This window comes from Pinus tabuliformis, chromosome J (genome assembly GCF_031772625.1).
Source record: "Pinus tabuliformis cultivar Carrire ecotype Pingquan chromosome J, CPIR1, whole genome shotgun sequence".
Classification (NCBI taxonomy): Eukaryota; Viridiplantae; Streptophyta; class Pinopsida; order Pinales; family Pinaceae; genus Pinus; species Pinus tabuliformis.
The window spans coordinates 991,647,420-991,719,508 of record NC_142295.1 but is presented as its reverse complement, the minus strand read 5'-3'; the positions used below and the strand labels follow the sequence as shown (position 1 = coordinate 991,719,508).

The window sequence follows — 72,089 nt, the reverse complement described above, 5'->3', positions numbered from 1 at the left end:
AGCCACTATCCAAAGCTTCGAGAGGACATGACCCATGACAACAACATTTTTATTGGTTATAGGTGCAGCGCCAATAATAACTCAGCTCAGTGGTGGGAGCCTGACGATCTTACCCTAGATAAACCTTAAGGAGCACTTAATGAACTAAGCAGGATGACGTGGGTCAGGTAGATATGGTAGTATGACAGAGAAAGGACCAATGGAATTAACACCGGGCTAACATGGCAAAGACAATATAGCAGAGGAAGGTGCATTGATTGGTGGTGGTTTTTAGTGTGGGAGGCCACCACCTAACAGTTAAATGACATGCATGTTCTAAGCCAGATTGGGCGCCATGAGTCCCTGCCAACACGTTTGAATAAGTGCATAGGGGTATTCTGCTCAACAGTTAATGTGCAAGGGGTTGTTTCCACAAAATTTCGATCAAAATATCAATGAATATGGTTGATTGTGCCACCCCTCACCATCAAAACCAAAAACAACCTGAGGGGGTGTCACAACCGACAATATTGATTTGCAGTAGTTTTTCAACTAGACAGGAAATGTGGAAAATAGAGAGAGGTAATGCAGTGATAAAAGGTTGGGAACCTTAATTTTTATAAAGGGAAAATGGTGAAAATTCAAGGCTTCATGACCCCTTTCTCTCTCCTTTGACAGTAGACAGGTGGCGAAATATGATTGGCTCGTGGGGATGACATAGATACGTACGTGGATGATGACATTAGTAGTGACATGGCCCATTGAGAGTTGGACATGGTAGGAATTTTTGGCCTTTTTGGGTGGCCAAGTGGGACATTTATGGGTGACACATGGACCACTCTAGAAGCGACACATGGCATGTGTGATGTGAGCATGAAGACATCCCACTGGTGCGACCCCTGAAGGATTTGAAGTAGTGCATAGAGGAACTGGTGGGATGATTAGACGCCGGGCTGATGTAGCCATTATTAGAGGTAACTTGGCCCAAAACTGTAGAGATTAGGTGTAGGAACAACGAGCAGACCCTACCAGGACACGTCATCCCTGAAGGTCTAACCCATAGTAATTTTGAATGCACAAAAGAAAATGGTCGGGATGATGAATGTCCGGACACGCAAACACTGAAAAGAGGTAGTGACAACTAATGAGAAGTAGAAAGGATATCCCCACAGGACAATTCATCCCGTTAGTAATACCCAGAGGTTTTAAGTGAGCACAATAAGGAAAGCACCAAGGTAAAAGGCACCTGGGGCTAAACCATAAGCACTAAAATGAGGATTTGTGCAACAATAGTAATGAAGGGCACGAAGGAGTTTTATAAAGAAAATAAGCCCTCATAGGCTTAAAGAGAAGTTAAGCACCTAGAGACCAAGGTATAGGTCACAACACATGGTCTTATGGGCCGTTAATAGACAAGCAGTCAGTGCAGAGGGGTTAAAAGGTATTATTGGAGGAAAAAACATATTAAGTGGTGGATTTGGTAGCTAAGCCAAAGTAGAGCCCACTAACTACAGTAAAGTCCTTGCTAAACCCTATAAAATGCCAATTTAGAAAAAAATCACAGTTTAACTCAAAGCTTGAGATCAAAATAGCAGAGCAACGATTGTTAACTTGAAGAACACATTCATAAGACATATTTTGAACAGACGAAAGAGAAAAATTAAAGGCTCATGCAAAGATAAAAGTGAGGACAAATCAAAAGCAAAGAAGCCTAACTTAGCAACAAAAAATATTTATAAGAAAAATGGATTGAGGAATTCTGCAAGGTTGGGTGCAAGAATTTGTGGTGAAGTGAGGCGCTGGTGTCATGGTGTATTTCTCAGTAATCACAAATTGTTGAAGGTGGTGTCGAAAATATTGTTTTACTATGTAAGAAAAGGGGGAATTCATGGTTCTAGTTTTAAAATGGATGAAAGATGAATGATTTATGTCAAGCAAGTTGTAGTTTGCATATCAAGGGTTGTAGCTCCTTCCAGTAATTGCTGGTAAATATTTGGGGTTGTAGCTCCATTCAGTTGTAGCTGATAAATAAGGGATTCTTAGCTTCCTGCTAGATGTAGCCATAGAAATTTGTAACAACAAGCTGCAGTTTTCCTTGTGAATAACAATTTGAAGAATTTGTGTGTTCATTGTGTTACTAAAATTATTTCGTTTCATGCTCATATGAATTAATTTATGAAAATATTTATGGTGTACTAATTTCATTGCATAAGTGAAAGGAAGGTTTTAAGTTGTGAAAATTGCTATAATACTATTTCAGCCTCCTCTCAATATTGTCCTAGTTTCTAAAAATTGGTATTAGAGCATGGTTACTTCATATCAGTTTAACGACTAGAAGAAAGATCAAGGACCATGGCAAACAAGCAAGGAAGGTTTAACAATAGGGAACTTATGTTCAATGGAACAAATTATGTGTTTTGAAAGTAAGTATAAAGACTTAGATTCAATCACTTGGAGCTAATGTATGGGATGATGTAGAAGAAGAATATAAAAATCCTCCAACAGTAATTACCAAAGATCAAAAGTTGGAGATTACATGCAATGCTAAAGCCATGAATGACCTACTTCCTTGCCTACCTGAATGAAAACTTGTCAAAGGGATGGACTGAACATCTGCCAAAACTATGTGGGACAAGATGAATAGTTTCTATGAAGGTGACAACAAGGTAAAGAAGGCTAAACATCAAGGTTTTATAATGGAATTCGAGTATTTGAGGATGCATGATGATGAAGATATTACAAAATAGTTTTTAAGAGTTGATAAGGTTGTGAACACTATAAGAGGCCTCGATGAGAAGCTATATGAAGTTGTAGTATTTCAAAAGGTGTTAAGATATCCTCTTGAGAGAGTTAACCCAAGTTTTCAGCCATCTAAGAAATGACCAATCTGAAAACTCTCACTCTAGAATAATTACTTGACATCCTCATTGCCTATGAGATGAGAATTTCAAATGGCAAGCCTACAACAAAAGAATCATCCTTCAAAGAAGGTAAGAAGTCCAAGGAAGAACATGGTGATTCATGTTGTGAATATGATGCAAAAGAAGTCAAATTTGTGAGGAACCTCAAGAGACGCTTAGGAAAGTATAAAGGTAAGATACATTTTAAGGGTTTTAATTATGGAAAAGTTGGTCACTATGCATGAAAGTGTCCTGAAAAGAAGAAGAAGGATTATAATTGAAGATAAATATTCAGGACAATACAAAAAGATAGGAAGAAGGCTAAAAAGAAAGGTATCTATGTTCAAGAAGACAAATCCTCTGAAAGTGAAGCTAGCCAATCCTTAGATGAGGATAAATATGGTGAAAACCCAAAAGAATTCATGTTGATGGCCATAGACAATTGCAAGTCAAAGCTATCAATTCTAATGATGAAGAGGCTAATGTGGAATTAGAAGGAGAACTAGTAAGTTCACTTGAAGGAATTGAAAGGCTGAGAAAGAAAAAGAGAACTCTGAAGGAATTATTGATCAAGGAAAAAGGTGAAGCCATTGAGCCATTGCTTATGCAAGTATAAGAAGGTAAAAATATTTAAGATTCCTTAAATTAGTAGTTGTGTGAGAAGAACAAGCTTGTGAAAGGTTAGAAGGAGAAATTTTTCTGCTGAGAAAAGAGTTAGAAAAGGGAAAAACACAACTAAGTTTCAATCACAAATTTGGAAAAGGGACAACAAATTTAAATGAGTTGTTGGAAGCATATTGAGTCTCCAAAGATTGAACTGGTCTTGTATTTGAGGCCAAATCTAGTTCAACAACATAATTAAAAGGGAAACAACAAATCACTTTTGTACTAGTACGAAAAGAAGATACAATGTAGCAACAAAAGAAGATGTACATCCCCAAAAACAGTAAAAATTTATCAGTAGCATGTTGAGAACAACACTGGACAAGAAAATCGGAATTCTCAGAGATAAGCCCAACATAGAAGACAATCTTCTAGGTATGCTGATATTTTTCTAGGCTATTATTTGACCTACAATAATTATGGCCAAAAAGAAAAAAATTGCAGAGTAAATCTATCCTACAAGAATCTGAGAACAAGAAGAATAAATCATAAGATTAGATAGAGGAAGAGTAGACCCAAGTACAACAATTCCTTTGCTCCTTTGAAACGTTAGATTCAATGTTTTAAATGTCAAAATTTTGGGCACATAGCAGCTGGTTGCAGACTTAAGGATAAGAGGCATAAACAAGTTATTGAGAAAATTGAACAAAAGCCTAAGGTCTGGAAAGAAGAGGAGAAAACAGAGCAATGTGATACTGTTTTATATCCTCAAAATGAAGGGAGTCATCGGTATGTGGACAATGGCTGTTCTAGGCACATTTCAGGAGATAGAAGAAAGTTATTGAGATGGAAACTAGTGGAAAAGGGTAATGTAACCTTTGGAAACAATGCACCTGGTAAAATTGTTGGTAAAGGAGTTGCCAGTCTATAAAATTGAAAAGGTAAAGCCAATAATGTTCTATTTGTTGAAGGGTTGAAGCATAATATGATAAGTGTGTCATAGATGTGTGATCAAGGCTATGATGTGATTTTCAAGCTAAAAATTATCAAATCAGGTATGCTGGCACAAGTGAAATAGGGGCTGAAGTTGTGAGAACGAGCAATAATATTTATGTCTTGAAATAGGAAACAAAGAGGTGTTTCCTATCAAAGATTAATGAGAGTTGGTTATGGCATAGGAGACTTTGACATCTAATTTTTGATTAGATAGTCAAACTAATCAAGAAGAATGTTGTCAAGGATTTTCCTAGGTTGTAAAAACTAAATAATGCGATCTGTAAATCTTGTCAATTGGGTAGGAAAATTAGGGTACCATTCAAATCAAAAGAGAACTCTTCATAAAATTAATTGTAGTTAGTACACATGGACTTGCGTGGACCATTGAGAACTCAATCACCCATAGGTAAAATGTATTTCATGCTAATAATTAATGATTTCAATAGGATGATGCCTGTTTTTTTCTTATAGAGAAAAATAAAGCCTTTGAAAAGTTTAAATATTTCAAAGCTATAGCTGAAAATGAATCTGGTTGCAAAATAAAGAGCTGAAGTTCTGATAATAGCATGGCATCAAAAGGAAGTTCACATTAGTAGAGATTCCCCAACAAAATTATGTTGCAGAGAGAGAAAACAAATTTGTACATCAGTTGGCCAAAGCTATGATGGATGAAAGAAACGTTCAACATAGGTTTTGGGCTGACGCTATTCACACAACAATAGTAATACTCAACAAAACTCATTTATAACAAACAATGACAAAACTCCCTAGGAGCTTTCGTATGGCAGAACTGCAGCTGTCAAGTATTTTAGAGTTTTTGGCATTAAGTGTTACATCAAGAGGAATGATGACAAGCTTAGTAAATTTGATACAAGGGATGATGAAAGTGTTTTTATGGGATATTCTCAAAGCAACAAAGACTATACATGCTATAATAAGAATACCAAGAGGATTGTTGTGATATCAAAGTGGATGAATATCTTGAATCTGAAGACAAACAAACCTTAAATTCTAGCTCTAATGAACTAGTCAACAATAATGAGGAGGACCATGTACCACTTCTAGAAGATGACAATGAAGATCCCGCTAGTCCTCAAGTGAAAGATCCTTTTAGGTACAAAAATATCACCCAACTGGCTAGATTGTTGGTGATTTAAAAATAGAAGTTCAAACAAGAAGGAAGCTACTTAATCCTCCCGCATAAACACATGTAACCTTGCTATTAATAGAGAAAACAAAGGATGTTGCACAAGCCAGTCAAGATCATAATTGGTTAAAAGCTATGCATGATGAATTGGACCAAATTGAGAAAAGCTAGACATGGGAGCTTGTTCCAAGACCAATTAACAAGAATGTCATTAGCACAAAGTGGGTCTTTAGGATTAATTTAAATGACCATGGACAAGTGGTAGCAAATAAGGCAAGGTTGGTATGCAAAGGTTATGCTCAAATTGAAGGTCTAGGTTTTGATGAAAGTTTTGATCCTATTGAAAGATTAGAAGAAACCAAACTATTTTTGGCATTTTCTTGTTTTAAGAAATTCAAAATATATCAAATGATGTTGGATTTTCCTTTCTAAATGGAGAACTATAGGAAGAAGTTAACAAAAATCATCCAAATGGGTTTAAGCTAATAGATAAAACTGATTATGTTTGCAAGCTTAATAAGGCCTTGTATGGTCTCAAACAAGCCCCTCGACCTTGGTATTCCATGTTGGACAAATACCTTCTCTAGTGTGGATTCAAAAGAGGTGAAATTGACAATAATTTATATGCCAAAGATAAGGATAGAAAACTCATAGTGGTGGTTGTATATGTTGATGATATTATTTTTTCCAATGATTCAAAATTATTAACATGCAGTTTGTAGCAAATATGAAGGATGATTTTGAGATGTCTATGCTTGGAGAAATTGTAGTGATGTTTTAATCAATCCTAATTGATTGAGACTACAACATTTAATTGTCAACCCAGGGTAGGTCTTTCTATTTCAATGGAGTTTGCATTGTTTGTGCTGATACACTACAACCAAGAATGAAAAAAAGTGGAAAGAACAGTAAAAGATGTGGCTGAATCAAATTGCTGAAATCAAATCATTCATGTAGAAATAAAAACACTCCATAGAATTGAAATCACACTTTGCAACTACCAAAGTAAGGGTGTGCGACACAATGACTAATATCTACTCCAGTTGGTTACTACCATTTTGTTTGATTTAACTCAGTGTAACAACATAATATAAATTGGGATAGCAGTGAATGTAATTCACAATTTGTACAGCAACAACAAGAGACCTTATAACAAATAACAAAACTAGAATGTACACTACCTCTACCACTATAGTCCTTGCCAAAGAGGAGGGCCCTTCCTCCTTAGCAGGGGTGCAGGAATAACACGAAATTAATTAATGAATCAGCTGAAGAGTAGTAACAACATCACTATAGTGATTAATATGAAAAATAATTCAGAGTTACAGAAGCAGAGTAACATTACTCTCCTATATGTCATCCTTGTACATAGGAAATCGAGTTTCCTTTAAAGTTATTACATGCCTGAAATTAGAAATAGATCAATCATGAGAATCTCACGATTCTCATGCTAATAAAAAATAAAAGTAGTTACAACCTATTTCTAAATACAAATATACATTAGCTAGGATTGCAATTGCTTGGGTCTGTTGCTTCAAAATAAACAATTCCTAATGCTGGTAGCTGTTATGTGAAATTTTACCCACACTTGCCATCTCTAGTGCAACAACATCCTGCAAGTGAATAGTGGTTCAGGGTGTTACGACAATTACTAGCGACAACACCCTTGGTGTAAGATCAGACCTTTATATCAACGCCTAGTGTAACATCATCCTATAAAAGCATTCAATGTGTAAAAGCAACCTGTAATAAAATATAGGGTGTAACAGTGAACTGCTCTACCCTACCCTATAATTGATTAGTGCTACCTGTTTACTCCATAGCCTTGTTCCCGCGAGCAACACCTGAAAGGGAGAAGAGCTTCAAAAATACTCATCCAATGCTCACCCCAGTTAGTGATATAAAATTGATTGCTAGTTAATGTTGTGCTAGTATCATTTCCAGATATAACTTTTTTTTTTGCTTTGGTTTCTTATCCATAGAGAGTTTATCCATGACCATGTGATTGTCAATTCATCTAACTTGGTGAAATTTAGTGTTTTCCATGAAATTAAAAGCATGAATATAAATGGCTAAATAGTAGCATATAAAAACATAGCAAACACAAATAACAGAGCTCAATACACAAATTTTTGTTCAAGGAGTTCACCCCTCCCAGGCTACATCTCCTTGGTCCAGCTTCATAGTGTGGTCCTTTGTATTAGCTTCAATAGTGTTCAAATTACTATTACATTCATCCAATGCTCTTGGAACCTATTCCAATGAGTTTAAAACATTCAAAGCTATCCGAAATGATTATTTGTTTACTCAATTTGGTTACCAGCTGCTCTGGGAATGGTCTCCAACACCTGGTGGCTTTGGGCTTCAAAAATATTCAAGTGACAAAAAACACTTGTAGATGACCTCTTCTAACTTTTCAACCTACTCCAATGAGTTCCCCTTATGCCAATTATCCAAAAATGACTATTTTTTTACTCAATTTGGTTACCAACTGCTCTGGTAATGGCCTCCTACACCTGGTGGCCCTAGGTTTAAAAAATCTTCAAGTGACAAAAAACACCTGTAGATGACTTCTTCTACCTCTTCAACCTGATCCAATGAGTTCCTAGCATGCCAATTAGCCAAAAATGACTATTTTTTTTTACTCAATTTGGTTACCAGCTGCTCTGGTAATGGCCTCCAACCCCTGGTGGCCCTAGGCTTCAAAAACCTTCAAGTGACAAAAAACACCTGTAGATGACCTGTTCTGCCTCTACAACCTAATCCAATGAGTTCCTAGCATGCCAATTAGCCAAAAATTACTATTCATTTTCGAAATTTGCCTAAAAAGTGAGTAAGTTATGGCTCAAACAATTTTTCCTACAAAACCTCTACGAAATCTAGAGAACTGCCAGTTAAGTCTGCCAAGTTTGGTGGCCATTATGGATTTGGTGGCTCCACCATAAAGGCCACCAACTAAACTATGGATTAATTAAATTCTAAATTGATCAGTGGCGTACTAATCCCGCTTAAAATTTGGCACCTAGCTCCTGGTTCGGGCACTTGGTCACATGGGGTGGGAGTCGGCCCCTTGGGGCCCTTTTTTTACCAAACTTTCAGAAGTTCTAACTTTTGCATACGATGTTGGTTTTTTGAACCGTTCATGGAACTGGAATCCTGGAGATGAAATCTATCCATTCATTCAAGTATGAAGCAATTTTGATCACTTTCATTTTTTTAAGCTAAAATACCGATCCCTGATCATTCCTCCCCACTAAAAGCCTTTTGGACCCCAAAAGCTCTCTTTATCACTGATTATGTTGATGAGGGGACTGTTCCCTCATCCTTCCAGTCTTTATCCATTTAAATTTTCCTAGTTTCATCATTTGGAGCTTTCCATAAAAAGTCAAAATTTTCCTTGATTCCGACGACCATCTATTGCTGTCTTTGACATTGTCATGCTGAAATATTCTATATTTGTAGAACAACAAACTAATTTTGCAGAAAATATCTTGTTCCTACCTTGGTCAACAATCAAAGGCAACTTGGAATCTTTCTCACCTTTCACTTTGTCTCTATGGTGATTTTTAGCTGCTTTTGCCTTGTACTTGAGTCAACTTTTGCCCAAGTTTCTTTCCCATTGTAATGTGCCTTTTGGAAACCAGCAATGAACATTTGTGAAACCCATGCCTTCTTTGCCAAGCTGCTTTGTACTCTTCTATTTGACCTTTGCAACTTCTTGCACCGACACCTTGTTTTCAACACTGCTCAACACCAATGTTGGCTGCTGCAAATGTTGTTCACCTTCTTTCAAAGGCAACCTGTTATCATTCTCAAAAAACTCATTACAAATATATGCATCTTTATGAAAAGTATGATTCAAAACATCTCTTTGTTGGATCATCAACAATGTCAAGTTCTGACTTGCATTTGCTAGCCTCTTCATTTGCCATGCATTAACTAAAGAAATGTTTAGTTTCTTGCGATGAGCTCTCACAATATAATTCACCCCATCTTTAAGCATATGATATTTGTGCTCATAGCAATGAAACACCGCTTTCCTGTCATACAAATATGGACTTCCCAAGATAATTCCAAAATTTTCAAGTGGAACCACGTCTAACTTGACTTCATCAATAAAGTTTGCAGTAATAGAAAATCTAAAAATGCATTTCCTTGAAACCTGTAAATTGGCATCCTTAACTATCCAACCCAAAGAGTATGGTTTATGATGTGGTACGGTTTCAAGTTTAAGCTCTTTAATTAAGTCTTTTGAAATCAGGTTTTCTTGTGTTCCACTATCAAAGAGTGCATCAATCTTGGTATGATTTGAGATTACTCTGACAGTGAACAACTCTTCCCTTTTGTCTTCATTTGGAGTGTTGTTGTGACTATTTGAGGAACTAGTACTTTCAACATGTTGACCTTTCAAACCCATAGCTGTAATTTTTGTCTCATCTCTTGAATATGACCCTAAGTCTTTTTCAGTTATAGCAATAGTTTTCCCTTCTCTTTGGCTTTCAATCTATTTGGTTTTAATTCTGGATGAAGTTGCCAATAGTGGTCTTCATCATGGCCAGTCTTTGAACAATTTTTGCATGTGATTTTTTCCTTCTCTTTTTTGATACTTGCATTCTTCTTTCCCTTCCATTTTCCTCCCTTCTCTTTTCCCTTACTCTCACTTTCACCTTTCTCCTCTATGTTTTGTTTTCCCCTTGACTCAAGATTCATGGCTTGCACACATACTTCTTATAATTTGCTTAGGTTAAACATAAGGATACTATGCTGCAAATAGGAATGTAAACCTCCAATATATTTCAAGAGTGTGTCTTGTGAATTCAAGTTTACTCCCAACAATAAAGCCCTTTTCCTAAACTCCTGTGTATAATCTTGGACTGTTTGGCCTTTAAGCTGCCTAAAATTTTTCCAACTCATAATGCCTTTTTGCATATATGCTAAAGGATAAAACTACCTTTTAATTGCATAAACAAATTCAACCCAAGAAATGGATATCTTACCATGGATTCACATTTCCTCTTGAGTCTTTGCTTCCCACCAAACTAGTGCAGCTCCTTCTAGCCTCAGTGAAGCCAACTGGATCTTTATGTTGTCTTCTTGAAGGTTCTGAATTCTGTAGTATACCTCCAACTGTTGAATCCAGTTGTCCAACTTTTCTGCATTCACTTCTCCATTGTACATGGGAAGTTCGAATTTTATGTTCAATTTCAATAGTGGAGTTTTTCCTTTTGGGGGTTTGGAATGAGTATGGGCAGTGGTGGTAGTGGAAGATGATGCTATGTGAGATGGTGAAGATGACGAGGAAGATGATGAGGATGGTGGAGATGGAGGTGGCTTTCCACCATTCCCTTTGGCATCCTTCTTTTCATCTTTTTTTTCCTCTGAGATTCCTTTTCCATGTGGAGGTTTAGAACTCTCTCCAATCATTCTAGTGTTCCTCTCTTCATAGAGGAATTTAACCATCTCAGTCAAAGTAGAGAAAGATTTCTTGAATTCTTCCTCTTTTGAAGAGGGACCTTCATGTTGTCTTCCTCTAGACATAATGACTATGGATTCAGGCTTAGAAATTTGTATTGATTGTACCTCTTCAATCACTTTAGCCTCTTGTGAATTTTGTGCCTCTTCTATGTCAACATATGGAGATGGAACTTGAGGTGATTCAGGTGTTGCCTTGAGTGGTCCTTTGGGTGAGGATGACGCTTTCTCAACCTTCTTTGTTCTTATCCTAATCTCAAGACTAGCTATCTATAGCTTCCCTTCTCCTCTCCGCAACTTCAACCTTGTAATCATAACAACAATTGCAACTATTAAACCCTTCAAGTAAATCAAGAAAGAAACCTTGTGCTCCGATACCAACTTGATCTGAAATTGATTGCTAGTTAATGTTGTGCTAGTATCATTTCCAGATATAAAATTTTCTTTGCTTTGGTTTTCTTATCCATATAGAGTTTATCCATGAGCATGTGATTGTCAATTCATCTAGCTTGGTGAAATTTAGTGTTTTTCATGAACTTAAAAGCATGAATTTAAATCGCTGAACAACAACATATAAAAACACAGCAAGCACAAATAACAAAACTCAATACACAATTTTTTGTTGAAGGAGTTCACCCCTCTTGGGCCACATCTCCTTCGTCCAGTTTCATAGTGTGGGCCTTTGTATTAGCTTCAATAGTGTTGAAATTTCGTGCATCCAATGATCTTATAACCTATTCCAATGAGTTTAAAACATTCAAATCTATCAGAAATGACTATTTGTTTACTCAATTTGGTTACCAACTGCTCTGGGAATGGCCTCCAACACTTGGTGGCCCTAAGCTTCAAAAATCTTCAAGTGACAAAAAAAACCTATAGATTACCTCTTCTATCTCTACAACCTACTCCAATGAGTTCCCAGTAAGCAAATTAGCCAAAAATGACTATTTTTTTACTCAATTTGGTTACCAACTACTTTGGTAATGGCCTCCAACAATTGGTGGCCCTAGGCTTCAAAAATATTCAAGTGATGAAAAAAAACCTATAGATGAAATCTTTTGCCTCTTCAAACTACTCCAATGAGTTCCTGGCATGCTAGTTAGCCAAAATGACTATTTTTTTACTCAATTTGGTTACCAGCTGCTCTGGTAATGGCCTCCAACACCTGGTGGCCCTAGGCTTCGAAAATCTTCAAGTGAAAAAAAACACCTGTAAATGACCTCTTCTGCCTCTACAACTTGCTCCAATGAGTTTTATAGCATGTCACTTAGCCAAAAATGACTATTCATTTTCGAAATTCGGTTGGGAATTGAGTAAGTTATGACTCAAATGGTTTTTCCTACAAAACCTCCGTTAAATCTAGAGAACTGCCAGTTAAGTCTGCCAAGTTTGGTGGAAGTTCCCGATTTGGTCGCTCTACCATAAAGGCCACCAACTAAATTAAATATTAATTAAATTCTAAACTGATTAGTGGCACACTAATCTCGCTTAACATTTGGCCCCTAGCTCCTGGTTCGGGCGCTTGGTCACATGGAGTGGGGTTGGTCCTGGTAGAGCCTAGATCGACCTCAGGTTGAAGGGAGGCAATCCTAGGATAACCACAAACCACGCTTAACCTGGTAGCTAGCCATACCAGGTCAGGAGAGGGCTCTCTTCTTGTCAATCTCAGTTAATATGAATGCAATTACAACTTGAGATGACTGAATTGAAATTAGATTTTAGGCTAGGTATAGTAGCTTAAGGGTTTTTGGTTGATTTTGATGATTGGTTGCTGGATCAAATGGAGCAGGCAGCTTGGGTCCGGGAAATCAAGTCAGATTTACAGACATGTCCTGTGGGGAAAGATAGATAAGTGTTTAGGCACTAGTAATTGGATGAGATGATGGATTTAAGACTGTTGAGGAGCTGAGGAGGGCATGAAGAAACCATGAATCCTCTTCAAACTGTTGAAAACATAAAAAACCAAATGCATTCCCAAGACAAAGCACTGTTATTAGTGTATTTTGTCTATCTATATTGATTCATTTAGTTTAGAAGAAAAAGAGAGATTTGGAAACATATAACACATAAGAAAAACTTATTACAGAAGAAGAAACAATGCATAAACTCATTATCACAAGAATCCGACAAAAATAGCTGTGAAACCTGGTTTTATTCCTTGCTAACTGCTGTAGAGGTATATAATAGAGCTAAGAGCTTCCACAAGAGTCCAAACTTTTCTAATGAGTGAAAAAACACATCATATATACATCAAAACCATCTGAGCTATCATTCAGGGGTCGAATCCAAGAGTTAAGGAGCTGTTTCAACTACATCTAAACTAGGAACAAGAAAATAGGCAGTGGAACAGCTTGCCTCTAAAACTAAGGAAACTGATACATTTAGTTTCAAACCACTTTTTATTGATGTATCTACCCCCCCAAGTGATTTTTCATCAAATTTACATCATATTACATCAAGAGGCCAAGGAAGAAAAACCTTCTTCACTTTTTACATAGGTGTCATGGTTTTAGAGAAAAGTCAAAAATATAGTTGCCTCAGGAAAGTTAATGCACCTCTGGAGTGACCTTGCTAAAAATAAGATTTCTCCTAGCCTAGTTGGCCAAATGACTTTCTTTATGAGTCAAACGATAACTAGACAAAGTTATCTTTCCAAAGAGCTATCATGAGCTTAATTTGGAGTTGAGGAAGACCTTCAAAAGCTGACTGCAATAGCGCTATGCATTTAGGCAGCCTCATTCTGCACATTTTGACAAGTCTTGGGAGATTTGATTTTTGACAAGGAAAATGAGATCCAAATTGAAACATTCAAGATTTTTTGGAAATTAGACTCGACAAACTTTCCAACGAGCTATCACAGGCCCAATTTGGACACCGAGAAGGCCTCCAAAACTGGTCTGTAAAATGGCACTTTGCATTGGGAGGTTGGCGCTGCGCATTGAACTGTCAAGCTTGTAAACCATCCAAACTCATCTTCCATCACTTCAATTGCTACATTTACCTCCTAACAAGTAAGTATCATCACCTCTTGAGCTTAGATAGGGTTTTTCATGCATGGTTTATGATTTTTGTCTCTTGAAAGTCAAACCCTAGTTTGCTTCTATACACTATTTCATACCATTGCAAACCATAATCCCTTGTCCCTTTTCCCAACTTCATTTGCCCTAATTTTACCTTTAAATCCCATCTCATTTAACCAATATCATCTTCTCCTATTTCCCTACAAAAATTAATTCCTTCACCAAGCCCTAAACCCCCTCACATCAAATCCTATATTCCTCATAACCCCCGCCTACCCTCTCATTTCATCTCACCACTATTTTCCTTCTTATAATATCTCTTCATACTCATCTTTTCCTCAAATAACTGTCCATCATTCATCAAATCATCCCAAAGAGTAAAAAATGGAGCGAGACAGTGAGTTTGAATATGAAGAAGACACCATAAGTGATAGCTCTAGAGAGAGGAATTTGCAGCCTAGGAAACCTCACAAAGGTGGCAGAATCATCAGAGAGGAACCTATCAGCATGAGTGAATTTCTTGCTTGCCCACTAGCCACCACATGTTTTAGATATCAGTCTTATTTTGAGTTTTTTGAGATGGTCTAGAGGGTTAAATTTCACCATGAACTAGCAAAACAGTTTGTGACCAACATGTGTAACAATATGGTACATCTTGCTGGGGTAAACTTCACTCTTTCACCCACTATCATTGCAGAGGCCACAGGAATTCCGGATGTAAGGGAAAAATGGAACAAAAGGCAAAATATCAGCATGCATCATTATGAGCCTTACATCAAGGCTAAGTACCATGGCAAATTCAGTAGGGTGTTTCCTTTTAGATTCCTGGAGGACCGGTATGTTCCACTCATGAAACTTATCATCAAATACTTTACATGTGAGGGTAGGTTTTCTAGACTTTATGCCTACCACATTAGATTGCTCATGCACTTCACTAGGGTTAGAATGATGGGCATCCCTTATTTCATATGCAAAAACATAAAGAGGATGATAGTGATTGCAAAAAGAAAACCATATCCACAGCAACTCAATAGCATTTACCACTTTTCTGTCATCAAAATTATTGTTTTGCATCAGCTCACTCAGTTTGGAATGCCATGGGAAATTTTCATTTCCCATGAGAGCTTCAAGGGGCCTCAAATATTTTCATCAGATCCCCAAGAGGAAGGTGAGCCTTTCGGACAAAAAAAGGTGCCTGAAACTAAAACAAAGGAGGTTCCTGTATTTGTCACCTATGAAAGAGGCACCAGATTGATTTTTGTAGCTTCCAAGCAAGTACTATCTCCACAAGGAGTGGAAGGGGTCTTGCCTTTTGTTGAGCTCTAAAACTACATCTCTCCTACACATTTTCCTAAACTTTTTCCCCTCACTAGTACCCCATAAGCTATCAAAGATCATTGCATATTGATTCTAAAAGAGCATTTAAGTGGTTTTATAACTATGTTTTTGTGTTTGCTATTTGAATTAGATTTTGCTCATTAGCTGCGGAATGCAACCACTTTCCGCAGTTGTTTTTGTTAAACTCTAGGTTGCAGGTGTCATAGGGCAAAATAGGACATGTGGGCAATTCAAGAATGACCTGGACATGGATCAGGTCCTATTGGTTTAGCCGGATTCATTAAGGGAAGCCGTGGTCAACGGTGGTCAAACGGTGGTCCAAAGAAGGAGTCCTATGGCAACAGGACTCTGTTTTCAAACACGTGAAGGATTCATGGCCATTCCTAGATCCCTGGGGCCATGTTGATAGATGTAGACTACCCCACGATGCGAATCCAACAACCACTTTTGATAGATTGAATAATCTTGGCAACCATTATGCTAAACTTATGGACGCTGTCCTTTTATGTGTTCTCTGTTGAAGTAGCTTCATAAGTAAACAGTTATGTAATTTTCCCTATAAATAATGCGTTTGCATATGCATAGAACTAGTTATTTTTTGATGTCGTTTTGTTGTTAGTCATTGTACTGTGCTGTGAACTAGACCTGCTATTGTAATGAGAGGAGTCTTCCTCTGTTTTTCAATTCAATAGAACTCTGTTTTTTATGACTGTGTGAGCGTAATTCCAGACTGATAACGTGTTGACCAAGGTCATGCAGAAGGCCCCTGCACGCTGAGGTTTTGTTTTCCTTATTGCTATAAAGTTTTTATGTATTGTTTCCTGATTTCCATTGAACATATTTCATAGTTATCCACCTGTGTATATTTCATTTGTTATGGTATTAACATTTCATTCCTATACATGATTTTTCAAGCTTGGTATATGGTTGCTAACACTGATCAGTGTGTGTGTGTGTTTCAGGATAGAGTAGGCCCGAGCATTTTCATACACTTTTTGCAATAACTAGTGACATGAGATTAGCCTCTCTGCTGACTTTGCTTTTCTTAGTTTTTTTTAATTCCAGTTATGCTTTGATTTCAGTCTTATTCACTTGCTTTGTTAGCTAGTTTAGATATCAAATTGTTCATATCATTGACGTTATCTCCTAAATCCATAGCGTAGACTACTTGGTGAGCTATCGGACTATGAATGATGTGATTTGATTTTAGTTTTACTTTTCTGTAATTAGATATCAAACTGCTCATATCATTGACGTTATCTCCTAAAGCCATAGCTTAGACTACTTGGCGAGCTATTGGACTATGAATGATGTGATTTGATTTTACTTTTATTAGCTTGCAATTCTTGATTTGTCGGGTGCAGTAGCTTAACTCATTTTTCTTTCTGTATTTAGATAAGTAGCAGAGATAATGATTTCATGATCAGTAGTTCATTATTTGTTTGATTTGAATAGCAGCACATTTTCATTCTTGTTCAAGTATTAATTCTATCACTAGTATGTTCTAAGACCTTATGAAGTGTTAAGTTTTGGAAATCATTATAAAGAACATAATTGCCTTAAAATTTATATCCAAACTTGCCTTCTTAGGTATTCTTAAATTATATGAATAGGATTATCATTTGCATTAGGAGACAAACTGAGATAAAACCCCAAAAAACAAGATAAAAGTGATAAAAAGTAAGAAAGAGGCTATCTTGCACATATAGTGCACCACACTTCATCAGTTTACGACTCTCAGATTGATAATTAATGTAGAAATTTAGGACATACTAAATTGACTAAACATTTTGGCGCCATTGCCGGGGAAGTGTAACTAGGTAGCCAATCTCTTAAAAAAATAAGAAGGGAAAAATCAATAACTTCTTTAAGTATTCTCTCCTCTTGCACCTTGTGTGATCTGGAGGATCAGAAAAAAAGAGTTATTAGTTCAATAACTTCTTGATTATGCTCTCTTCTTGCACCTGGTGTGACCTGGAAGATCAGAAAGAGAATTATTAGCCTGACTAAAAAAAAGAAAGATAAAAAAATGACATGCATAGAGCAAGAGATTCTAGGGGAAGGTTTATAGCTAGGGCCAAAAGTTCGATTTTCACAACTCCAATTACTTCAAGACAAGATACACCTCCATCATCTCCGACTCATACTCCTAGTCTTAGGATTTTTGGAATTCAAGGGGCAGCAGCTGAATTAGGAGATTCACCCACACTATCTACTAAATTTTATCCGGGAGAAGAACCTTTCTTCACTTCTACACTGGGACATATTGTAATCAAAGAAGTAGAATCAACTGAAGAAGAGGAGGGAGAAACTCTTCCTCATTCACCATTAATAGAGAACCAGAGGACTCTGAGGACTCTGAGGAAACTATCATGACAGAGGAAGTAGTAGATGGATTTGGAGGAGGGGGTAGAGGAAGAGGAAATAATGGAGGAGGTAGAGGTAACAACGGGGGAAATAGGGATGGAGATAACTCATTCGGATTCCCTATAGTCGATGAGGAAACTCATACAACAATGAAAAACATTTCACCATCTATCCTCCCAAACTTTTATGGGTTGCAAAGTGAGGATCCTGAAACATTTCTATTTGAGTTTGAAGTCTTGTGCCGAACCTATGACTATATGGAAGACTCTCAAAAACTCAAACTATTTCCTTCAACATTGAAAGGAGCTGTTTTGAAATGGTTCATGGGATTAGTCACTAAATCTATTAGGACTTGGAATGATATGAAACAAACATTTTTGGATAGATACTTGGATTATTGTATGCCCACCAATCATAAGGATGAGGTATTCAAGATGATGCAAAAAGAAGATGAAAACTTGGAGGATTTACTCGAAAGATTTCAATACAACTTAAAGAGAGAAAAAATGAGTAATTTAGATGAGGAAACCTTGAAAGCCCTTCTATTGAAAGCCATTAGAGATGAATGGATAGATATTTTAAACATGATGGGGAAGGGAGATATTTCTCAACTTCCACTCCATGACATAGCAGAACTATGTGTCCATCTCTCAAGGGAAAAATATAAAACTGGAAAAGGGCCTAGAGATCCTTCTCTTATTAGAGCAAACAAATCTGCAACTGGATCAGTAAGTAGGGCAGAGATTGACAATATGCTAGATGAGTTCAAAACTAATATTCTAGGGAGCCTTAGTGAACAACTAGACACCCATAAAATACAAAACAAGCAGAAAGTAGAAGCTGATGCCTTGGCCATATTTTGTCCAAAATGTAGAAAGAAACATGCTCTAAGGGAATGCCCCTTGGATGCAAAAGTTGTAGAAACATGTATGATTTTCTCAGAAAGACATGAGACCAAGGATTGTCCTTCAATTCCTGGGTTCAAAGTTGTCTTTCAGGAAGATCCAAATTTAGTAGAGTCCCTTTGCTTTGTTTCATGAATACCTTGGCAGGGGCAACAAAATCAAGGATTTAACAACCCTATGAACTTTCAGCCCCCGCCAAATTGGAATTCTTGGCAACAACCTTGGCCCCAACCTCAAAATCCATATCAATCATGGGAACAAGGGATGAAAAATCCTTATGGGAGATTTACTCAATTTTATCAATACCCTCCATCTTTTCAAAATCAACAAAATCCACAACTTCCAAATCAAAACCCACAACTTTCATTTCCATTTCCACAACAACAACCTTCTCAACAAAATCCAAATCCTCAACTCTTGCTTCCATTTCAACAAAATACAAATCAACTACCAGCTCAACCATTGCGAAATGGCAACAACAAAAATCCCCAGAATGCTTACATGGTAGAAGGACAACAATTTGCTACCTATATGATTGTTCCTCTTAATGATGTTCAACTCAGATCTGGTATAGTTTTAGAAAAACCTTCTATAGATATTCAAGAGCAAGGTACTTTTCAGGAGGATTCTCTTAAAGTCAATAAAGGTTTTGAGGAAGCATTTCTTTAAAACCCAATCATTCAAAAAGAAAAAGAAAAAGAGTCAATCCCCACAACTCCTATAATTGAGCAACCTGCATCTTCGTCCACACCTCCTTTCCTTGAAAGATTACAAATTGACGAAGGGGTGGAAAAGCAAATCTTGTTGCCTGACTATGACTTTCTAGATGAATTAAAGAATGTCTGTATCAAGATTCCCTTGCTACAAGCCATTAGAGAGATTCCTATTCTAGCAAAAACAATAAAGGAGTTGAGTCTTAAGAGACCAGGAAGGAAACCAAGAGATACAGGAAGAATCCACCTGGTAGGGAAAATAGTAGATATCATGATGGGAAAAATTACCATGCAGAAGTATGTAGATCCAGGTAGTCCAATTGTCAAGACACATATAAATGGGATAGAAATTCCAAACACTTTGATTGACTTAGGGGCTGCTATCAACATAATGAGTAGACAGACTATGGAACAACTTAAACTTCCTAATCTTCTTTTTACACCCACCTTACTGCAACTTGCAGATAGATCAATAATCAAACCAGATGGTGTACTAGAAGATATTTCAGTCTCCTTAGATTCTTGGGAGTATCCAGTAGATTTCATGATTTTGACTCCCAAGAGTAATCTAGGAGGACATCCACTCATCTTAGGAAGACCTTGGCTAGCCACAACTGATGCTTTCATTAGTGGTAGATCGGGAGATATGTACATTTCTGATGGTGGTTCGACAAAGAAATTCAATCTGTATCCTCCAGCAAAGGCAATTACAGAAGTAGGAGACAATGAATGGGTCGATGGTGAAGATATTATACAACTTGTCTTTACTATTTCTAAAGTTAGTGAAGATAGTCAAATTTTGAACACATTAGAAAATTTTGAAACATCTTCAGAATATGACCAAACACAATTTCAGTTAGATTCTGATATTGAATATCTATCATCAAGACAAATGTGTCTTTACTCTATGGAAGAGTTTGGTAGCTCTACCATTGAAATTTTTCCAGGTAAAACATTGAATATCAACAAAAATTTGGAAAAGTCACAACAGGAAGAGCTAACCATAGTCTTACAAAAACATTCTACTGCATTTGCATGGGAATATACTGATATGAAAGGTATCGATCCTAAGACTTGCATCCATCATATCTATATTGAGGAAAAAAGTAGACCAATTAGACAACCTCAGAGAAGGATGAATCCAAATCTTAGGGAGATAGTGAAAGAAGAGCTCCAAAAAGTACTCAATGTAAATTTCATTTATCCAATTTCAAATAGCCGATGGGTTTCTCCTTTGGTCATAGTACCCAAAAAGAATGGTAAATGGAGGGTATGCATTGATTACAGGGAATTGAACAAAGCAACCTTGAAGGATCACTTTCCCTTGCCCTTTATTGATCAAGTATTAGATACATTAGCAGACAAAAAGTACTTTTCATTTCTGGATGGTTTTAGTGGTTATAATCAGATTCAAGTAGCACCTGAAGATCAGGATAAGACCACATTTACCTGTCCATGGGGAACTTTTGCTTATCGAGTACTTCCTTTTGGATTATGTAATGCACCTGCAACATTCCAAAGAGCAGTACTAGGAATTTTTTCTGATCTAATCCATGATTGTGTAGAGGTTTATATGGATCATTTTACAGTTTATGGTGATTCGTTTGAAGAGGCATTAGAAAATTTGGAAAAAGTCCTTATAAGATGTAAAGAAACAAACCTTTCACTAAGCCATGAAAAATGTTTTATGATGTTTACTAAAGGTATTGTTTTGGGACATCATATTTCAGGGGATGGGATTAAAGTTGATAGATCAAAAGTTGAAGTCATCTCCAAGTTGTCTATTCCAAATTGTCAAAAGGATGTTAGAAGTTTTTTGGGATTCACTGGGTATTATAGAATATTTATAGAAAACTTCACTAAAATAGCATCTCCACTCTTCAAACTGCTTACAAAATACTGTGAATTTAAATGGGATCCTGATTGCCAATCAGCATTTGAAACTTTGAAAACAAGAATATATGAAGCACCTATCTTGAGAGGAAAAAATTGGAAACTTCCTTTCCATATTTCTACAGATGATTCAGATACAACTCTAGGGGCTGTGTTGGGACAAAATGATTTAGTTCCTTATGCAATTTACTATACTAGTAAAACTATAACTCCCACGGAGTTGAACTATACTGTGACTGAAAAAGAGTTTTTAGTTGTTGTTCATGCAATAAATAAGTTTAAACATTATATAACAAGCTATGAAACTTTTATTCATACTAATCATTCTGCAATTAGATATCTAATGAACAAACCCATTGCTAATGGAAGAGTTACAAGGTGGCTCCTACTTTTACAAGAATTCAATATTACTGTGTTAGATAGACCAAGGAAACAAAACACAGTAGCTGATTTCTTGTCTACAATTCAGAATACTAAATAAGATTCTCTTGTAGAGGACAAGTTTCCTGATGAATATTTATTTGCAGTAACTACTAAGACTCCTTGGTATGTAGACATAGCTAACTATTTGGTTACAAGGAAACTACCTCCACATTTATTTCCTGGTGAAAGAAGAAGAATTATTCAGGAGAGTTCAAAATATTCATGGATTTCTAACGAATTGTTTAAAACAAGGCTAGACTTGGTGATCAGAAGATGTGTTAGAGAAGATGAAATGCCTGATATTCTTAAAGCGTGTCATGATGAACCATGCGGCGGACACTTTGATGACAAAAGGACAGTCTATAAAATCCTCTCTTTAGGATATTATTGGCCATCTCTCTTCAAAGATGCAAAACAATATGTCAAAATGTGTGACAGCTGCCAAAGAGTAGGGAAACCTACCCTTTCAAATGAAATGCCATTACAACCACAGGTAGTCATCGAACCCTTTGAAAAAAGGGCTTTAGATTTCGTTGGACTATTAACCCACCATCTAAACAAAGAAAGTATATATTGGTATGTACTGATTGTGTCACTAAATGGGTAGAAGCCAAAGCATTATTTTCTGCTACTGAGCATGCAGTTGTTAGTTTTCTTTATGAGGATATTTTTACTCACTTTGGTGTTCCAAGAGAAATTGTGACAGATCAGGGAAGTCAATTCACATCCAACCTAGTGGAGAATCTGATGGAAGAATACAAAGTCAAGCACAGAAAATCTACTCCTTACCATCTGCAAGAAAATGGTCAAGTGGAGTCTACAAACAAAGTTCTTGAAGGTATCATTACCAAGACTGTTCATCTACACAGAAGAGATTGGGCAGATAGGCTTCCTGAAGCCTTATGGGCCTACAAAACTACATGGAGGAATACAACAGGACATTCTCCCTATGAACTTGTTTATGGGAAAGAAGTCCTGCTCCCTATTGAGTTCCAAGTCAAAACTTTCAAGATGGCAGTTCAGTTGGGAATGGATCTATCAGAAGCCCAAAAACATAGAATGGAGTAGTTGAATGAGCTAGATGAAATCAGAGAAGAAGCAATCCTAAGAACTGATCTAGTTCAATATCAAATAGCTAAGTGGCATGACAAATACATCAAGGAGAAAAAGTTTCAAGAAGGAGATTGGGCATTGCTATTTGATTCCAAGTTTAAAGATTTTAAAGGAAAATTTCAAACTCATTGGCTTGGGCCATATGAGATTGACAAAATCTTTAGCATTGGAGCGGTAAGAATCAAAACCATTGATGAACATCAAACTCCTGTTATTGTGAATGGCCACATATTAAAGATCTATCATAAGCCACTCTCAAAGGAGGAATTTGTCAAAATATTTCAAGATAATTCTGCAATAAGGCTAGTGAAGAAGAATTATTCTTCTCCACCAGCCTAGTCTTTGTTCTTTTCTGCTTAAAAAAATAAAAATAAAAAAAAATAATGTGTATAAGCCTGAAAACCAATCACTGATTGGAAGTCTTATACAGAAAATACAGGGCAAAAATCAGGAACTCCTGACGCCCTATATTTTCTAAAAAAAATAAAATCTTTCCTCATTGTATTCATAAGTTTCATGTCATTTCACTTCATTACACCTCACTCCATTTCATTTCATTTCATCATCTCATTTTGCCAATAAAATTTCTTTCATGACCAGTTTTTCTATATCATTCACTCAGTCATTATTTGTTTCCATCCACCTACATTCAGTCATATGCTCACTGTATCAGTTTTCGCAGCTGAATCCAGTTTCCGCAGCTAGAAACTGATTCTGCAGCCAGATTGATTGATTTCGCAGCTAACACTCTGTTATTCAGCACTGACAGTCAGATGTTAGCCAAATTAAGGTATGAAAAAATATGTTGAAGCACCTAAAGCACCAACAAGGAGCAGCTAATCAAAGGTTAATGGATAAAAGTGGCAAAGATTCCAAGGTATGAGCAAGATTTGTTTCAAATAGCATTTTAAAAAAAAAGCACATTCTATATAGTTATGAAACCAAGGCTCCATTATATGTAATGATTAGCCTTTGATAGCTTCCATAACCGCTCCATGACCTTTACATGATTTCTCCACGAACCTTGCATTAATTTTTAATGGCCTCATGATCCACCTTCAAATTTAACTCGTGTTTATTTGTACGTTGGCATTCCACCTGCTGAACTGGGTAATTATGAGGACGTGATCTATTTGATCACGACTCTGTCCCACTGCACATTTCGCAGCCATTTTTAGAACGTGCTCACGCTTATTCTGCAGCCATCTATTTCAAAAAGCTAAGCTCACTCTATTCCCATACTATTCCGCTTGTTATTCTCGGCCTGTTTACACTCCTGTGAACTCATTCTCGTTACTTGTTCTCTACTCTTTCACTTACGATTACTAATTTTTCTCCACAAACCTTCTCCATTCCCTACTAACACAGCCATTTCACCTCCGTCAATCCATTATTCACTCAGACGTATTTTAAGGTAGGAGGTAAGAATGGGTCTTTTGTTAAGAGTAGAACCGGAAGGGCCCAAATTCATGGAGGGGTATCCCCAATTGAAAAACATACCAAGGAAGGCACGGTGGCTACGGTTCATCCAAAAATGCAGAGGCTACAATAAATAAATTACAAAGACTTTTGTGAGGTCTTTTAATGGTGTGGAGGTTGAGGTTGGAGACCTTAAATTTTTAGTCACAGAGGCATCTATCGCTACAGCAACATAACTCCCACAGGAGGAGGAACGGTGGTTCAAAAATAAAAGTTTTGAAAAGAGGGCCTGGAGGGTTATCCTACGCAATCCAGGTATGGATATAACTATTTTCAAACATGGTATCCCTGTCTCTGCTTTAGAAGAAAAGTGGGCCAGCCTATTATTGATAATCTAGAAGTTTATTACATGTGAGGGACAGTTCGGGTCCATGTATATGTACCACACCCGGTTGCTAATGAATTTTCTAGAAAATCAAACTATCAATTTGCCTTAGTTTTTATTGAATAGTCTGAAAAAGATGTCCATAACTGTCCAAAAGAATCTGGAAGACATAGAACCCCACCTGTACCATCACGGCCTTGTGAAAATTTTGATTGAAAAACAGTTAAAGGAAAAGAAGGACACCTGGGAACAGTTTTTGGTTAGAAACTTCTTACAAGATCCACTTGACACACCCGAAAGCAGCTCAACAAGGAAAAGTAGGAGAACAAGTGTGAGAATTCAGGACACTCCTACTAACCTAGATAAAGAAACTAATCAGGAAGAGGAACTGTCTGAAACTAGGAAGGAAAGAGCTGAGGTTAGGAAGCCAATAAAATCAAAAGAGAAAAGAAATATTGAGGTTGTCTATCAAACCCCAGAACCTTCCTCAGAAGAGGACCACCAAATACTTTTTGAAAGACTAGTTTACCTTTAGGAACAGTCAGCTACAACAAAGAGAAAAGAGAAAGAAAAATAGAGTGTGGAGAAAGAAGACACTAGCTCACAAAATTTAAGGAGGAGCTCCAGACTTAAAGGGAAAATTGAGGAAAGTACAAACTAAAGGGCCCCACTTCATTGATTTAGGAGGGGAAACATCAAAACAACCTTCAGCAATCCCTCCTAGCCATGGCCAACACCATACTCCTATTCCTCAGCCAGATTTTGAAAATAGTCCTTCTCAGCCAGATTTTCAAATTAGTCCTTCTCAACCAGATTTTGGGGACAACCCAAGGAAGACTACACCTGAGATAGATCCAGCCCAGCAAGAAATGTATGATTATATTGAGACGTTGGAGAAAACTGCCACAAACCAAGGCACTTCATCTTCCCAACCTAATATAGCCCAGGAAGCTCAAATCCAATCACTAAAACAAGAAGTTTTTGAGCTGGAGGTCCTAAATAGACACATCAAAAGAGAGAATGAAACATTGAAAGAATAGGGCAGGTTAGATAATATTATTCACGACAACACCATGTTGCATCTTGGACTATGGCAGAAGAAAAATAGAAAATTGAAGAAAAAGAACAGGAGGTTGAGAAGGGCTCTCATCAACCTCAAATTCAAGTGCCTAATGAGGAAGCCGAGGATGACAGTGGTCCCAAGAAAGAAGAAAAGAAGGCTAGATGTGTTGGCAGAGGTCTAAGAACACATGAACTAAAAGGAGGATGGTCAAAGTTTTGGTTTCGTGGGAACATGCAACACCTTCACAGTGGGGGTATGTTGAGCTCTGAAACTACATCTCTCCTACACATTTTCCTAGACATTTTCCCCTCACCAGTACCCCATAAGCTATCAAAGATCATTGCATATTGATTCTAAAAGAGAATTTAAGTGGTTTTCTAACTATGTTTTTGTGTTTGCTATTTGAAATAGATTTTTCTCATTAGCTGAGGAATGCAGCCACTTTCTGTAGCTGATTCAACTTTCCGCAACTATTTTTGTTAAACTCTAGGTTGCAAGTGTCATCAGGCAAAACAGGACACGTGGGCAGTTCAGGAATGACCTGGACATGGATCAGGTCCTATTTTTTAGCCAGATTCATTAAGGAAATCCATGGTCAATGGTGGTCAAATGATGGTCCAATGAAGGAGTCCTACGGCAACAGGACTCTATTTTCAAACACGTGAAGGATTCATGGTTGTTCCTAGATCACTGGGGTCATGTTGACAGTTGTAGACTGCCCCACGATGCGAATCCAACAACCACTTTTGATAGATTGAATAATCTTGGCAACCATTATGCTAAACTTATGGACGCTATCCTTTTACGTGTCCTCTGTTGAAGTAGTTTCATAAGTAAACAGTTATGTAACTTTCCCTATAAATAATGCATTTGCATATGCATAGAACTAGTTAATTTTTGATGTCATTTTGCTGTTAGTCATTGTACTGTGCTGTGAACTGGACCTGATGTTGTAACGAGAGGAGTCTTCCTCTGTTTTGCAATTCAATAGAACTCTGTTTTATATGACTGTGTGAGTGTAATTCCAGATTGATAACGTGTTGACCAAGGCCGTGCAGAGGGCCCCTGCACGCTGAGGTTTTGTTTTCCTTATTGTTGTAAAGTTTTTATGTATTGTTTCCTGATTTCCATTGCACATATTTCATAGTTATCCACCTGTGTATATTTCATTTGTTATGGTATTAACATTTCATTCCTGTACATGATTTTTCAAGCTTGGTATATTGTTGCTAACACTGATCAGCGTGTGTGTGTGTTTCAGGATAGAGTAGGCCCGAGCATTTTCATACAATTTTTGCAATAACTAGTGACATGAGATTAGCCTCTCTGCTGACTTTTCTTTTCTTAGTTCTTTTAATTCCAGTTATGCTTTGATTTCAGTCTTATTCACTTGCTTTGTTAGCTAGTTTAGATATCAAATTGCTCATATCATTGACGTTATCTCCTAAAGCCATAGCTTAGACTACTTGGCGAGCTATCGGACTATGAATGATGTGATTTGATTTTAGTTTTACTTTTCTGCAACTAGATATCAAACTGCTCATATCATCTCCTAAAGCCATAGCTTAGACTACTTGGAGAGCTATCAGACTATGAATGATGTGATTTGATTTTACTTTTATTAGCTTGCAATTCTTGATTTTTTGGGTGCAGTAGCTTAACTCATTTTTCTTTCTGTATTTAGATAAGCAGCAGAGATAATGATTTCAAGATCAGTAGTTCATTATTTGTTTGATTTGAATAGCAGCACATTTTCATTCTTGTTCAAGTATTAATTCCATCACTAGTATGTTCTAAGACCTTCTGAAGTGTTAAGTTCTGGAAATCATTATAAAGGACATAATTGCCTTAAAATCTATTCCCAAACTTGCCTTCTTAAGTATTCTTAAAACATAAGAATAGGATTATCATTTGCATTAGGAGACAAACCAAGTTAAAACACCCAAAAACAAGATAAAAGTGATAAAAAGTAAGAAAGAGGCTATCTTGCACATATAGTGCACCACACTTCATTAGTTTACGACTCTCATATTGATAATTAATGTAGAAATTTAGGACATACTAAATTGACTAAACACCTTCATCTACAGATCACAGGCAAATGCTATCTCCACCTAGAGTGGAAGGGGCTTTGCCTTCTTCTCCAACTAAGTAGGTACAGGTTGTGTTAGTGCTCGAATCTGCCTCAGGCTGAAGAAGGCGAGGTTCAAGGCAACATCAAACCAAGCTCAGCCTCGTAGCTAGCCCTACGAGGACAGGAGAGGGCTCTCTCCGGGTCTATCTCGGCAGACAAGTTTTCAAAGGGGCTGAGATGACCAATAAGGAATACTGATTTAGGCTAGTAAATTGATGTCAGGCGGAAAGAGTCGATTGTGCGGACACAACCAACCTCCCTAGGAGCCTAAGACTCTCTAGTGACAAACAAGACAAACAAGAGCAATCCTTCTCTAAACATGCATTTACTATATGGGAAATCAAGTGTTTAGATTCTACCTGTAGTCCAACGCTGTTGTAGCAGTCCAGCTCCGCTGATCCGGATGAGCTCCTCCTTCACTTTGAAACCTGCATACACTAACAATCAAACGATTAAATAGCACTTGATAATCTCATAGAATAAAACATATTTAACACATAGACCAAGGAGTACATGAAACAACTCATAAATAACAAGTTATTGAGAAGAATGGACTCATTTGCATTAATAGGTAACAAAAGGAACAAATACAACCTGAGCCTTGGTGTTGTGCAAGTCCCTCCCAGGGTCCATCAAGAATTCTCCTTTACTTTGACAAAGCTCACCCACTTCCAAATAGAACAAGCAAAGATGGCAATCTCTCCTCACAAGCTTCTAAATGGGAGTCCTAATTCCTGCAGCATTTACCCTTAGAAATGTATAGCTTCCAACCTCTTTTCCTTCTGGCCCAATGCCTGTATTTATAGTGCTCAAGAGGAAGTTAATCAGGTCCACCATCAATGGGATAATCCCCTCTTTGGATGGGATAGCTCCCTTATTGATGGGATAAGTTTCTCTTTGGTAGGAGTGCATGAACCATCTGGAGGCGCTCAATACACGTCGAACAACCTTCTAGAATGCTCTAGAAATGACCACAAGTAACTTTTTAAAGATGAAACTTGCGCATTTTAACCTTTACAGGGGGACGCACCTGCCCCTTTACATACAGAGCGTCCAAAGACGCAGCTTTTGTGAACATTGGATGCGTACCCGCAGGTAAGGTTGAGAGAACCTGCGTCCCCAGAGATAAATACATTTAGAAAGACTTTCTCTCTTTTTTGGAGTTTGACATGGAGAGCAGAGGCATAAGACTTGCCTAAGAGGGTAGCATGACTGTTGATAGAGCCATACTAACTGTAAATAGTCATGGTGACATTTTTTAGTGTAACAGATTGCCCCCTAAAGTGCGAAGCCTGTAATAGATTAGGGTTTTGTATTATCTAGGAAGGGTGAAGCGCTTTATCATTTCAAGGATTATCTCGTGGAGAGCCTGGTCAGAACCTACAATTTTCAACACAAAATACATGTATAAGATTATATCATCACTGAGGTAGGCATTCCCATACTCAGATTAAAACTTTAACTAACAGACTAACTACTCTGATATAGGAATGATCTTGCAGTACATCATAATCATAGACTTTTGTAGACACAGTATGGGCGCAACCATCTGTTTATGATTAGTCTACTTAGATAATGAATACAAAACTCCTCGCAGCCTGGATGGTGGAAACTAGATCCAGGGTCTTCATTTCTACTTCCCGAATTGGTACGATTCTAGCCATGCGAATAAATGAGTTGATGTCGAACATGGTAGAAACCACTTGATTACCAGTCGATGATGTAAACTGTTAACAAGCGTGAGAGAGACCACTAGTAATGTCAATGGTTCTCAAAGTACCCAGTACAATCCATGAGATGTGAATGAATGAGTTGATGTCGAACATTTCACGGAATCCTTCGATCGAAAGTCAATGATGTAAACTGACGTCAAAGGCGAGAAACCTGCCATTGATGCATGCAGACTTCAAGGTACTGACGATTTCTAAGTCATCTCTCTAGATAATGTGCTGATGTCGATAGAAAGCGACCCGTTGCAGGCAAGCCCACAACACGAAATCATTGCTCAAGTTGAAGAAATGTTGCTGTAAGGACTGACTCAGGGATGGTCAAATGGATGACAAGTATTTTGCAGATGAAAGTTTTGCTTGCAGACCTCTTGAACACATAACGACACAACAGATGGCTTGGTGATAAACGACTCAAAGTTAATCCCCGGAACCCGGCTGAAGACTTTCAAAGTGGTTGGATCAACTATGAGGTAAAAGATTTCCCAACCCAGGTGAATGAAAAGTGTCGTGTTCAAGAGTGGTAATAAAGTTTCTTCTGAGACAAAAGGTAACAAATAGGCTCATTCTTCTCTCTTTTCCCCCACCATTCCTGGCAAGTACCTCTTTATTTTTAACAAGCTTGAGGAGGATAACATATGCTTGATTATAAGCTCATCCTTCGGATGAGTCCAACCTAGTTTTGATTCGAACCCTAGGAAGGAGCGGTTCGTTCCTGTTTGTAATTGAACAGGTCCTTTACTGTGAAATGTTTAACGAGCCCAGTATAGGAAAAACTCGGCGTTTTTCAATTTTAGAGAGTCTGAAAAACTTAGGAAGACTCCAAGTTGAACTTTTTCGTAAATTTGTGTCCTTCAAGCCCGAAAAAGTATAAAATAATACCTGGGGGAACCGCTTGATCTTGCGACCAAGGAGTACTTTCATAATTAGTGCCACTGACCTGAAAAGTAAAAAGCGATCAAGGACACGTCGTTTTATTTCCGTATCGAGTTTGAAACGACAAAAACCTGGCAATCTTTTCCTGATTTTACGGTCAGAAAAGAGCTATAAGGGGACCGTCTTTTAATTCCGTTTTAGCGAGTGTAAAAGAAACGCTCGGCAATCTTTTCATTTTTTAGGAGTCAGAAAAGGGCTTAAAAGATGACTCTGATATTTTGGTTCTTGAAAAATGACAATTTTCCCTCTAAATCCCTTTGTCCTGCACAAAAACGACACATTACTCATACCTGTTTAAGATAGGCAAAAATACATCGAAAAACATCCTTCCATGGTGAAAAATGAACAAATTCATCCAAAAAACCTATAAAAAGACTTTTTACCATGTCATTTTTACCATTTTACTGTTGAGGTTGAAAAAAGGGCTTTTGGGAAGAAACTTCCCGTGGTCGCTGCGGAAAATCCGACCGTCAGAATCGAACGCCGTCTCTTCCAGGTATTTTACAACATCCTACTCTTCAATTTCATCCGATTAAAATTGTGTTTTAGGTTTTAGTTTTGATTTTTGGGGGGTTTTGGGTTTCAAAATGCGCTCTGCGGTGGACGCAGGTGCCCTTCGGGTGACCTGCGTCCCCCGACTTTTTCCTTCACAGGAAAAAGGTCGGGGGACGCAGCCCACCTTCAGGCCAGCTGCGTCCCGACGCCCTGTGTTCTAAACGCGGGGTGCGTCCCCCGTGAAAGGCGGAATTTGAAACCCCAATCTCCACAAATAACCTTTCAAATTTCCCCAAATCAATTCTAATCATTGTTTCTTGGTGTGTAGGGCACTCACCATGTTGGATTGGAGAGAAAGAGAGCACGAAGACGTTGATTTAGCTGCAATTGAACATCAACCTTCCATTGATTCCCTAAAAGCATGCGGGCTATATAAATACTGGGCCATACCTGGCATGAGGGCTCAGGTGAGATTCTTGGAATGGCTGGTTGAGAGATGGAACGTTCAAGAGCAATGCTTTTACATTGGAGGGCATCAGCTCGAGATAGAGCCCTCTGATGTATACTTTCTCACTGGCTTGCCAAATAGAGGCGAGCAACTCAATCTAGCCGGGACTAGGCCGGGTGGCCAATCCCTTGCTAGTCTCCAGGCAGATTGGTGCACACCCAATGCACACCCTGCGAAAGGCGTGGAAATCAAACACATCTCTCTGCGTGAACTCAAAGTTATAGCTTTCACGGTTACCAGAATTTGCGGTGCAACCGCTTTACATATTGCCTCTGGGTCCCAAATGTGAATGGCGATTGACTGTTACCAAGGCACCATTTTCAACTGGTGTGATGCTGTGTCGGCTAACATGAAGAGCCAACTGACTAGGGCAAAGAACGGACGACTGAAGACCTTTGGATATGGGCCTCTAGTCGTGAGCTTTGCCTTAGAGAGAGTTCCGATGCTAATCCCTCAGCAACTCACTATTGATATCTTGGGTCCTCGGGAGCCAAAGCTGGTACGATGGGTTGCGGTGATGGCCCGGCATCCTGACGAGGGCGCGGCGATTGTTCGATTCTCTGATAGTTATTTTCACTGGTTAGAGGACCAGGTTTTTTCGATCCAGGACTTTCCGTATGCCGGAGTAGATTTTCGAGGTGATCCGGACATGGTTCTTCCACAGGGAGAACAATGGGATGACAGAGGTACTTTATTTTTCACAAGTTTTCAAATTATGTATTTTTTTTTTGTTTTTTATATATATCGTCTCAAAACTGACAGTAAAAATTTTCAAAATGCAGATTTTGGTCCACAGCGCCTAGCCAACCTCCGGCCTTTTGAGAGGAGACATCCAGTTGCACCGGTACCGGCCCCACAGGACGTAGCTGCAGAGTCACTAGCTGAGTTGGAGCAGGATCTAGAGCGTCTGACGGCGGATATGCCTGAGACTACCATAGATGATATTCCTATCAGACTTCAGCGCTATGTAGTTGCAGTCCCTGGACCGTTTAGGAGATTTTTGTGTAAGGTAGCCCGTGCAGTGGTGTCGTATAGGGAGCACCACCAGTGATTGGCTAGTCACTTTGTAGACACATGTGACATTTTTGACTTTTTGTACTTCATCATTTTTGCCGATCATAAGGTGTTTTTCAACCTATGATCGAAGACGATGTATATTTTTTGACACACTCCTATCTATATATATATCACTATTACCGGCTTATCTTGTTTAACATATGTGATGAAATGTTTTTAAATTTACTTGCATGATTATCGTAAATGTCTGTCCAACATTCGAGAAGCAATTGCATCTGCTAATGTATTTAAAGACCTTGGAATATGCTGATATTCAATGTAATCAAATTCACGTTCCAAGAGACGCACTCTCAAAAACAACCTTAATAACACAGGATTTCTAATGGCATAAACTCTATTAAGCTGTAATACAACAAGTTCAGAATCTAACCTCACTATCAAACGTCGAATTCCAAATGAAATAGATTCGGATAATAATTCAACCACTGCACTGTATTCTGCAATGTTGTTCGTTGTTTGACCGAGGCTTACCCCATGCATAGAAACTAACTCGTCAGAGGGTGAATAGATAACCCAAGCTGCGGAAGAGATATTCCGTGTACTACGACAAGCACCATCAGCAAATCCAATGTATGTTTGGAGAGGCGTCGACATCTGCAATATCAAGAGTAAAACCAAGATAAGCCAGAATAACGACGAAAAACACACTCTCTAAGCTAAGCACACTAACTAACTAACAAACATACTAGCTAGAAAGAAAACCTAACCTAACTAAAAATTCTCCATACCCACCATTTAAGCATAATACCTCTTTAGGTAAAGTCCATTTCTGGGTTTACCCAAAGAGTCCCCATCAAAATCTACCAGCTCATAAGCCCCTTTTGCTAGCTTTCGCTTTACAATGTAGGGTCCATGCCACATAGGAACGAATTTTCCAGCACCTAGCTTATCGTTAGCTTGATCATATAATAGCACTAGGTCTCCCTCCGAAAAACTTCGAGGGGTCACATTTCTATCATACTGAGCTTTCATTCGCTTCGCGTGAGTCTCGATTGCCAATGCAGTGTCACGTCGAGTCTCATCTAATTTAGCTAAGTACAATAAACGTTTCTCCTCTTCGGAAGTAGCGGGAAGTAATTCGACAAGCCATTTGAAGTGATGGGATTTTGCATTCAATGGGTAACACAGCTTCCAAGCCATAAACTAGCTGGAAAGGAGTGAACCCTGTTGAAGTTTTCACTGAGGTTCGGTATGCCCATAGCGCTGAAAATAACATGTTGTGCCAATTCGACAGATGAATACCAATGGTTCGTCAGATCATGATAACTAGAACTTTGTTGATAGACTCAACCAAACCGTTGGCTTGCGGATAATAAGGAGTAGAGCTATCGTGGCGCAAACCAAGCTGGCTTGTAAGCTCAGTCATCATGATGTTTCGAAAATGGCTCCCATGGTCAGTAATGATTGCTTGTGGGACACCAAACCTAGTTATAATATGATTGAATACGAAAACTGCAGCTGTTTTGCCGCTTGCGTCGAATGTAGGCATCGCCTCGGCCCATTTAGTAAAATAATCAACCGCGAGGATGATATACGCATGCCCCCCGGCCGAGTGAGGGTTACAAGTAATAAAGTCGATACCCCATTTGGCGAATGGACCAACGGCAATTATAGGGTGGAGAGGAGCAGGTGGTGCGCGCATCTTGCGATCAAACACTTGACAGTTGTGGCACTTCTGGACTGCAATGATACAATATTTAAACATAGACGGCCAGAAATAGCCAGCGCGCAACACCTTCTGAGCTGTGGCATACCCAGACATATGACCGCCACATGCTCCAGAGTGACAATCATTCAAAACCCTCTCAGCCTCTTCGTGAGTTAAACAACGTCGAAAAACTAAGTCTGCCCCCCGGCGATAAAGTGTATCTCCAATAATTTTGTATTGCTGGGATTGAAACCGAATTTTTCGACGTTCCGCCTTTGAAGCTTCAGGCCGAAAGGTTTGGGTTTGGAGATAGATGATTATATCCCCGTACCACGAATCTAAAGTACTGATAAGAAACAAAGATTCGTCCGCAATGGACTCCTCTGCCACAGTCTCTGTGTCAGCACGAGGGAAATCACACATCAATTCCGCAAAAACTAAGGATTTCTTAGACTTGGACTTCTCGAACTCCAAGTCGAACTCTTGCAGGATAACGATCCATTTAGAGTACTTGCCCCCTAGCAATTGTTTTGTCAAAATGTAAATCATAGGGTTGCAATCCGAAATAACTGTAGTTTTACGGAGAAGAATGTAGTGACGAAAACGCTGGACAGCTTGAACGGCTGCCAGGGCCAATTTCTCCACATGCGAATATTTTAGCTCAGTGGGATTTAAGGTCCTACTAAGATAATATATCACATGTTCCGCTCCGAATTCATCTTCTTGAACTAACACCATTCCAATGGTGGAATGCGAAGCTGCGAGGTATAAGAAGTAGTCCTGGTTGTAGTTGGGAGGATGCAACAACGGTGCATGGGTCAACGCGTGTTTAAGTGCATCAAAAGATTGTTGGGCAATCTCATCCCAAAAGAATTGAGCGTTCTGTTTCAACAACCGTGTAAAACCTTTAGTGACCTCGGCGTAGTTTGGGATGAATCGGCGTAAAAAGTTCGCTTTCCCTTGCAAACTTTGGAGTTGGCGCAAACTCGAAGGAGGAGGCAATTTGATGATAGCTTCGACCTTCGAGGGATCGACGCGAATGCTGGCTTTTGAAACAACAAATCCCAGCAATCGACCTGTTTCTATACAGAAAACACACTTGTGGGGATTCAACCGAATTCGATAATGCCTACACCTCATAAAGATTGCTCGTAAGTGGACAAGGTGATCAGCTCGACGTAAAGAATGAGCAGGCAAATCATCGAGATATGGTTGCACAATGTGCTTGATGTCATGAAATGCGTAAGACATCGCCCGTTGAAAAGTGGCCCCGGCATTCTTAAGCCCAAAAGGTAATTTGCAATAAGCAAATGTCCCCCATGGACAAATGAATGCCGTTTTTGGTTGGTCGGCAGGTAGAATATTGATTTGATTATAGCCCGAAAAACCATCCATAAAGGAAAACATTTCACTTCCGGCACAATCATCAATAATTTGATCGATATAGGGCGTAGGATAGTTGTCTTTTGGACAAGCTCGATTTATATCCCTATAGTCGATACAGATTCTTATTGTTCCTTGTTTCTTGTTGACCGGAACAATATTCGATACCCAATCCGTTAACGGGATCGGATAAATGAAACCTGCTTTCAACAGCTTTTCGACTTCTGCTTTAATCGCAGCCGCTTTTCGAGGGTGAATCTGACGCAACCGTTGCCGGACGGGTTTAGCATCCGGGTAGGTCTTTATTTCATGAACAACAATGGCAGGATCGATTCTCGGCATTTCCTCGTAAGACCAGGCAAACACGTCGCGGAATTCTTGGAATAGGGCCTTGTAAGTTTGGATTTCATCTTCTGTACATGCGGCACCTATATGAATGTTCTCCTCAATTCCGGGCTTCACTGAAATATCAATGGGAATAGTGCGAGAAATATTCCCTAAATTCAACTCTGAATCAGAATGTTTCGTTGGATCCTGAGCGTCTTTGACATATTCAGCGGTAAAAATAGATGAAAAATCATTTTCAAATGCATCATCCTTAGGTAAAAACGAAGATCTGTGATGGAGATCTTCCCATGGTAGATCGTCTACACTTAGGATTTCGCGAAGTTGTTCGTCAGATGACACGACTTCGGGAAACGCTATCCATTCTAAGGTTGAGGTGAAAAGTGATTCTTCACTGACCACATTCATTTGGTCGATTTGGGTTGAACGCGAGTCGGTAAAAGACATGACTGCTTCATAAGCAATTTCATATGGACTCAAAGGCATAGCATCACCGAATGAGTCTATCTCAGATTCAGATGGGACAATCCAAGGATCATCATAAATAATGTTTTCTGATGTAATCATATGAATTGATGCAAATGAAGGGTCTGCGTTGATTGGAGGGAAAGGAAAAGTTCCCAGTAAACCAGAATCTTTAACTAAACCTACGCCAACGTCCCTATAAGGGATTGTCGTCTTACCGACATGCTGGATACTCTCTGAAGAGGCTGGGTCGGATGAAAAGTATGTCAGCTGATCAATAGTCACGATCTTACCGTTATGTGGAAACTTAATTATTCTGAAGACCGATGAAACGACCGCTGTCATAGCATATGACCAACTTCGACCCAAAAGAAGGTTGTAGTCTAGAGGGGCATCAACCACTTCCACATCCAGACTAACGGTTTTACCTTCTACCCCTATAGGCAATTCCTGTAGAATACCAAATGGACGGAACCCACGGCCATCAAAGGCCTTAAGGATGGTGGGGGATTGGTTCAACGAAGGAGAACCAAGAGATCTCCAACATTGAATCGACATAATACACGTAGAGGCTCCCTCATCAATCACAGTCCGATGAATAGGCCTGTTTTTGACTATCACTGGGATTTGGAAAGCCATTTGATGGGGGAGACGTGGTGTACTATTTTCTAGATCGAAGATTATTAGATTCGGGTCCTGAACATCAACAGCTCCGATAGCCGACAAAAGTAATTTTCGTTGTGCTGGGCATGATTGCAGCACTTCTAACGCCGACATTGCTGAGGGTGAAACAGCTAAGTCCTCAACAATGTTGTAATTCTGGGCTGCTCTCGCATGTGGATTGAAAGCAGACCTTCGAAGTACACCCTTGGTGGGCAGTTTAATTACTAAGTCCGGGTTAGGTTTTTCAATCTGTAGTGGATCAGAACCAGGAGCTGAGGTTGATGGGCTAGAGTGAGAAGATTCTGCTTCCTTACCATCAACAGGATTCTTACTACCATAATCTTGCGATCGAGTCGCAATCCTCACATGAGACATCATCAAAATGGGTTCTTCACTGGCATTCGAGGAAGAACCTATCATCTTATTCTCCTGCTCCGGAAATGGATTTTTTAACACAGCAGGAGTGGGAGAACCTTTGACTATTTTCACAACCTCGGCTCGATGAGGGAAATCTCTCGTAAAATGATCCTCTTCACAAATAAGACAAGGATATCGAGGTTTGCGCTTTTCTTCATTGGTTTCCGACTTTTCCGTTTTCTCCTTCGGAGCCTTGTCTGCTTTAGCCCTCTTCTTTCCTTTCTTCTTTCCACCGTTTTTTGATTTGGCCGTAGATGTCTCTACAGCGTGAATATTGGCGGTAAGTTCAGGAGAAGACTCTCCTGTTGGGGAATCAGGCAAAGTGATAATAGGAGTAGTTGAAGCCTTGGAAGACTTCTTCTTGCTCTTTGTATTCACGATACCAATCATACCATCAGCGGCATGAGATCCCGAAGGAGCAGCAGCGATTTGATTCGACTTTGGAAGATCCGGAATCTTCTCGTGTAACGTACCCGACTGAGTGTAAACTAAGTCAAGGTATTGCGCCTGAGCAATGACTTGCTCCTCAGTAACTACTCCGGCCTTAGCTACATCTTCAGTAATCTTCGGTAATAATGATTTAACAAACCATTCAGCTAAGATTTGGTCCGGGATAAAAACTTTCACTAGCCTTCTTCGACGTCTCCACTCATGAATGTGATCAGAAATATACGTGGACGTTGATTGTTTTAGTGAAGTTAATAACTCCGTGCCGTTATCGTATCTGACCGGCAACTGAAAGTGAGTTAAGAACGAGGTAGCTAACTGGCTAAAATTGTAAAAAGAGGCCCGTGGTAACTCAATGTACCACTTGGCCGCGAGACCAATGAGTGTACGCTGAAAAAGACGTAAGCGGATCGAATCATTCGAGATAGAATTTGAAGCACACCAGAGGTGGTAAGTCATCACGTGATTGGACGGATCCTCTCCAGACTTACCTTCGAACTTGGGTATATCACTGGGCAACTTATTTGGCATTGGCGGCCAGAACTGAAGATATTGAATTGGATCGTTCGTTAGGCGCGTCAAGTCTAGTAAATCCAAAGTTGCGATAAACGGTAACTGCCGGTTAGGATCTCTAAAACTCTGGGTCACAAGACCAGCCCCAGGAGGAGGATATCCAGGATAACTAGGAACAGGAGTCGCATTTGGGATATTATATCCTCCTGGAAAACCAGGATTAACCGGACCGTACTGGGGTTGTTGAGGTTGTTGATAAGTGTACCCAGGATACGGTTGATACTGGTAAACCGGTTGTTGGACAGCTTGCCCAGGTTGGTACTGTCCCTGGTACGGTTGGTGAACAAATTGAGGTTGAGTAGTGACAACCGTACTTATACCAGGCTGAACTGCAGGCATCTGGACCGTGGTTTGAATCGTAGATCCAGACAACGGTAAAGATGTCTGAGGAGTGGTTACAGAGACAGTAGAAACCGGAGCCGTCGATACTCCAGAAGTAAGTATGGTAGATGTGGCGGTAGTTGCGGCAGCCGTTTGAGATGGAGTACTAGGTGCGATTGGCGGCTGAGTAACTACCGAAGTTACAGAAGTTTGAACATTTGACTGGACAGGTTGCGGTTGCTGGGGTGGACCAGAAACTACGGGTTGTCCAGCTTGAGGTACCAACTGCATACTTGGCTGCAACACCTGTTGACCCTGCGATGGATCCCACACTAACATTCCAGGGTATTGACCCGTAACAGGTTGAGGATACTGAGATCCATAACCGGATTGAGGATAGGATTGATAATTGTAAGGTGCAGTTCCCATACTTGGAACATATGATTGACCTTGAGGCGGTTGATAACCTTGACTCGAGTATTGACCTTGAGGTTGATAACCTTGAGGTAAATATGGATACTGGGGTTGACCTTGACCTTGAGGTTGGTACCCTTGAGGTTGATACCCTTGAGGTTGATACCCTTGGGGTTGCCATCCTTGAGGTTGCCATCCTTGAGGTTGATATTGATACTGAGGTTGACCCTGGGGTACATATTGAGGCTGGGGTTGACCTTGAGGCATGTATTGCGCCATAGGCGTATACTAACCTTGAGGTTGCCCCCCAGACACGAATGGTGTACCTTGAGGTTGCCCCCCAGGCGTTAACTGAGGCTGCCCCCCAGGCGGTAATTGGCCACCTTGAGGTTGGGAAACGGGAACTGAACCTGACATCATGTAAATGTCTCCTACACCCAATGGTATATTACCACTGTTTCCAGTTAATAACCCATGATCAACGGGTTGAGGAGATGCCCCCGCAAAGGTACCAAAAAGTGCTTGATACCCAGTGGGAACAGAAGGACCGCCGTGTAAGAAAGATTCAGGACTTTGCGTAAAAACGGACGACTGACCAGACATATTTACAGGAGTATGAATACCTCCAGGTGGAAAAGGAGTACGAGGTGTGGAAAAACCTAGCCCGAAGTTGTCTAAATAATTGGTTAATGAAAGGTACCAAGTAGTACTTCTAGGAGGACTGTAAAAGATAGATTCACGCTCCCTTAGATCAATAGTAAGTTGATCTTCAAGGTTAGAGACGCCTATTTCTTCCTCTGGAGCAAGTTCTTCGATAGCAATCAAACCAGTAGGAAGATTTTCGGTGATAATTCTTTCTATTCTCGGTGAATCTGGAACACTAGAAGTTGGAGTAACAGGTTCAGATATTTCAGGTTCCTCGCCTGTATCACTAGTAGATGAAAAACTACCAACAAGCTCAGAAACTGTAACAGCTTCGGGATTATAACCTGTCTCTAAACTTTGGTAATCTAGATGGACTACCAAGGAAGATTCTCCTTCTTCAGGTGAACCTACTCTACTGCCACTAGGAGGAGTTACAAGGACCTTCAACCCTTCGTACTGACCCGGAATATCTTCAGGAGATCCACCCCGCGATCTACGGAGTTTTCTTAACAAATCTGTTCCGGTAACAATTTCAGGTGACTTGCCCCGAAGTCTACGGGACTGTCTCGGTAATTCCGCCACAGCTAAAAACTTTTAACTACTACACACGAAAACAAAATAAAATTTCAAATCAAACCACCTAAAGTCTCTAAAGAACCAAACAAATTTGAAGCATACGCCTAAAGAATCTAGGGCGTCAAACCAAGCACAAACAGTAGCCTTCCAGACCGAAAGCGCTAGTTGGTGATGAAGCCCAACATCGCTGGATTCAGTACAGAAGTGGCGGGTGGAACAGTTACCCCGGCAACCTGCTTAATGAATAGACTGGACCAAGTTCCTCCACTTTAATCGTCTCGAGTGAAGTGAACCCCCCAGAAAATCCAAGTGAGTCTAGCCGACGTCTGCTCTAGGTACAGTGGGATCTTCCCTCCACCGTCACCTCGGTAGAATCCTAAAGATAATGGTCACTAAGGTTACCAACCGCAACAAATGCACCTGGGGGAACAGTCTAAACTCCGACAGCACGCAAGGGCAGAGTAGCAAGCTCAATCCCCTTGCCGGCTCCTTGACAATAATCCAAGGTTTACCGACAAGTGACCCCTGGCTCCTCGACAATGGTTAATCCGAGGTTTACCGTTTGTAATACGTGCGTGTCTGGCGTCATTCCCAACGAGGGGGGATTGATCCCCTCACTGGTTCGGACACGAGCTCGTGCTTCTCCTTTAAGAGGAGCTTTCCCAGAGTACAAATGAGACAATTGGATTTATTCTATCACAAGATAAGCTACTTGTTTGGTTTTGTTGTCTTGGAGAGTTAATTACTCACCTACTCCAAGACACTAGCCTGATCTAAATTGGTGTTTCAGAGCCCTAGTAAATAAAAGTTACTACGTCGATTTTACTTTAAGCGTTAATTTTATGGTTTTTCTTAAAGACAAAAGGTAGCGGAAGTGAAACCAATGGTGTGTAGACTCGACTCAAACCACTAAAAAGATGCACCTAAGATGATTTACGCTACTTTCCTTTTTCAATGAAATTATTAACTAAGAGAGTTGGGAGATGCAAATTTTATAGAAAACAACTTTCTCAGTAAAGACAATCAAAGAAACAATTCTCTTTACTTTTCAAGCATACAAACATGACCACTCCTTACGTGCACGAAAAACTCTTTTTCTTTCAAAACTTTTCAAAGCTACTTGAAACAAAACTTTTCAAAGGAGATGTTTTTGTATTTTCTCTTTTTAATAAAGCATATAAATCTATCTTAACAAAAATCAATCTCAAGAGCTATAAAATCTATGAAAACTTGACTCACAAGCAAATCAAAAGAAATTTACTCTAAGCAAACCTAACAAGGCAAAAGCTCACAAAGATGATTCTAGGTTGTTTTACTTGACCAAAATCAAATCAAGGACCAGCTAATGCAGAATCAAAAGACTAGTCAAAACAAAACTCAAATCTTTTTGTTCTTTTTGTAAAATGGAATTCAAGACTCAATCAACAAGTACTTCGAAATTTGGCCAAAGAGACAACTCAATGGTAAGTTGCTCTCACAGGTAGACTTTATGACAGGTCTGACTTCTAAGAATGCTGACAAAACCAGAGAGATCTAAGGCTTGACAACTTCTATCGTCAAAGTCACTACAAGACCTACTCAAAAATCAAACCCTAGGGCTTAAACTTCCATGAAATCCACTAAAACACTCAATGCTATCGAAACCAGTTCAGGTGAAGATCTTTGACAAGGGACTAATGAATCTGGGCAGTAAAAACTAAGAAAAAGCAAAATCTAAGAGCAAAAATGCAAAAAATGGAATTTTCTCAAATTTTAGCAGGGGACGCAGGCGACCCGTTAGAACAGGTGCGGGCCCGCTCTGTGCACACAGCAACAGTGCGTCCAGGGACGCACTGTGCAATACTCAGAGGGTGCGTCCTACTGGAAAATTCAAGAAAAACCAAAATGAATCTAACCCTAAGCTAACCCACCCAAAGACAAAGTCACAGAGCCAAAAACCAGAAAAATAAACCAATTTTCTCAGAGCAAAGTTCATACAAAGGAAAAGACCTTTCACATCAATGGATTCCCCAGCGGAGTCGCCAATTTGTCAGGCGGAAAGAGTCGATTGTGCGGACAAAACCAACCTCCCTAGGAGCCTAAGACTCTCTAGTGACAAACAAGACACACAAGAGCAATCCTTCTCTAAACATGCATTTACTATATGGGAAATCAAGTGTTTAGATCCTACCTGTAGTCCAACGCTGTTGTAGCAGTCCAGCTCCGCTGATCCGGATGAGCTCCTCCTTCACTTTGAAACCTGCATACACTAACAATCAAACGATTAAATAGCACTTGATAATCTCATAGAATAAAACATATTTAACACATAGACCAAGGAGTACATGAAACAACTCATAAATAACAAGTTATTGAGAAGAATGGAATCATTTGCATTAATAGGTAACAAAAGGAACAAATACAACCTGAGCCTTGGTGTTGTGAAAGTCCCTCCCAGGGTCCATCAATAATTCTCCTTTACTTTGACAAAGCTCACCCACTTCCAAATAGAACAAGCAAAGATGGCAATCTCTCCTCACAAGCTTCTAAATGGGAGTCCTAATTCCTGCAGCATTTACCCTTAGAAATGTATAGCTTCCAACCTCTTTTCCTTCTGGCCCAATGCCTGTATTTATAGTGCTCAAGAGGAAGTTAATCAGGTCCACCATCAATGGGATAATCCCCTCTTTGGATGGGATAGCTCCCTTATTGATGGGATAAGTTCCTCTTTGGTAGGAGTGCATGAACCATCTGGAGGCGCTCAATACACGTCGAACAACCTTCTAGAATGCTCTGGAAATGACCACAAGTAACTTTTTAAAGATGAAACTTGCGCATTTTAACCTTTACAGGGGGACGCACCTGCCCCTTTACATACAGAGCGTCCAAAGACGCAGCTTTTGTGAACATTGGATGCGTACCCGCAGGTAAGGTTGAGAGAACCTGCGTCCCCAGAGATAAATACATTTAGAAAGACTTTCTCTCTTTTTTGGAGTTTGACATGGAGAGCAGAGGCATAAGACTTGCCTAAGAGGGTAGCATGACTATTGATAGAGCCATACTAACTGTAAATAGTCATGGTGACATTTTTTAGTGTAACAATTGATAGAAAGGGGTTTTTTGATAAATAATTGGGTTTTCTGGACTGTATGGGGTAAAGAACAACTTGAACAGAGAAATATAATCAAAAACACAGATTATCTCTTGAGGCAAGATAGGCAATAAATTCAACATCAAGTTTGAAATAATGTGGAGTGGGTGAACTGTTTGAGAGGTTGACAAGGGCATAGAAGATGAATCCTTGTCAAACAGAAGAAAACATTTAATATGAACACTTCCTCATGACAGAGCAAATAATTTGAATTCTGCCTTTCTCACTTAACACTATTCATTTAGAAACGATTATGAAATGAAATGAAGACACAACAGGCTACATATGAAATAAAGGATGAGACAAATGTTAAATTTCATACCAGAAGAATCTCAGGGGTCAGAGTTGCATTTTTTATTAAAATCCCTGTCAAAACTGTGCAATGAAACTCTATCTTTCTCCTCCACCAGCTCACAGAACTCTCTCACTCTACAAGTGATTTTTAATACAATATATAAGCCTAGAGGTGGGATAACAAATCGAACCCAATAAGGAATGGTTTAATTATCATTTTTTCAAACAAAACTACAGAGCCAATCATTTGTACTAAAGGCAGAACAACGCTTTCCCTGAAGATAGAATAGCGCTCCTTTTTCTACTCGAATCTGCTTGATGACCGATGAATAGGCAACATCAGGAGCTTTAGACCATTCAAATTAGGAAATCTGAAGTCATAAATAGGAAATCGAATCCTATTCTTAAGCTGTAGTTAATATCTTCATTTCAAATTAGCCTTTCGATCTATGACTACCACTTGTTTTTCCTTTATTTTCTGACTTGTTAACAAAATGCTATTTGAAAAAACTAATTTTAATAAAAACGGTTTTTAGACTAAAATTTCGCCCTTTAATAAATGGAAACAAAGTTCCGTCATCTCCAGCTGTGGTATTTTCCCTTTCATTGGAACCTCTTTAATTCTCACACCTGTATTGCCTATAAAGTGCATATGTTCAAAATGAATGTTTCCAGAACGCGATTCTGTCCTTGCTTGCAAAGATTTCAGTTTTCTTCTATTGCGAGAAGCCATATGTTCGAAAAAGGGACCATAAAATATATATAAACTTAGTAGGATGTGGAAAACTTTGAATACCCAACGGGTACGTGGCATCCCAGCATGGATTTTCAATGTCATTGAAACGTTTACTCACACGTTCTTCTTTCTATGCACACAGCATTTTATCCTTATATGTTTCCAAAGTGGCAAGCGGAAATTAGTGCAGAGCTAATACTCAGACAATGCAACGCTTTCCCTGTTGACAATAATACTGAGAGGGGGGGTGAATCAGTATTATCTAATTCTTTTAACAAATGTTCTTTGAATTATTTTTGCATGTCAATACCATAAAATAATGAGCATGAACAAAGAAAACAGATAGTCACACCAAAGAACACAAGATGTAAGGTGGAAACCCAATGTGGGTGAAAACCACCTGCTGCAATATGTCTCTATCTTCTTTCAAATTAGAAACTTCTTTTACGATGGTTTTGTACTAGTGCAGTCCTTTACCAGTACGCAGGCTGCAACCTGCAAAGAGCTACAACTCTCTTTCTCTCTCGTTTTCCAGTCTCTCCTGGAAGGGAGCTACAACCCCCTACTTCTTTTCATAAAGCATCAAATGATTATCAAGTACATAAAAGTTACAGTCCACTACAGTTATCAGATCAGCAATAACAGAACTAACCCAGAACACCTTATCAACAGAAAAATTCAGTCAATAGAACATTTTAAGACAGATACACAGTTTTCCCTTCTGTGGCCTGCGTCGCTACGCAGTTCACCTTCTGCTTTCCTGCGTACACCCGTAGGGATCCTTCTGCCGAACTGCGTGCCCACGCACTGTTCCTTGAACCGCGCTGCGTACTATTACTGCAGGGACGCACCCAGAGATATTATCGCGCCGCGTACTGTTACTGCACGGACGCACCTGAAAATACTATCGCGCCGCGTACTTTTACTGCACGGACGCACCTGAACCTTAGTCGCTCTGCGTACCCACGCAGTTCTCCCTCTTCTGCTCTGCGTACCGACGCAGGTCTCCTGTTTCTGCTCTGCATCCTGACGCAGGTCTCCTGTTTCTGCTCTGCGTCCCCACGCAGATCTCCTGTTTCTGCACTGCGTACCCACGCAGTTCTTCTGTTAAACACCTGCGTCCTTCTGATTAGGGCCGAATAGGCAGTCCACCAGAATGGCACAGTTGCTCAGATCCGATCATGCGCTCGAGAGATCACCCTTCACAGATTCGCCTTCAACTTCCCTTTCATATAGATCAAGCTTTTAATACCATAACCCAATATTTCAGATCTAAAGATATTCAATTGCAAAAGATGCTTAGCCAAGTGATCTCCTTTGCTTTATATAGGCAAGCTCCTCCTAAAATCATGGAACAATACCACGAGCCGACACCATAATAACCCAAAACCGTCGGCTAAATACCAAGAGTAAAACATAAGAAACCCCACGTTTTCTTTTCTCTGCCTTGAAATGTGTGCACTGGGGGGACGCACCTCCTGAACGGCTGGCCTGCGTATTTGGACGCGGTCCCTGCATGGTGTACCTGCAGGTACGCACCTTCTGAACTGATTTCCTGCGTACTTCTTTATTTTCAACAAATTGAGGGCCTTGCCACAGGAGTTGCCATCAAGTACAACATTTGTAACATATAGCCATACCAGAAACATAATGCCAACAATCTCCCCCTTTGGACTTGATGGCAACCTCACAAACCTCAGCTTCATTCTCCCCCTTTGACATCAAGGGCAAAGGGGTATGCTCCCCGTAAGATCATGCTCCCCCTGAGAATGAACCAGATCTGCAACAAAGAACCATAATCCACCATGAAAGAGATAGAGACATATTGCAGCTATTTCCAAGATCTCCTTCTGACCATTCTCCATAATGCCAACAATGCATTATATGCTCCCCCTGAACCTGTACCATCAATCAGAAAAGGTTCAACAATAAGATGATGCATCAACAACCCCCAGCTTTTGCCTGAGGTATTCAAAAGTGTCCCTGGGCAATGGTTTGGTGAGAATATCAGCAACTTGTTCCTTAGAAGGAACATACTCCAACTTGACCTTCTGTTCAAGTACTTGTTCCCGGAGAAAATGGTACTTGATTGGTATGTGCTTGGTTTTTGAATGCATAACAGGATTCTTTGAGATGCTGATTGCACTTGTGTTATCACATAAGATGGGGATTGGTGGTTTACAAGTGATTTGAAAATCCTGCAAAGTCTGCATCATCCAAAGGAGTTGGGTGCAACAAGATGCTGCAGCAACATATTCCGCTTCAGCTGTAGACAAGGCAATTGAACTCTGTTTCTTGCTGAACCAAGATACCAGTCTGGAACCCATAAAGAACGCACCACGACTTGTGCTTTTCCTGTCATCCACACTTCCGGCCCAATCTGCATCTGTATAAGCATGAAGTGTAAGGTCTGTATCTCTAGGATACCATAAACCATAATTTTGAGTCCCTTGAAGATATTTGAAAATTCTCTTCACTGCCTGAAGATGAGTCTCCTTCGGATTTGCCTGAAATCTTCCAACTATTCCAACTGCATGCATGATGTCCGGTCAGGTACCTGTCAAATAAAGTAAACTTCCAATCATAGATCTGTAGGTTGGTTGATGTACTGCTGCAGATTCATCATTTGCACTGAGGCTACATCCTGTGACCATGGGTGTACATACTGGTTTTGCATCTTCCATACCATATTTCTTCAAAATCTGTTTGAGATACTTGGTTTGAGATAAAAAGATTCCTCCTTCTTTTTGTTGTATTTACAAACCAAGGAAATATGTCAGTTCTCCTAGCAAGGACATTTCAAATTCTTTCTGCATGACCAAGGCAAAGTTTTGACTCATAGCTTCTTCATTTCTCCCAAAAATGATGTCATCTACATACACAACAAGTATTAGCAATTTGTCATTTTCAACTTTTATATAAAGATTGCTATCTGCCGATCCTTTTGAAAAACCTTGTTGATGAAGATATTTGTCCAAACGGTAGTACCAAGCCCTTGGAGCTTGTTTGAGACCATAGAGAGCCTTTTTCAATCTGCATACAAGATTTGGATCATTTCCAAGAATGAACCCATCTGGTTGTTCAATGTACACTTCTTCTTCCAAATCTCCATTAAAAAAGGCTGATTTCACGTCCATTTGAAATACTTTGAAGTTTTGAAAACTTGAGAGAGCAAGGAACATTCGGATGGCCTCAAGTCTTGCAATAGGAGCAAAGGTTTCTTCAAAGTCTATTCCTTCTTGCTGCGCATACCCTTTACAAACAAGTCTGGCTTTGTTTCTAATTACTTCCCCATTTTCATTCAATTTATTTTTGAAGACCCATTTTGTTCCGATAACATTCTTATCCTTTGGTCTAGGAACCAGCTCCCAAGTGTTGTTCTTTTCGATCTGCTCAAGTTCTTCATCCATTGCCTTCACCCAACATTCATCTTTGCATGCCTCTTTCACACTTTGTGGTTCAGTAGAGGAGAGTAATGCCAAATAGCTTGAAGCTTCTGCAACTATTCTTCTTGTTTGTACACCTGCTTCTTTCTGCCCCATAATCTGAGATTCTGGATGATTCTTCTGAACATATCTAGATGGAGTCTTTTCTTCTATTCTTGTCTGCTCCTATGGTTCTTCTTGAGGTTCTTCTTCTTCATCATTCTGTCTTTGAGGGTAGCCTTCATCTTCTTTGATGTCTTCATGATGTACTTGCCTAGGAATGTATCCCTTCTCATCAACCACTACATCAATGCTGTCAACAATTCTGCCAAGTCTTTTATTGTAGCATTTGTATGCTTTGCTATGTGGAGAGTAACAAAGAAGAATGCCTTCATCTGATCTAGGTTCAAGTTTGCCAAGCTGCTCATCGGTATTCTTGATATAGCATTTGCTCCCAAAGATTTTGAAGTGCTTTACCGAAGGAGTCTTACCACTCCAGATCTCATGAGGAGTTTGAGTGCTGTTCACCCGGACATTTGTTTTGTTGAGAATAACAACTACAGCATGTGCAGCTTCACCCCAGAAAGTTGCGGGAGTTCCTGATTCATCAAGCATAGCACGAGCCATTTGTTGGACTGTTCTGTTCATTCTTTCCACAACTCCATTTTGCTGAGGAGTTCTAGCTGTAGAGAATTCTCTTCTTATCCCATGTTCTTCACAGAAATCGAAAAATTCATTTGAGGTAAACTCCCCACCTCTGTCGGATCTGAGGCACTTAATTTTGTGACCTGATTCATTTTCAACCAAGGCTTTGAAGGATTTGAATTTTTCGAATGCTTCATCTTTGTGCTTCATAAGTCCTAGCCAGACAAACCTGGAGAAATCGTCAATGAATAATATCAAGTATTCTTCTCCTCTAGGTGTTCTTTTCCTGAATGGACCGCATGTATCTGTATGAACTAGCTCAAGAGGCATGCTAGCTGATCCTTCCTTCTCTGGAAAGTTAGTTCTGGTTTGTTTTCCAAAATGACATGATTTGCATATGGTGTTGTCAGGAATTTTGATATCTGGAAGATCACGAACTGCCTGATATTTGCATGCTTTCCTTATTTGTGAAAAGCTTAGATGCCCCAACCTCCGATGCCATAACCAGTGCTCATCATCCTTGCTCAGATAGCATTGTTGTTGTCCTTCTTCAAATATGTACAGATTATTTGGAGTTCTTTTACCTTTGATCACTGTTTTACCTGTATCAAGATCACGAACAAGACATCCATTTGATCTGAATATAACCTCGGTTCTTTGATCACACATCTGGCTGACACTTAGAAGATTATGCTTCAAACCATCAACATACAAAACATTTCCAGCCTTGACCTTTTCTTTTAACTGAGCAATGCCCTTTCCTTTTATAGTTGCAGGAGTATCATTTCCAAAAGAGACTTTCTTTCCCTTTTCTAGAGCAGAATAAGACTCAAGTTTTTCTTTATCACCTGTCATATGCTTCGAACATCCACTGTCAATGTACCATAGATTTTCCTATCCCTCTGCATAAAAAGCTATCCCACATCTTTCTGTTTGAGGTTCCTTTATTCTCCATGTTTTGGTGCTTGAGGCTTGTTCCTTTTTCGGCTGAAACCTGCTTCTGCATTCAGAGTCTTCATGACCAAAGTTATTGCAAATAGAACATTCAACTTCATTTTCAAGAACCGAAAAGTTGTTATAGGTCCTTTTTGTAATCCCTGTCATACTTCTTTGTTTTTGAGCTTCCCTAGTCATGATCGTTTTATATGCAACACATTGAGCTACTTTGTGACCAAAGTTATGGCAAGAAAAGCATTGTCCATTGAAGAAACTTCTACGGTTATCGAATCTACCAGCCAACTGATTGTAATTTCTATTTTCATCTATTCTTGAACCAAATTGAGAAGATTTTACCTGTGGCTGGTTGTAGCTTTTGTTCACCCTTAAGATGGATTGCCCCTGATAGTTTCTGTTTGTAATTCATCCCTGCTTTACCTGATGATCTTCATTGTTCTTTTTCTCATTTCTTCTTGCTGCATCAAGATAACTTTTTGAGGTGGATGCTTGAGAATTTTCTCCATTATAGCCCAGACCTGTCTTGCTTAGTGGAGACCGCTGCACATTGATAATCTCATCCAAAGTTTCAGATCCTTTGACAAACTTGAGATTAATAGCTTTTGTTTTCTCAATCTCTTTTCTAAGACCAACAATTTCACCTTCTAATTTTTCAAGATGTTTTTCCTTCTCATCAATTTGAAATTGTAGAGTATCAATGATCATGTTCTTTTCTTCTATACATCTCTTGAGTCTAGTAATTTCATCATAAAGGTTATCCACATCTATAGCATCCATATAATCATCATCTTCAAATGCCATTAACAACTTATATTCATTACCTTGTTCATCTTCATCACTGTTTGATAGACCATCACTATCTTCATGAGTGTAGTAGCTTTTCTTATTTGTGTTCTGTTTCTTGTTCCATCTAGCAGGTTCCTTTCCTTTATCCTTATAAGGACATTTTGCAGCATAGTGACCTACTCTTCCACAAGCAAAGCATTTAAAAGGTAACTTACCTCTGAACCTTCCAGAACCCCTTTGAAGATTTCTGACGAAATTTGATTCTTCTTCCTCTTCTTCTGGGACGTGGCTTGCTTCATAATAATCTCCTTTGCCTGATGCCTTGAAAGCAGCTTCTCTTCTGTCTGATGGACCTCCCTTTCTCATTTCATAAGCAGTTAGAATCCCATGTAGCTGAGACATAGTAAGAATTCGTAGATTTTCCTTTTCTTCTATTGCAGATACTTTAGATTCAAACTTGGGGGACAATGATCTTAGGACCTTTTCAACCACAATAGCCTCTTTTATTTCTTCACCCAAATTTTTCATACAATTAACAGCCTCATCTACCCGAAGAAAATAGTTAGCCACACTTTCATCATTATACATTTTGAGAGTCTCATACTGAATTCTGAGAGTTTGAAGTTTAGCACGCTTTACCTGTTCGTCTCCTTCATAGCTCGTGACAATTTTGTCCCATATTTCTTTTGCGGATTTATAGTGCATTACCTTCATGAATTCTGATTGAGATATACATCCTAATAGAGTACTGACTGCTTTCGCATTTGTTTCATACTTCTTTTTCTCGGCTGCATCTGTAGGAGTAGCTGAAGGGAAAGCATAGCCTGTCTCTACGATGTCCCAAACTTCTGTACCAAGAGATTGAAGATAGGCAGTAACTCTTACCTTCCAATAATTGAAGTTTCTCCCATCAAAAACCGGTGGCCTAATTGATGCTTCTCTCTCGTAGTTGCTCATGATGAACGATCTACCTTCAAGCGATCAAGCTTCTCTGAAGGACCAGCTCTGATACCAATTGTTGACAATAATACTGAGAGGGGGGGGGTGAATCAGTATTATCTAATTATTTTAACAAATGTTCTTTGAATTATTTTTGCATGTCAATACCATAAAATAATGAGCATGAACAAAGAAAACAGATAGTCACACCAAAGAACACAAGATGTAAGGTGGAAACCCAATGTGGGTGAAAACCACCTGCTGCAATATGTCTCTATCTTCTTTCAAATTAGAAACTTCTTTTACAATGGTTTTGTACTGGTGCAGTCCTTTACCAGTACGTAGGCTGCAACCTGCAAAGAGCTACAACTCTCTTTCTCTCTCGTTTTCCAGTCTCTCCTGGAAGGGAGCTACAACCCCCTACTTCTTTTCATAAAGCATCAAATGATTATCAAGTACATAAAAGTTACAGTCCACTACAGTTATCAGATCAGCAATAACAGAACTAACCCAGAACACCTTATCAACAGAAAAATTCAGTCAACAGAACATTTTAAGACAGATACGCAATTTTCCCTTCTGTGGCCTGCGTCGCTACGCAGTTCACCTTCTGCTTTCCTGCGTACACCCGCAGGGATCCTTCTGCCGAGCTGCGTGCCCACGCACTGTTCCTTGAACCGCGCTGCGTACTATTACTGCAGGGACGCACCCAAAGATATTATCGCGCCGCGTACTGTTACTGCACGGACGCACCTGAAAATACTATCGTGCCGCGTACTTTTACTGCATGGACGCACCTGAACCTTAGTCGCTCTGCGTACCCACGCAATTCTCCCTCTTCTGCTCTGCGTACCGACGCAGGTCTCCTGTTTCTGCTCTGCATCCCGACGCAGGTCTCCTGTTTCTGCTCTACGTCCCCATGCAGATCTCCTGTTTCTGCACTACGTACCCACGCAGTTCTTCTGTTAAACACCTGCATCCTTCTGATTAGGGCCGAATAGGCAGTCCACCAGAATGGCACAGTTGCTCAGATCTGATCATGCGCTCGAGAGATCACCCTTCACAGATTCGCCTTCAACTTCCCTTTCATATAGATCAAGCTTTTAAGACCATAACCCAATATTTCAGATCTAAAGATATTCAATTGCAAAAGATGCTTAGCCAAGTGATCTCCTTTGCTTTATATAGGCAAGCTCCTCCTAAAATCATGGAACAATACCACGAGCCGACACCATAATAACCCAAAACTGTCGGCTAAATACCAAGAGTAAAACATAAGAAACCCCATGTGTGCTTTTCTCTGCCTTGAAATGTGTGCACTGGGGGGACGCACCTCCTGAACGGCTGGCCTGCGTATCTGGATGCGGTCCCTGCATGGTGTACCTGCAGGTACGCAACTTCTGAATTGATTTCCTGCGTACTTCTTTATTTTCAACAAATTGAGGGCCTTGCCACAGGAGTTGCCATCAAGTACAACATTTGTAACATATAGCCATACCAGAAACATAATGCCAACATTCCCACAATCCACTGCAATGAATTTTAAAGCCAGTTTCAACATCCCAAATTTCGCACTGAAAGGTCCCAAGAAGCAGAACAAATTGTATCTTTTTTGAACCAGTCAACGGAAGAAACCAATGACTATGTCCGCCCTTGATGCCTCAATCCTGGTGTCTGAATTCGAGATCTTCGATCGACTGCAAGGCTAACATTTTTGCCCCTTGATATTATGAACAGAAGAAGGAACTAAGATAAAAATTCCAGCAATGGGTTTATCAGTACATAAATCGTGGATCTGTTCTTAGTTTTAGAAACGCCATTGACCTTTGCACCAGATTTAGAAGCCCATGATAGAAACTAACACTCTTTCTGCTTGAGGTGAAAGCATGAAAGCTTAACTAAACAGAAAACCAGAGACAAAGCGATGCCATTACTTCCAAAACGGTACCCCACCCCACATAAACATCGAACTTGTAAGCAGTTGGAGGCATTTGATATGAAACTGGGCGCAAGACAAATTTTTCTTGGTTCTGTCGCCGTGTGGGTAGCGCCCCTGCCCAACGCGTAGCACACACCTCCAATGCATAGCGCACACGCAAGCATTTCTAAAATGTCCCATTCACTCAATGGAATTCTATTGCTCAACAATAATCTGTTTGGGGTTTTTCCATCTGGGATTGCTCAGCTAGGAAAGCTAACAGTATTTGATGTGAGCTATGATCAAAATGTTTCTGTTCCTCCATAGTGATATCCATTAGATTCCACAATTCAACCAATGTTGTGCCCAGTTGTTGGATCTTTTGCAACCGCTGCTACTTCTCTTCTTTTAGAGATTCAACCGTTTTGACCAACTTGACAAGGGTGTCATTACTTATGCTTTTTGACTGATTGCCTGCAGAATCGTCCAAGTTTGGATGAACTTCAGAAACAATCTTAGAGAAGTCGAGCCCCATGACAGCCGAAAGAGCATGCACAGTGTTAACATAATCAAAAACTTTCTGAAGTCTATCATTCTTTTCTCTATGAAGCTCTTGAAGTTGAGCATGGAATTCGTCAAGTTTCTTTAGAGATAGATCATGCTTATCCACTTTTGGAGTTGTACATAAACCATTGACATTCAAAATTCCTGCAATTTCTACATAGATACTCTGAATCTGCCCTTGAACGTCCATAAACTTCTTGACCCTCTTCTCCTTTTTCTTCCTTAGATCACCCAAACCTGGCACAATCGCAGCTAGTTGTTCCTTCAACGTACCCGTTTGCTTCTCTGGCTGGCCTACGAAATATCTTTCACCAAGAGCAGAGATGAGATGTTCTAGCTCGACTTCAGAATCAGCAAGTAATTGATGCAAGCGAGCCTTTGAGAGATTAGCCTGATCCACCTTCCTTCTGTAGACCTCTAAGTATTCTTGCTCTAATTGCAGCAACATCTTCTCCCTTTCACCATCACTCACACCCACTTCATCCCATATCAACTCTAGATCTTGCAACAAGGAACCATAGTTCGTATTAGAGAACATGGGGCTCTGCAACTTCTTTGTCGCCATGAAGGAGATCAAAACTAACCTGCGGAAACTGGGAAAACTATACCCAATGGCTCAATGTTTATAGGAAGGCCTGGAAAACCCATCTGGGATCTGATCCATGATGGTAGAATTGAAAGTTTGGTGAGGTGACCATTGTGTAATGTGCTGCATATGAATTGTATTCGAGTATGCTTGCATGGGAAGTGAATTCTTCAATAAACTTATTGGAATTCTGCCACGTAGGATGCACCAAATGGTAAAACTGGAACAGCTCAATGTTGCAAACAATCTGTTCTCTGGTCAAATTCCTGTAGGGATTTGTATTCTGTCCACCTTGATGAATTTCGTTTTCGATTATAACTTCTATCCTTATCCTGGTTTTGCATCACCATGAGTTTGAACGTAAACAACAAATGATAATACCAAAACCTTGAATGCAAACAATGCCCTGCAGAACCACTACGTTATTTCCTTTTGGTATTTCTCTACAAGCCAATCTATTTGCTATTGAACTCCTTGAAACTTTTCCAACAGTCTTTCAAACTCTTTTGTGCTCATCAAATAATCCAGAGTTTATGGCTTATTCTCCCAACTTTTCTTTTGGGTATTGTGTTTCTGATCAACTGATTGATGGATTTCTGTTTGTCTCACAGGGTATAGAGCTGCTGAAACTGTTGCCATTTGAAGAGTTGGAGAATTTTGAAACATTTTGACAAATTCCATATTCTAAAAAACACATTTAATGATTTCTTCTTCAAAACAGGGTTTTGAAGAAGAATCAGTCTCACATTATTGACGATGACATTCCTGAAAATCTTACTGCGTTATTTCACACTTCTGCAGACAAAACCCTGGACTTAAGACATAAAATGAATCGTCTGATCAAAATGACATTTAATGACTGCCAGTGACGGGAAATGAACCTTGGTGAATTTGACTGCAGCGGGCTGACAAGACAGAGTCTAACATTGGCTCCAATGGGGATGGCAGCTGCCGCTTTTTGGAGGTGCCAAGAACCACAGAGCTTTGGGAGAGCAGACAGTGCCTCCATCCATTGGGCAATGGAGTCATTATTTCAACAGACAACACGAGACTTCTGACTCATTTATGGACTGAAACTTGACTGAAATGATTGAAAAACTGACTCGGCAAACTTCTAACTAAAACTGTAATGAAACTCAAAACGAAATGCTGCCTTTTGGCTGCTTATTTATTTACAAAATCTACCCTACTCTACTGTAAAAATAATAGATCAGGTAATACTGAAATGCCAGATCAACCATTCAAGTAAACCTGAGAATGATGCCGCTTGAGAGTGCTTCAACCAGATCACAGATGCAATTGCTGGCAGCCCTTCATGCACGTAATGAGCCTGATCATGTAAAAGACAGTTTGATTTGTCAGTCAAACTGAAAAACATTGTCATGTACATCGCAATAGGATTGCGAAAGCCAGACTCCGTTTGCTGCCCCAACTCTGCAATACATACATCCAGCTGCACACTGTCAATGCAAACATATGTAGGCAACTCTATTATTTCTTGTTTCGAAGGAGGAAAAGTTTCCAAGAACTTTTTAGGGTCTCGGAAGTCATATGACTGGATCTGCTCATTCAAATACTGAATCTCTGTCTCAAGTTTTTCAACAACTAACTCGCAGAAACCAGTTCTAGCTTCAAGAGGAAATTTTGGAGATTTCAAACATTGAAGCAAGGCAGTGAAAAAATCTTCATTAATTTCAAAATCTGCTAACTGATTTCTTACTTCTTCTACAACTTCACACAGTGCAGGGTTTTCCACATACCCTATCATTGCATGAGTGGATCAGCGAGCACTGGAATGTCTGGATCGAGTTGGGGTCGCCAGGTGAAAGTTTCAGCCTTCATATGTGTCTGACTGCTGTCCACCATCAGCATCAGATCAGCAAAGTGATTTCATGTACTGGGGCAAGACAATCTTCAAGTCGAATGTCCCATCAACAACAAACCATCTTCCCCAGTATGGTCACCACTATGTTAGTGCTCGAATCTGCCTCAGGCTGAAGAAGGCGAGGTTCAAGGCAACATCAAACCAAGCTCAGCCTCGTAGCTAGCCCTACAAGGATAGGTGAGGGCTCTCTCCGGGTCTATCTCGGCAGACAATTTTTCAAAGGGGCTGAGATGATCGATAAGGAATACTGATTTAGGCTAGTAAATTGATAGAAAGGGGTTTTTTGATAAATAATTGGGTTTTCTGGACTGTATGGGGTAAAGAACAGCTTGAACAGAGAAATATAACCAAAAACACAGATTATCTCTTGAGGCAAGATAGGCAAGAAATTCAACATCAAGTTTGAAATAATGTGGAGTGGGTGAACTGTTTGAGAGGTTGACAAGGGCATAGAAGATGAATCCTTTTCAAACAGAAGAAAACATTTAATATGAACACTTCCTCAAGACAGAGCAAATAATTTGAATTCTGCCTTTCTCACTTAACACTATTCATTTAGAAACGATTATGAAATGAAATGAAGACACAACAGGCTACATATGAAACAAAGGATGAGACAAATGTTAAATTTCATACCACAAGAATCTCAGGGGTCAGAGCTACATTTTTTATTAAAATCCCTATCAAAACTGTGCAATGAAACTCTGTCTTTCTCCTCCACCAGCTCTCAGAACTCTCTCACTCTACAAGTGATTTTTAATACAATATATAAGCCTAGAGGTGGGATAACAAATCGACCCCAATAAGGAATGGTTTAATTATCATTTTTTCAAACAAAACTGCAGAGCCAATCATTTGTTCTGAAGGCAGAACAACGCTTTCCCTGAAGATAGAATAGCGCTCCTTTTTCTACTCGAATCTGCTTGATGACCGATGAATAGGCAACATCAGGAGCTTTAGACCATTCGAATTAGGAAATCTGAAGTCATAAATAGGAAATCGAATCCTATTCTTCTGCTGTAGTTAATATCTTCATTTCAAATTAGCCTTTCGATCTCTGACTGCCACTTGTTTTTCCTTTATTTTCTGACTTGTTAACAAAATGCTATTTGAATAAAAACTAATTTTAATAAAAACGGTTTTTAGACTAAAATTTCGCCCTTTAATAAATGGAAACAAAGTTCCGTCATCTCCAGCTGTGGTATTTTCCCTTTCATTGGAACCTCTTTAATTCTCACACCTGTATTGCCTATAAAGTGCATGTGTTCAAAATGAATGTTTCTAGAATGCGATTCTGTCCTTGCTTGCAAAGATTTCGGTTTTCTTCTATTGCGAGAAGCCATATGTTCGAAAAAGGGACCATAAAATATATATAAACTTAGTAGGATGTGGAAAACTTTGAATACCCAGCGGGTACGTGGCATCCCAGCATGGATTTTCAATGTCATTGAAACATTTACTCACATGGTCTTCTTTCTATGCACACATCATTTTATCCTTATATGTTTCCAAAGTGGCAAGCGGCAATTAGTGCAGAGCTAATACTCAGACAATGTAGCGCTTTCCCACAATCCACTGCAATGAATTTTAAAGCAAGTTTCAACATCCCAAATTTCGCACTGAAAGGTCCCAAAAAGCAGAACAAATCGTATCTTTTTTGAACCAGTCAAAGGAAGAAACCAATGACTATGTCTGCCCTTGATGCCTCAATGCTGGTGTCTGAATTCGAGATCTTCGATCGACTGCAAGGCTAACATTTTTGCCCCTTGATATTATGAACAGAAGAAGGAACTGAGATAAAAATTTCGGCAATGGGTTTGTCAGTACATAAATCGTGGATTTGTTCTTAGTTTTAGAAATGCCATTGACCTTTGCACCAGATTTAGAAGCCCATGATAGAAACTAACACTCTTTCTGCTTGAGGTGAAAGCATGAAAGCTTAACTAAACAGAAAACTGGAGACAAAAGTGATGCCATTACTTCCAAAGCGGCACCCCACCCCACATAAACATCGAACCTGTAAACAGTTGGAGGCATTTGATACGAAACTGGGCGCAAGACAATTTTTTCTTGGTTCTGTCGCCGTGTGGGTAGCGCCCCTACCCAACACGTAGTGCACACCTCCAATGCGTAGCGCACATGCAAGCATTTCTAAAATGTCCCATTCACTCAATGAAATTCTACTGCTCAACAATAATCTGTCTGGGGTTTTGCCATCTGGGATTGCTCAGCTAGGAAAGCTAACAGTATTTGATGTGAGCTATGATCAAAATGTTTTTGTTCCTCCATAGTGATATCCATTAGATTCCACAATTCAACCAATGTTGTGCCCAGTTCTTGGATCTTTTGCAACCGCTGCTGCTTATCTTCTTTTAGAGATTCAACCGTTTTGACCAACTTGGCAAGGGTGTCATTACTTATGATTTTTGACTGATTGCCTGCAGAATCGTCCAAGCTTGGATGAACTTCAGAAACAATCTTAGAGAAGTCGAGCCCCATGACAGCCGAAAGAGCATGCACAGTGTTAACATAATCAAAAACTTTCTGAAGTCTATCATTCTTTTCTCTATGAAGCTCTTGAAGTTGAGCATGGAATTCGTCAAGCGTCTTTAGAGATAGATCATTCTCATCCACTTTTGGAGTTGTACATAAACCATTGACATTCAAAATTCCTACAATTTCTGCATAGATACTCTGAATCTGCGCTTGAACGTCCATAAACTTCTTGACCCTCTTCTCCTTTTTCTTCCTTAGATCACCCAAACCTAGCGCAATCGCAGCTAGTTGTTCCTTCAATGTACTCGTTTGCTTCTCTGGCCAGCCTACGAAAGATCTTTCACCAAGAGCAGAGATGAGATGTTCTAGCTCGACTCCAGAGTCAACAATTAATTGATGCAAGCGAGCCTTTGAGATATTAGCCTAATCCACCTTCCTTCTGTAGACCTCTAAGTATTCTTGCTCTAATTGCAGCAACATCTTCTCCCTTTCACCATCACTCGCACCCACTTCATCCCATATCAACTCTAGATCTTGCAACAAGGAACCACAGTTCGTATCAGAAAACATGGGGCTCTGCAACTTCTTTTTCGCCATGAAGGAGATCAAAACTAACCTGCGGAAACTGGGAAAACTATACCCAATGGCTCAATGTTTACAGGAAGGCCTGGAAAACCCATCTGGGATCTGATCCATGATGGTAGAATTGAAAGTTTGGTGAGGTGACCATTGTGTAATGTGCTGCATATGAATTGTATTCGAGTATGCTTGCATGGGAAGTGAATTCTTCAATAAACTTATTGGAATTCTGCCACGTAGGATGCACCAAATGGTAAAACTGGAACAGCTCAATGTTGCAAACAATCTGTTCTCTGGTCAAATTCCTGTAGGGATTTGTATTCTGCCCACCTTGATGAATTTCGTTTTCGATTATAACTTCTATTCTTATCCTTGTTTTGCATCACCATGAATTTGAACACAAACTGCAAATGATAATACCAAAACCTTGAATGCAAACAATGCCCTGCAGAACCACTACGTTATTTCCTTTTGGTATTTCTCTACAAGCCAATCTATTTGCTGTTGAACTCCTTGAAACTTTTCCAACAGTATTTCAAAATCTTTTGTGCTCATCAAATAATCCAGAGTTTATGGCTTATTCTCCCAACTTTGCTTTTGGGTATTGTGTTTCTTATCAACCGACTGATGGATTTTTGTTTGTCTCACAGGGTATAGAGCTACTGAAACTGCTGCCATTTGAAGAGCTGGAGAATTTTGAAACATTTTGACAAATTTCATATTCTAAAAAACACATTTAATGGTTTCTTCTTCAAAACAGGGTTTTGAAGAAGAATCAATCTCACATTATTGACGATGACATTCCTGAAAAACTTACTGCGTTATTTCACACTTCTGCAGACAAAACCCTGGACTTAAGACATAAAATGACTCCTCTGATCAAAATGACATTTCATGACTGCCAGTGACGGGAAATGAACCTTGGTGAATTTGACTGCAGCGGGCTGACAAGACAGAGTCTAACAGGTTGGTCAGCAACAGAAGGGTAGAGATAAAGGAAAGAAAATGATGCATGAGGATGATCCTAGTGAGGGGCAAGAGAGATATTTTCACCTTGTTGGCCATGAGGAGACACAAAGAGTAGATGTCATTAACTTGGATGCTCAAGATCCAGGGATTGTCAAAGACATGATCATCAAGGAGCAAGAGGATGAGATACAAGATTTGACGGTTAATCTAGAAAGGGCTAAATGGGTCATCAAATACCTTGAGTAGGAAAACAAGCAATTAACTGATAAACAAGCTATTATGGAATTGCAAATGATTAGGGAAGAAAGGCAAGAAACAAAGAAAGCAAAGGACAAGATGACCTCCATTGAGTGAGAAATTGAGAATGATCGAGAAGCTTGGTTAGAGAGGGTGAACATTCACCTTGAGAAGCTTCTTGAGAAGGCCAATAAAGAGAATAAAATGCTTCGCCACATGGCTTATCACTATTTGACCCGGAACAAGATATGCAATATGAGAATGAGAAAGCTTAAGGCAAGACTAAGGAGGGCCTTAAAAAGCAAAAAGAAGGATGAAATGCTCAACATTTTGGCTGATGTTACTTTAACCCAACAAAGTAACCCATGATGTAGCTTTGAGCCAAAATTGGGCAAATTTTGAGACAATTTTGTCATTTTCCAAATTTTGAATTAGAAACATAGAAAATTCTGGTTGATGTGTAGCGCCATCAGTGATGCACATTGAATTGGTGCATCCTCTTGAAAAATTGCTTTCAGGTTTGGATTCAACATCAAAAAATAAGTAAAGTAAAAAAGTTTCATCAATTTTGGAGAAGATCTTGGCCACCAAAAGGGAAAAAATGCTCAAAAAATGCCCTCTCTACTATTTTTTAGACCCACAAGAATCAGTCTTTGGATAATTGATTTTTGAAGAAGCAAATCAACTCCAAATCAAAAAATTCAAAGTGTTCCAGAAACTAGACAGATATAGCTTTCCAACAAGCTATCTTAGGCCTAATTTGGATGAGTGTAAGGCCTCCAAAATCAGCCTTGAAGTGGTGTTGCGCATCAGGCTCAGGGTGTTGCGCATCAGGCAAATATTTGGCAATTTTTCCTTAAAGTTAAATTTCGCCTAGTTTCTTTAGCAGTTGACTTCTTCTTTTTGTCTTGGTAAATTTTTGATGGTAAATGATGTAATATGATATAAATTTGATGAAAAATCACTTAGGGAGGTAGATACATCAATCAAAAGTGGTTTGAAACCGAATGTACCAGTTTCCTTAGTTTTAGAGGCAAGCTGTTCCACTGCCTATTTTCTTGTTCCTAGTTTAGATGTAGTTGAAACAACTCCTTAACTCTTGGATTTGACCCCTGATGGATAGCTCAGATGGTTTTGATGTCTATATGATGTGTTTTTTCACTCATTGGAAAAGGTTGGACTCTTTTGGAAGTGGTGCACACATTGTATACTTGTATCAGTAGATTGGCAAGGAATAAAACCAGGTTTTGTAGCTATTTTTGTGGGATTCTTGTGATACTATGTTTTTGTATTGTTTCTTCTTCTATAATGAGTTATTCTTATGTGTTATATGTTTCAAAACCTTTTCCATTCTTCTAAACTAAATGAATCAAGAGAAATAGGCAAAATACATTGATCATAGTGCTTTGCCTTGGGAATGCATTTAGTTTTTAAGGTTTTCAGCAATTTGAAGAGGATTCATGGTCTCCACATGCCCTCCTCAACCCCTCAGCAGTCTTAAACCAAAAATTTCACTTGATCACTAATGCATAAACACTTATCTATCTCACCCCACAGAACATATCTGCATCCCTGATTTGATTTCCCGGACCTAAGCTGCCTGCTCCATTTGATCCAGTAACCAAACCTTCAAAATCAAACAAAAAACCCTAGAGCTACTATACCTAGCCTAACATCTATATTCAATTCAATCATCTCAACTGAGATTGACAAGGAGAGAGCCCTCTCTCGACCCAGTAGGTCTAGCTACTAGGTTAAGCGTGGTTTGTGGTTATCCTAGGATTGCCTCCCTTCAGCTTGAGGTCAATCTAGGCTCTAACAGGTCCATCGGGGCTTTTTTTAACCAAAATTTTAGAAGCTCTAACTTTTTCATATGATGTCAGTTTTCGAACTGTTCACAGTGTTGGAATTTTGGAGACAAACTCTATCCATTCATTCAGGTCTGAAGCAATTCTGAGCACTTTCATTTTTTAGCTAAAATACTGATCCCTGATCAATTAGCCACAAAAAGGAATAAAGTATCATATTATTCAGTAAAATATGGAAAAATAACATGATAGTGGAATAGGTTATAAAAGTGAGAAAAAAGGCAATCAATCATGTAAAGTTCATGGGCCTGGAGTATAAGAGGATCAAAACTGGGGAAAGAAGGTGCATAAAATAGGTAAAAAGTCACACCCAACATCTCCCTCAACTGAAGCAACTACATGGCCCCATGAAGAATCTCAGCTTCTCCTACTATACCCCTGATGCAAGTCTATAAAATTGTAAGCACCAGTAGTGTCTTCACCTGAATCTCTATACCCTTGAATGGCCATCAACTGATGTGGCCAGGATTCTTCTTCATAATCACATAGGTGGTAATGCGGCTGATACTCTTTTATTGGCAACAAAATCAAAGGAAATTAAACCTGAGCCCAATCGAGAACGCCCCAAATGTTTGCACAATCCAAGCATACTTAGCCACCTATGTAACAATAGCCATGAATTTTTTGTATTCAAAAGGATCCCCTTCTTGCAATTTAGCGCTACAAGCTTTGGTGCGTTTAAGACATCCTACTAGCACTCGAATTTTCATATGTGCATGCAAATTGAGGTAGATCCTCACAATCCTTTTCCTATAGATGGCTGATTGTTCCCTAATATTTGGAGTGCTTAGGAACAACTTAAACTCATGCATGAGTTCATAAACCATCCTTGGTTTAGATTTGACCCATAATGTTGTCCTTTCTTCATTAATTTCTGTTGATTTCATGGCCAGATGCCACTCAATCTGGTTCCTCATAAATGAAAGAAAGGCCCGCAACTGCAAATCTCCCATATAGGAGAAGACACTTGCTACCATTTTTGTGCTGACATACTCACACATGATATTATGCAAAAATAGCTTGCAAAGCAAGCTCTGTTCATCAAAATCGCAAGAGTGAAAATTTCAAGAAAATTTCGGGCTGAAGAACCCAAATAAGACCTATTCTCAAAAACTGCTTTCAATTGAAATAAATAATATCGTTCCCAAAGGAACACTAGATATGATGGGGATGACTGCCTACATGCTAGCAGGTTTAGAGCAAGGTCACTGAGCTTGGTTTTGTCATTCATTAGGTCCAAGACCTATCGATGTAACTGATACAACTATTCACCCTTCTTCTTCATGGCTTCCTTGTGCCTCCGTGCTTCCCATTCTCTCTCTCCCATTCTTCCTTTAACCACTATCAATTGAGGGTGTAACAACCTCCCGAGGGTGAAACTACTCCACTTCGGTTGTTGGTTCTTGTGTAACGCTAGCTTTGTTAATGGATTTTGTTACAATTTCCTTATCTCCCTGATCAACTTCCATTCCCACTGCTGGTTCTTGTGTAACAACAGTGTCATCCACATACTTTTGTATATCATTTTTCCCTAGGTAGGCTTCTGTCTCCACTCCTAGTTCTTGTGTAACAACAGTGTCAACCACAGGCTTGTGGATGTCAGTTTCTCCTTCCATTCCTTGGTTGACTTCCATTTCCACAGCTAGTTCTTATGTAACAATAGCGTCAGCCAAGGGCTCCTGTGTATCCACTACCAGATTACTTTTTGTGGACTGTGCCATCTCAGTTGCTGGTTCTTGTGTAATGGAAACATCCTCAACGTGTTTTTGTGTCTCAGCCTCCCATATTTTCAGCTTGTGTTTCCCTCAAGATGGTGTCTGCTACACAGACTTTGAACCCTACTGTCACTAGCTTCTCAGCACAGGCCGTGCATAAAGTTCCCAGGACATCTCCCTTCCTGGCCCTATCCATGGCCTCAGCCAAAGTTTCTAACCTTGTGGCTCTTGCCTCTGCCTTCCCCTCTGATAGTTTTTCCCTTAGCTCTCTATTTTATTTTTCTAAATTTTCAATTTTTAATAGCAAGGATTGAGTTTTTCTCTTACCAGGTGAAGAAGGTTCCTCTGGTTGAGCCTGCTCCTCGTCCTTCTGCTCTACTACCTCTTTGTTCTTCTTTGACATGGATGGGGAGTCAGGGTGCCCGCTAACCCTTATCCTCTGCTTTAGCCACCTATCACCAATTTGTTTTTTGATTGACCTCTTACCAACCCTTACTATCGAAGGTTGGGGCTGCTCCTTTGTCACCGCTGGAGCTTCCTCAGATGTCTCAGTTTGTCTCCTACGGGTGGTCTTGGCCTTCTTCCTCATGAATTCTTCCCAATTCCTGCCCTGGCAGCTTAAGGCATCCAACACAATGAGATTGATGAGGCCATGGTTGGTGTCGTATGTTTCTAGATGTGAAACTATTTTCACACCTGCGACCATATGCTTAATGTTTCCCAATAAGAAGTAGGGAAGATTTATCAACTGTCGATGCCGAAGGTGATTTAGCAATGGAAAGTGGTAATTGAACACAATTGTTGCCCTTCCCTTGCAAGTAATGTACTTGATGAGGTAGAGGGAAACATTAGCCCATGTCTGGGGAAGTGAGAACCTGTCAATCCCCCTCCCTTTCTTCACCAATGACTCTTCCTCTTGGAGGAAATCCCCCTTCAGGGAGGGGTCATTAACCTTCTTGTTAAACCACCTCTTTCCTTCGACTGGTAATCCCGTCACTCAAGTAATCACCTCTTCTGTAACCTATAGCTTCAACCCCCTAACCTCTATCTAATTTCTCTCTAAATTCTTTGCAAATTCCATGGCAAATCTGCCGTCTGATCCCTCCAACCTATGGAAGAACTCAAACCAGCTTGCATCCGTGAAAATCTGGCATGATTTGGGGCAATTATCTAAGGCTTCTGTTGACCCTGGCTAATGCTAAATTGCTGCTCCACCCATTTCTATGCAAATTCAGTGTTGTTTTCCTTCCTTTTCCTTTCCTTCAGAAGTTCTAGGGCAGTTGACACACTACTTAGCTGTTTCAGCCTGCAATTGTTCTTTTCCCACCTCTCTGAGCACTCTGAATGGGGATGCAATGCTCCAGTAGGGGTAAATGGTAGGGTGGCGTAGGTGAGGTTTTCAAATTAGGATTTTTCAATCATGGTTCGTACTACATGGTAATATTTCCTTATTAATGTTGGGTTATGGGAGGTCTCGTCGAAGGTACACTTCCCTTTTTTGGTATGATCGGGCATTAAGTAACAACAATTACTAGATCACCATGCCTTAATTTCGGGTTTTTTGAATAATCACAGGTCATGCAAGGTCATGTCACAATATGATTCATCCCCTTCCTAGCTTAAATGTGACAGCTGACCTTGGCCATAAAAAAGGATGTCGTGTTAAGTTGCCATAATTACCGAATAAAGCAGATAAAAAAATTACCTTTGTATGATGTACCTGGGTGATTTGGGGATAAGTCATTGGTGGCGAGACGCGCTAACCTAGCTCTAATGGCGAGACACACGAACTTAACTCCAATGACAAAAACCACGATGATGCTTGCTGTCTGTTGCAATAAAATATCTTATTCCACTTATTTCTAGAAGTCGTCTGCTGTTACAGGTGTAACAACCAAGACAACTATTATATATTATTAATTTGTACAAAATCAGAGAAGAAAAGATCATGTAACAACACTATTGTAAAGTATGCTTTGAAATAACAAATGTTATTACAAAGTGTGTAATAGTTGTCACAAGGTGGTTTTCAACTGCTATAGAAATTGTCTGTTTATGCCCGGAAAAGGTTTTCACAGTGAGTTTGTTTTATTATGATTTTTTTTTTTTTTTGAAGTTTGAAGGTGTAACATATGCCAACCGTGGTTGATTTTCAACTGTTACACTTATTGGAAAAATTAGAATCTTTGCAACACAAGGGGCTTTCCCTTGTTCTTGTAATTTGAAGATCCGAATTTGTGACAATGTTAACGAATGAATCCCTTGAAGAAGGTTTGTGATATAATCGAAGATGGTGCCCGTTTGCAAGAAATGGTGTCCTCACACTGTCAATGGTCACCAAATTTACAGTCCCATTGTTAAAGACTACATCTACCTATTAGGGACCTAGCCATCTGGTATAGAGCTTACCCTTGACATCTTTGAATCTTGAGTCATATAAGAGAGCCCAATCTCCTCTCTAGAACTTCTTCTTCTTGATGAATCTGTCATGCCACTTAGCTCTTTGTTGCTGGATAATCTCTGTTTGCTAGATAATAGCTAATCGTTTCTCCTCCAATTCATTGAGCGGGTTCAATCTCTGCTTTTGCGTTGTAGCCAGATCCAAATTTACCTGCAATGATGTTATTAGTGTCTTGATTTTGAACTCAATGGGAAATAAGGGATTTTTACCATACAAAAGTTCATATGGTGAGAATCCAGTGGTATTCCTCCATGTGGTCCTATATGCCCACAACACTTCTAGAAGTTTGTCAGCCCAATTCCTTTGGTGATTGGCCAAGTCTTAGTAAGGATCCCCTCAATGACTTTGTTAGTGCTTTCCACTTGGCCATTTGCTTGTGGATGATAAGGTGTTGTGATTCTATGATGGATTTTATATTTTTCAACCAACTTCTGGATCCAATGGGATGTAAACTAGGGTCCTCCATCTGTGACTATCTCCCTGTGTATGCCAATCGAACAAATATGTCTTCAAACAAAAAGTCTGAAATAACTTGCTCCATGGCTCTAGTTAGTGCCTTTTACTCAAGCCATTTTGTGACATAGTCAGTGCAGATCAGGATGTAAGGTTTTTGTCTAGATGAATCATTAATTGGTCCCACAAAATCTATGGCCCATTTCTCAAAAGGTTCTAAGACAATTTTGGGCTATAATGGCATCTCATCTGATTGTAGTGGTTGGCCCATCCTTTGGCAACTATCACATCCCTTCACAAACTTCTTGGCATCCTGAAATATTGTTGGCCAATAATACCCTGTCGAAAGGACTTTGTATCATGTCCGTTTGTCTGCAAAGTGCCCTCCACAAGGTTCCTCATGACAAGCTTTAAGGATGTCAAAGATCTCATCTTCTCTAACACAACGTCTGATCTGGAAATCTGGTCTAATGTGATAGAGATTCCCATCTATCCAGGTATAGGTAGCACTTTGTTGTATAATATTTCTTTTCTCCTTGGAGGAAAAATACTGTGGAAACTTCCCTGCAATAAGATAATTGGCTATATCTGCATACCAAGGTGAGTAAGTAGAAATAGCAAAGAGATATTCATTAGGAAAAGAATCCTCAGTAGGAATGCAAATGTCATCAATAGTTAACCTAGAAATAAAATCAGCTACTACATTATCTTTTCCAAATTTATCGACAATTGTGATATCAAATTCTTGTAACAACAATTAACCAACATGTGATTTTAGCATTGGTAATTGGATTATTCATTAAAAAATGAATGGAAGAGTGGTCAGTGTATACAAATACTTGATACCTGGTGATATAATGTTAGAATTTATTGATGGCGTGCACGACTGCTAAGAACTCCTTCTCGATCATTGTGTAGTTGAGCTTAGTCGGGGGTTAGTTTCTTGCTTATGTAGTAATTAACATAAGGTTTCTTATCCTCTAGTTGGCCCAAAACAACACCTGCAATAATATCAGATGCATCTATAGCTATGTGAAATGAGAGTTCCCAATTAGGTCCTCACAAGACTGAAGTTGATGATACACAACATTTCAGCTTTAAAAAGGCTTACTCACACTTTCCTGTCCACAAAAAGTCGACATCCTTCATCAGAAAGGAAAATAATGGCGATGCAATTTTTGAATTTTTTTCTATAAATCTCCTGTAATACCCTACATGCACCAAGAAACTATGTACCGATTTTTGCATCTTGGGGGTTGGAATTTTCAGAATTACCTCTATTTTTATAGGATCTACCTTGATTCCGTCAGTAGAGATGTAGTGTCCGAGCATGATCCCTTCAGTCATCATCACGTGACATTTTTTAGTGCTCAAAGCAACATTAATCTATACACATTGTTCCAACACTTTTTCCAGATTAGCTAATGTTGTTTCAAAAGAATCTCCATAAGGTGTAAATCCGTCCATAAAAATTTCAAGGAAGTCATTCAACAAGTCAGAAACAATTCCCAGTATTTCCCTCTGAAAGGTTGCTGGCACATTGCAGAGTCCAAAAGGGAGTATTTTGTATGTGAAGGTTCCCCAACGGCAAGTAAAGGTTGTTTTATCTTGATTCTATGGGGAAATCTGTATCTAATTGTAGCCACTAAACCCATCTAAAAATGAAAATAATTTCTTTCCAGAAAGGGTATCAAGGACCTGATCTACAAATGGTAAAGGAAGATGGTCCTTTTAAGTAGCCTTATTGAGTTTTCTGTAATCCACACAGACCCTCCACTTGCCATTCTTCTTAGGAACGATGACCAACGACGACACCCACTAACTGTCAAATATCAGATAAATAAAATTAGCACTCAGGAGTTTTTGTAATTCTTCCTTCACCACCTCCTTTAGTGCAGGGTTCATGCAGGGCTGTGGTTGTCTGACTGGTTTGCAACCATCCTTCAAATAAATACGGTGAGTGCATAGGTTAGGGTGGATCCCTTCCATATCTTTATAGTCCCATGCAAATGCATTTTTGTATTTCTATAATAACTATAACAACAATTGGTTTTGCTTAGCAGTCAGGTTGGGGTTAATATTCAAAAACTTTCCTGGTTCTATTTCAATTGGACTACTGTTGATATTTAGAGTGGTTCTCATTTGTTCAAAATCTATATCTTCCACCTCTTCTTCCTCATTCGCATTTTTAACAGAAGAGACAGAAAGTGAGTTACTAATAAAACCATTAATGACGCCATATTTTGTATCATCTTTGAAATACTGGGCTTTCCCCAGAGTGAAGAGTGGTAGGGAAGGATATGATTTAGGCTCAAACTCATCCCACCAAGGGTTGTATAAATCCACGTTTGGTTTTCTGGGGTAAATATTAAGGTTCTTTGTCGCCTGGACATCTGAGATCACCATAGATCCAAATATGTAGCCTATAAATGCATCTGCAGTGGCCAACCAAGGTCTCCCTAAGATCAAAGGATGTCCCCCCAAATTGGATTTGGGTTGTAAGATAAGAAAGTTAGCTAGATACCTCCAGGAAGCTATTGTAATCACTATATCCTCTAACACCCCCTCAGGTTTAACATGGGACCTGTCCACTAATTCAAGTATAGTAGGAGTATGTCTAAGTCCCTGTAGCCCGGGAGTGGTAAATAGGTCCTTTTTCATTATATTAATGACAGCCCCAAGATCGATCAATGTGTTAGCTATGGGCTGATCATTGATGTAGACAGTAACCGTAGGATTTCCTGGATCATTATACTTAGTTAGAAGAGGTTGAGTAGACATTAATCAGATAATTTCCCCATCACATGTATGGTAGCAGGGTCTTTAGGCTTCCTCCTAGGTTTCTTGATGCACAAATATCACACTATTTTAGCATAGATAGGTACTTATTTAAGGGCTTGCAGTAGAGGAATTAATACATGCAGGTTTTGCAACTCCCTAAGAAAATCAAATTTGGGCTATGAAGTCATTCTAGGTTCAACCAATCTCTGAGGATATGGAGGGTCCTTAGTTACAACAGTTGAGTCGGAAGTTACAGGTGTATCATCCTTTCCCGAGTTAGTTATTACAGCAGTAACAGTTCGTCACAGGTTGGCTATTACAGACATAATAGCTCCCTCTATATCAGCTGTTATAAGCACAACAGTCGCCTCAGAGCCTCCGATATCTCTTCTGGATGGGTCACATTCCTCCTCTGTAATGATAGGGGTGTGACTTGGTTTAATTACTTTGCTCGATCACAATTGAATTTCATTAAGCCCCACGGGGGTAATAAGATATGTCTGGAAGGTAGTCGAAGCCTCTATGCCCTGAGCTACTTTATTGTTCGGGTTTGGGTTAGGTTACACAAATTGATGGGGTTGCACAGGTGGTGTAGGAGTATGAATTTGGAAAGGAGGTAACTGTAGCTGTTATTGCATGGGTAATCTAGGTAAAGATTTATTCTAGGTATTTCCTCCCCAGTTCTGATTCCAAGGATATGGTTGAGATTAAGGATATTGGATAGAGGGATATGGAGACCACTTGTTCCAGGGTGAAGGAAACTATGCTGAAGAAGGAGCATGATATTGCCTTGGATATTGCTGAGTATTATATGCATTGTTCCACGAATTGAAAGAGGAAAAATCTTGACACATACTTGGAGGTCGTGGTTGCCATGGCCTCCTTGGTGTGATGAAATAAGAAGACTGCACCTCCTCGCATGACTCTCTAAGTACTACCTTCAGTCTAGGAAGCTCCGGACATTGTCTTGTCGAATGTTCCAACTCACAAATATTACACAAGTTGATGCTGTTCAATTTGCATTCCATTAAAGGATGCTTCTTCCAGTAATTCAGATAGAACATAGCCAAAGGTGTATCAGCTTTTTCTTGTGTCTTCTTGATTTGCATTGCCATTATCTGGGTAGAGAGATTACTGAGGATATCGGTCTTGAAATTTTCGAACAAATTCCCGATCTCTGCTCTGCTTACTCCTCCTCCTGTAGATTTTTATATTCAGGCAGAGGCATCTTGAATTTTGCTCCTCCCCTTAGATGATCCTCTAGAGAATCTTAGATAGAGATTTACAATTTCAACGAATGGTTCCTGTGATATACCCCCCTTCCCTAGTAGGTTCAAGGTGTCAAGGCAGTCATCCCTCATTCCTCTGATAAATATAGTCTTTAACATTTCATGGTCTAAATCGCTGTTTTTAGACCTCTGCAAATTATAGTGGAACCACTCTACATAGTCTCCCAGGCTCTCATCCTCCTTCTGTGTCATTCTAAATGCCTCCTCCCTTAAGTCCCTGATTTTTCAATAGTCTTGGTACTTTGATAAGAACTTCTCCTTCATATCGTTCCATGTTTGAATAGAAGCAGAGCCCAATCGCATGAACCATCTCAAGGCTACCCATTTTAAGGTAGCAGGAAATAATTTCAATTTTTGAGCATCTTAGGTATAATCATAACTTTTTCATAAGACATCAAATTCAAATAAAAAGGTGTCTGGATCTTCCATAGTTATCCCCTGGAAGGATGATAGAGGAATATTTTTTATAGGAGCTTCGCTCCTGATATCCCCAATTGGGAACTAAAAGGAGGTGATGGTATCATCTGTTTTAGTGTTGTTGACATTTCTGTCCCCCATGACTAATCCTTCTAAACCTTGCTATAACAAACATCCTTCAAACTGTTCTTGTGATGGTCTTGCAGGTGTGATTGATGGCTCAGGTATCCTTGGGGTTGGCTGTTTCACAGCACTACCTGTATCTGGATATTGATAAACCAATAGGTGCTCTCCCTTCTTTGGTGTTTGATGTTCCCCCTCAGTTTCCCCTTGTCCCTCAGTCCTCAAGTTCTGGCTACTAGCTTCCCCCTCCTGCTCCTGTATTCGATTCTTGATCTTCGGAGTGTGGGTGCTAGCTTTAGAATGATATGGCCCCAAGATAGAGGAATCAG

The 72,089-nt window shown here is 39.5% G+C and overlaps 2 pseudogenes; both read right to left on the bottom strand.

Annotated features, from left to right (window-relative positions):
- Positions 1-53,731: 53,731 nt before the first annotated feature.
- LOC149230169 (65-kDa microtubule-associated protein 1 pseudogene) lies at positions 53,732-54,466 on the bottom strand (annotated as a pseudogene).
- Positions 54,467-58,559: 4,093 nt separating this feature from the next.
- LOC149230168 (65-kDa microtubule-associated protein 1 pseudogene) lies at positions 58,560-59,090 on the bottom strand (annotated as a pseudogene).
- Positions 59,091-72,089: the final 12,999 nt, after the last annotated feature.